This window comes from Phyllostomus hastatus, unplaced genomic scaffold, assembly GCF_019186645.2.
Source record: "Phyllostomus hastatus isolate PE091 unplaced genomic scaffold, TTU_PhHast_1.1 phas_contig_195, whole genome shotgun sequence".
Taxonomy (NCBI): Eukaryota; Metazoa; Chordata; class Mammalia; order Chiroptera; family Phyllostomidae; genus Phyllostomus; species Phyllostomus hastatus.
The window spans coordinates 1806572-1878660 of NW_025333706.1; the positions used below are offsets into that span (position 1 = coordinate 1806572).

Below are 72089 nucleotides of genomic sequence, written 5' to 3' on the forward strand. Positions count from 1 at the left end.
AATGCATGTGTATGAATGTGTGTGGTCTCAGTACCTCTCTCCCCTTCTGTAGCAGCAATACTCCCTTATTCACTGGGATACTATCCTCATAGCCCATAGCCCCTGCAGAGCTGCACGTAGAGGTGGTGGGCCTCACATAGACAGAGAAAGGACACCAGAGCTGGGATGGCTGACCAGTGCCTCTGTCTGTGGCCACTGTGGGAACATGTGACTTGAGCACAGTTCAGGCCCTAACTGATTGGGAGTCTTGGATGAAATAGAGTGATCACCTACAACTCCTGCTTGCTCAGAAGAGGGAGTCCCGTCAGTGGAGATGCAAATTTCCTCTCCCAGAGAAAACAACAACATAAGCTGTCTGTAGTTGCCTTGTTGCTGTAGCAACCTGCCCAGCCCTCTGACCTGGAGAGCCATTGCCAGGCCCCTGGCTGCCTGCAGCACTATGGGGCCTTCTGGGGCCTTCTGCAGCCTTCCCTGGGTTTGTTGTCAGAATGTCTGTGTCACATAGGGTGCTGTAGTGGGAAAGCCTTGATGAAATCAGCATGCCCTTGAACATGTAATCAGTTGTGCAGAATCAATTATGACGAATCCTGGGAGCTGTGACAGTCACTCTATTTGGACCTGGCACCAGACTGCAAGCAGAAAACTGTCAACAGTTGATGACACCATTTGTTTTGTTCCCAAAGTGAAAGGAACAGAACATACAGGGGGATAAAACTGTAGGGGCAGTTATGTCATTTTAGACAAAAACAAGCTGTTTCTGAAGCATTCAACTGTTAGATGACTATGACTTCCAGGGATTATTTTGCTCTATTTCTGTTGGTAAAAGCCCCCATTTTCTGAATTGAAAACATGACCTCATGCCCCCTCCTCAGGTTAAGAGAACTTCAGAGCCATCTCTCTGGTACAGAGCTGCAGCCCCTCTCTGGGCTGAAGCTCCCTCTCTCCAGCAAACACCAGATGCTTCCTTAGCTGCCCACCTCTCCTCTCCATTTGCTGTGTCCTTAATTTTTTGTTCGGTCTCATTTCCAATTTCCTTTCCCAGCTCCCTCCAGCTACTGCTTCTGACTGGCATCTTTGACTGCTCTGGGCTCCCCACTCAGGGGCAGGGCCGGCCAGAGTCCTTTGGGGTCCGGGAAGGGGCTCTGGGAAGACTGAGCTCAGCCTTCCCCTGCAATGTGTGCTCATCCCATTTACAAGGGTCTCTCTTTGGTTCTCCTCACTCTTTCATCACAAGGAGGATTATTTTGTTACCTCTATTTTAATAAGAATCTGAGCAATCAAATGAGCAACTTGCCTGTGGTTACACAGCTAGTTGGGAGCTGGGTTCATACTCTCCCTTGATCATGTGGGTTAGGAATCAATCATGGTATTGTTTTATTATCATTCTCCTTCCTCTCAACCCCTTTGATATATTCTTTTCTCTAGGTGACTCTGCTTCTTCCACAAACTCATGTCTCTGCCAAGGCCTCACAATGAGAGGCTGGGTGACAGACATACACAGCAAACATGAAGTTGGGAAGAGGCCTGCAGTAGTCCCCATCATAAAGTGTTTCTACCAGACAGATGCCACAGACAGACACAAATAACCCAAGGATTACAGATAGTAACACAGCATAGAAATAGAAGATGATGAGATGTAGGAGACTGTTCTGTGTGGCTTGGGCCCAGCTCCCATTCAGAGATGCACAGGACCCACACCCATGGATAAGTTATCCCATGGGGAATCAGGCCTGCAATGTGCCTAGGCCGCTTTGAGTCTTGCTCTTGCTAAAAAACTTCCTCACCCTGAATTGAGGACATTTACTGCAAAGTAACTTCCTAAAATCCATACTAAACCTTCCAAGGATGAGTATAACCGGTTCAACCACTTTTGCCTTTTCATTTGCAGATATCCCTCTTCTGTGATGTGGTTAGCAGCATTGGCTCCTTTGTTTCCTGTAAAAGGTAACCACCTACAGTGAACCTGTGCATAGTAAATGAGGACCATCATGTAACGTGCCAAGAAACCCAATAAAGGCTGGTCATGGCAAGAGCCAAGACTTTTGCTCCCCTTGGGAGAAAAGCCATGCTGTCCCTTTTCCTCCACCAGACTCGGTAGTCTGTGTGAATGTCTCATTACTTCCATAATGACACAGACACTGCGGGTCGGTGTCTGCATCAATGAGATATGAGTATTTATTACCTTAGATTTTAATATAATTTATTTAATTGTAGGTATATATGTTTTAATTTTTAATAATGTCCATGCTTAACACCTGGTCCTCAAATTCATGAGCATTTGATGATTGGCTTAAACAAATGGATACAAGGCAGCCTGAGCTGCCCTGGGGTCTCTGGCTGGCTGTGCTCTGTGGTGTCACAATGGCCTCTGTCCTGAAGAATGTGAGAGGCTGCTGGGAGATGGGACTATTTCCATCCTAGGTGAAATGTTCCTGAGTAAAGTAGCACATGTGGGCATCCCAGTGGCTTTGGGGGTGGCTTAGTGCTTATTCAAGGACTTGTTCTCAGGGGCTCCTATTTGAGTTTCCAGGTGCAGTTTTATGTTTTTTAATTATGGTATTAATTTACACTTATGCATTATTTATCCCATTATGGCATTAAACCATGCAATGAGTTGACACAAATGGGAAGAGGGAAAACCTGATTTTTTTGTAAACATGTTAGGGCATTTGTAAACATACTCTTGAATGTATACATGTATGTTTACATTGCATGTCTATATCTGGTGTGGGAGCCTTTGGACTTTTAAGGAATAAACAAAAAGAGGGGAGCAAAACTAAATCCCACTGTTTAGGAAGTCATAGGTAACAATAAGAAAGAGAAAAGTAAAAAAAGTGATGACCAAAAAAGTCAACCTTGTGGTTCTTCCAGCAGGGGGGTGGTAACTGGGAGGAACCCTGTGCGGTGTCTGGAAAGGTCATGGTGGTGGTTACAAGAATGTTTGCTTGAAAAACTTTATTAAGATTCATGTTTTCTTTGTGCAGCTTTCTGTACTTGTGGTATATTTAACAATAAAAAGTTAAATATATATTCATATATAAAAATATATGTATATATTTATATATGTATGTACACATATACACATTTACATATGTGCATATATTTTTGTAATTCTGTATATATACTATCCCTTTTTAATCTGTACTGTCAAAAGTCTTTGGTCTTGGGACGTGCTGGGGAAACCTGTTTGTGCAGGGGCTTTGCAGCCTGGTCCTTGGCTATCTTCTTTGACTGAAGGCTCTGCGATGCCTGTCAGGGTGCTGCCCTGACTAGAAGCTGATTCCAGTGTGCTCCCCTTTTAAAGGGAACTTGTGCTGCTGGGCAGAGCCTGAGGCGGCTTCTCAGGAGGATTGGCTCAGAGGTGCCATGTGCCTTTCTCCTGCAGTTACCAAGCCCTAGCCCTCACAGGGTTTCTGATCTCACAAATGTGAGAGTGCACTGCTCTCCTGAAAGTAGGTCTTAGCTTTAGAATGCACAGGGGAGCAGGCTGGGAGCTGTTAGCACAGCTCCTTGCAGGTGGCTGAAGTTTCTGGTCCTTTACTCCACCCCTGTCTGCCTAAGGAGGTACACACCAGAGTCTGGGACACGTGCATCTGCTGCTGCTTTCCAGTAAAGGCCTCCTTCCTGAGGCAGCACCACCCTTCTCAGAAACATGCTTTTACTTTCCAGGCCTGGCAGGGGGGTTTGGGGGCTGAGTAACATTTCTGCTCTCTTACTTAGAATGTGAAAATAACTGAGAGTCACTGGGAAATCAAATGTGGAGCAGATCCAGGAATCATGTTAGATCCCCAGAGGAAGAACATTGGGAGCCCACCGGGCAGTGAAGTGCTCTCAGGAAGCCCTGCCCAGGGCCAGCCACCATTCAAGCACCCCCCCCCCCCCCGCCCCCACTGCTTAACCCTTTAGAAAGGCAGTTCTGTTCTGTGCACCCAGTGACCTCAGGGATCCACCATCCATTTGAAGCTTTGTGCAAATTTGCACCAGGCTGTTTTCCTCTTGCTGCTTGTTTCTTAAAAGGGATTGCCACTTGTGCCACTGGCTTCTCAGGGTACTTGTAAAGGGTAGTAAAGTGTTGTTCTGACTTTGTTTGAAAGCTAAGTGAATTACATCTTTGTTGTTCTAATAAGGCCACAATCTTTACAAGTTTATTTCTTTGATTTTTTTCTTTTGGCTGGTTTACTTCATTGGCAATTCTGAAGGTGAATAATTTTCTATTTCATTATCATTTTGGCCAGATTTTTGTTTGGCTTAGTTTGGTTTTTAAAAGCAAGATAAGGAAACAATTTTTTTTTTGTTAATGGAGTGCCTGCTATGTCCCTTGCCGTCCTGGGTGTTGTGTCAACATTATCTTCTTTAGTCACTTTATAGAAAAATTTATGTAAAAATAGTGAAAACTAAATAATGGTTCTTAATTTTCCTTTGCAGGAGAAAGTAATTTCTTAGTTGAATTGTGGTTACAGGACATACCAGACCATTAAAGGGTATTAGGATTTAGCTGTTATCTATTCTGACTTTTGGAATTTTAAGTGTTTTGCATGGAAGAAAAGTGAAAACAGCAAATTTCTATGCATGGATTCAAAGAATTGTCATGGAAAATAGACTGCATTCTCCTTAACCTTTGGTTCCATAAATATTTGTTGTCTTTCCATCCCATTGAGTTGAAATTCACGTTTCCACATCACACCTTTAGTCAATATTTAAAGGCTTATTTATGTAAATATCAGGAACTGTTAGGACTCCCTGCAACAGAAAACCTGATTCCCCAAGTGACATGATAAACAGTCACTGGCCAAAAGAACAAACCAGCTTCCTGGAACATGGTTGCTCAGAACAAGCAAAAAAGCCTGAAACTGTCAGCTTGACCTCTGCCTCCTCATGCGCACAGCCTGACCTTCAAAGATCAAACATTGTACCAAATACATCCTTCATGTCGTATCCTTCTGCTCCCTGTTATCACCAGAGCCCTGGGGTGACCAAGAGTTACGGCAGAAGGGGGTGGGGCGCAATCCCTAGTTATTCCACCCTGCAGCATGGGTATGGAACCCCAAGTGTTCTCGTGGAGTGCCCTGCTGAGTTTGGTTTGAGTTGGACTTTGCCAAAGTAAACTAAAATCAAGGATTAAAAACATAATAAAAGATCTCATTTTTCAACGTGGAACTAAAGATACACAGGGAAAAGGAAATAACTTAATTAAAAGGACAGGACACTTTTTAATGTTACTATAAATGAGAACAATACTAAAAGTAACAAGAATAGGACTATACAAATGGCCAGGCTCCCCTATACTTGTCAAGTGACACTTCTCTGACAACATAAACACTGGAGAAGTGGGCACCTGTCAGGAGGGTTCTGGAAAGCAGAGCAATGTGTCTGCCATTCTGGATACTGGGGTGTCATTAATGTTTTGCATTAGTTGTGCAGCTAGGGAGCTGCTATGGGGATTATTTTCTGCAGGGTTGTGCCCTGTGGTTCTTCTTGAGCCCAGGGCCACTCTGCGTTTGCGTAGCAGAAGAGACGCTGATAAGATGGCAGGTATCCTTCACAGAGGTTCATGGTCTATATTTGCAACATTATCATGGATGGGTTTGCAACATGCTCAGAAGTGGCTCCAAGATTCTGTTATTTTAAAAAAAAGTCGTTAGTAAAACTTTTTCATTAGGAAATTAAACAAAATTCCATCAGTGGTGGAGAGGATAAAAATATTACTCCCAGATCCTAAGACAAGCAGAACATCTGGATATTCCCATTGAATTCGGTCTGAAACCAAGCCCCTCCCAGCCTTCAGCGCCCCAGCTGCCTACACCTCCCACCTCCCCAGCATCTCTGGCTGCCTTCCTGTCCCCGTATCTGCAGTCTCCTTACTGGGAGGGGCCATGGCTGACAAATGCCTAAAGACTTAGCTGTCATTCCAGGGCACATTCCTCTGCTCTGCTCACCTATGCCACAGGAAAGGGGGAAGGCTGGGCTTGCAGCATCTGAAGGGATGGAGTCCAGAGACTAAACTACAATCCTGCACTTACAAGGAACAGTGTTACCATAGGAACTCAGTAGAAAGACGACCAAGAATCTGACTGACCCAGCAAATGAATGTTTTTCTCTTGTTTCTCTCATTAACTATTATTTGATCCTATTAAACTGTGTTGGGTTTCTTTCTGCTGCAGTGTCAGGAGCTGTTACAAAATTCATTTATCATTCTATCCTCACAGATCAGACCCACAAGGCCCATGTGTTTTGTTGACACATGCCGGCTACATAAGAAGAGCACCCACAGCTGCATGCCCAGGGCACCTGCCTACTGGCAACAGGTGAAATGTTTTAAGACCCAAACCCCAGAACCTGGACTTATAGGGGAGTCAGCTGCTTAATTTTGGGGTGGCTGTTTTTCATCTGTGGAAGGGTGCCCCTCTGGAGAGCCTGGAGCATTTGAAACCTTATCCTCACCCAAAGACCACCCTCAGAATTTTGTTTTGCTGTGGGCCTCAAGTGCCAGAGAGAAGGCTAAAAAAGGACTGGGGCCACTTGCTTCAGCTTTGAGACCAAAAATGTCAAACCAATCAGCCTGCATGTGAGTAGTTGGCATTTCAGGAATGTACAAGCTAAGAATCCAAATGCCTGATGCATTTGGCTAGTAAGTGTGTGTTTACTCCAGTTGGCAGAGTTTGGATAACAACTTGAGTGGCAAATAGAAACTTGACTTTTCTGCTAAACTTTGCACAACAGGGAGTGTTAGCTTAAAAACATCAACAGCGCTTGTCGCCACACAAATGTACTCCTCAAGAAAAATACTGGGGGCGGTTTCTATTCTGGGAGAAACTTCGGGGGGGAAAAAACCCTCATCATCCAGGGGGAATGTTCTAATAGCTAAAAGTCAGCATTTGGTGAAATTTTTACCCACTGGGAGCACAGATCCTCCCACAAGGGTTCAGATGTTGCTTGTGACCAAGGCTGCTGTGCCTGCTCTCAGGGCTTCAGGCACTGGGGTGATGAGAAATACATGGTTTTCTCTTTCAAATGTAAAAATGCCATAGAAAAACAGGAAAACATAGAAAAGTAATTAAGAATATGCATAATTGATATGTAATCTCCCAATCTACAAATAATGATTCTATGAATTTTGGGGTGTTAACTTCTCTTAGGGGAGAGACGTAAGGATCACAAAGAACCTTCTGGCCTGGTTTTTGGGAACAGTGAGGAGAGAAGACACAACTGTTTCACATGCAGCAGGGGGTGTCCTTGGTGACCGCAGGGAGAGCCTGCTTTTATCAGACTAGCATCAGTCAAGATAGTGCTTGCCTGGGAAGAGGTGTCTGAGACCCAGGGAACTGAGGAGAAAACAAGGGGGCACTAAACTGGGGCCACATCACCTCCCTCCTCCTGGAGGCCTCTATAGGCACTTGGAGCTCAGAGCTTGTAGAGTTCCACCAGAAACATGGGGATGCCTTCAGCATCCTTCCACATTTGCTGGGGTAGGAGTAGTAAGGCAGGATAGTAAGGCACTGTGAGATGGGACAGTGGCCACTCTAATCACCCCATGAGCAACTAGTGGTATAGCCCCAGCTGTCAGCTCCCAGACTACCAGCCCTGAGAGCTGGCCACCTTGGGCAGCCAGTCCCACTGAGCTCTGGACACCCACCACCAGTGAGGACATGCAGAAGAGATCTGCGGGGAGCCCAGGTGGCCCACTGAATCAGCAGTGGTAATAATCTTTCTTTTTTAAACAACCAAGTTTGGGGTGTTTTTATACATCGATAGGTATACCTCAATGGGAAAACATTACGTTTATTGTTTGTCACCTGTTCCCCTTGACTGTTCCCAGAGCTACATTGTATCTCCACAGGGCAGAAAGCTTTGTTCTGCTCACTGATGTATCCTGAGCACATTTCATGGTTCCTGAAGCTTAGTGTGTATTTTCAAAATGAATGAATTAACTGTCAGTTTGAACTGACAATCAACAACAACTGACAATTTTCCATTGTTGTTTTAAGGAAGGATCCCTATAAACCCAATTTTAAAAAAAGTGAGATTGGCCCTGGCTGATGTGTCTCAGTGGATTGAGTGCTGGCCTGCGAACTAAAAGGTTGCCAGTTCAGTTTCCAGTCAGGGCACTTGCCTGGGTTGCAGGCCAAGTCCCTGGTGGGGATGCATGAGAGGCAACCACACATTGATGTTTCTCTCCCTCTCTTTTTCTCTCTCTCTTGCCTTCTATCTAGAAATAAATAAAATCTTTTTAAAAAGTGGGAATAAAAAATAAAATCTTTTTAAAAATGCTATTAAATTCCATTCTTATTATTTTTTAATTTCAAGCTTTTCTTTTTATTTCTGTTTTAAATTATTTTATTTTATTTTAATTGTTGTTTAAGTATAGTTTTCTGTTTTTTACTTCCATCCCAGCCCACCCGACTCAGCCCTCCCCACCTCCCTTCCATTTCCACCCTCACTTAGTTTTTGTCCATGTGTCCTTTATACTTGTTACTGTAAACCCTTCCCCCTTTCCCCTGAAATTCCCTCCCCTCTCCCCTCTGATCACTGTCAGCCTGTTCTCTATTTCATGTCTTTGGTTATATTTTGCTTGTTTCTTTGTTTTGTTGTTTAGATTCCTGTTAAAGGTGAGACCATATGGTATTTGTCTTTCACTGCCTGGCTTATGTCGCTTAGCATAATGCTTTGCTTTTAGATCAGACATTTTTGATTGGTTTGATTTGTGAATGGATAGTCTGTGATGGATAGGGGTTAGCTCTTCCTTAAATGCTTTGTAGAATTCTCCTGTGAAACGATTTGGTCCAAGGCCTTTGTGTGTTGGGAGTTTTTTGATTACTGCTTCAGTTTCATCTGCTGTTCTTGGTCTGTTAAGGCTTTCTGTTTCTTCTTCATTGAGTTTTGGAAGATTATATTTTTCTAGAAATTTGTCATTTCACCCAGGTTTTCAAATTTCCTGGCATACAGTGCTTTGTAGTAATTTCTTACAATCCTTTGTATTTCTTTAGTATCAGTTGTAATCTCTCCTCTTTCATTTCTGATTGTGTTTATTTGGGACCTCTCTCTTTTTCTTGATGAGCTTGCTTAAAGCTTGTCGATTTTGTTTCAGTTTTGAAAGAACCTGCTCCTGGATTCCTTGATCTTTAGAATTGTGCTTTTAGTCTCTATGTCATTTAATTCTGCTCTGATCTTGGTTATTTCCTTCCTTCTGCCTGTTCTGGGCTGTCTTTGTTGTTGTTCCTCTAGTTCTTGTAGGCATAGGGTTAGGTTGTTTGTTTGAAAAATTTCTATCTTTTTTAGGTAGGCCTGTATCGCTATGAACTTCCCTCTCAGGTGTGCCTTAGCTGTGTCCCATAAGTTTTGTGTTGTTGTGAGTTCATTCTCGTTTGCTTACAGGAACTTTTTGATTTCTTCCCTAATTTCATTCTTGACCAATTCATTATTTAATAGCATTCTATTCAATCTCCATGACTTTGAGTGTTTGGGGTTTTTTTCCTTGGGATTGGTTTCTGGTTTCAGTCCCTTGTGGTCAAAGAAGATGCTTGGTATGATTTCAATTTTCTTGAATTTGTTGAGGGTTTTTTTTGTGTCCTCTCATGTGGTCTATCTTTGAAAACGTTCCATGTTCATTTGAAGAGAATGTATGTTTGGCTTCTTTGGGCTGAAGGGCTCTCTATATATCAGCTAAGTCCATTTCATGTAGGGCCTTGTGCAATGCCACAATATCGTTTTTGATATTTTGTTTGGAAGATATGCCCATTTTTGACAGTAAGGTATTAAAATTCCCTACTATAAGTGTGTTTCTGTCAATGTCTTTCCTTAAGTCCTCTAAGATTTTCTTTATGTATTTGGGTGCTCCTATGTTGGGTGCATATATATTCACAATGTTTATGTCTTCTTGGTGGGTTCTTCCCCTGAATATTATGAAGTGATCTTCTGGGTCTTTCTTTATGCCCCTTTTTTGAAGTCTATTTTGTCTGATATGAGTATTGCTACCCTGGCTTTTTTTCCTGTCTCTTTGCTTGGAAAATTTGTTTCCAGCCCTTCACTTTCAGTGTGTGTAGGCCTTTTGTCCTGAGGTGGGTCTCTTGTAGGCAGCATATGTGTGGGTCATGCCTTTTTATCCATTCAGCTATTCTATGTCTTTTGGTTGGAGCACTTAAACCATTTATGTTTAAGGTTATTATTGATAGGTACTCCTTTATTGCCATTTTCATATCCGTGTTCTTCTCTCTCTCTCTCTCTCTCTCTCTCTCTCTCTCTCTCTCTCTCTCTCTTTTCATTCCTTTCCTTAAAGCTGTCCCTTTAGCATCTCTTGCAGAGGTGGTTTGGCGGAGGTGTATTCTTTTAGACTTCTTTTGTCTGGGATGCTCCTTATTTGGCCTTCTATGTTGATTGAGAGCCTTGCTGGGTAAAGTAGCCTTGGTTGCAGGCCCCTGGTTCTCATTATTTGGAATATTTCTTGCCATTCTCTTCTGGCTTGGAGCATTTCTATTGAGAAGTCAGCTGCTAACCTTATTGGGGCTCTCTTGTATGTTACTTACTGTTTCTCCCTTGCTGCCTTTAAGATTTTCTCTTTGTCTTGAAATTTTACCATTTTAATTATGATGTTTTTGAAGTTGGCCTCTTTGGGTTCCTCCTGATTAGGACTCTCTGTGTTTCCTGTATTTGTGTGACTTTTTCTCTCATCAAATTAGGGAAGTTTTCCATCATTACTTTTTCAAACAGGTTTACTATCCCTTTCCCCTCCTCCTCTTCTTCTATCCCTATTATATAGATATTATTACATTTTGTATTGTCTTTCATTTTCCTTAATCCCTCTTCGTTTTTCCTGAGCCTCTTTTCCTTTTCTTGCTCTTTCTGTTTTTTTTTTCTTTGTCCTCCAGCTCACTGATCTGATCTTCTGCTTCGTCAGTCCTGCTTTTTATTCCTTCTACTGTGTTCTTCAGCTCAGAAATTGTATTCTTTATTTCCTCTTGGCCCTTGTTGATAGTTTCTGTTTCCTTTTTCATGTTGATATAGTTTGCAATGAGTTCATTGTAGTTTCCGTGTGGTTTTTGGTAATTCTCTGTGAGCTCATTGAGCTTCATTGTAACCATCGCTTTGAATTCCATATCTGATAGTTGAGTTGCCTCTATTTCATTTAGCATTCTTTCTGAGGCTTCCTCCTTTCTTTTGATTTGCAGATTGTTTCTTTATCTTCCCATTGTTTGTGGGACTCTTCTTGTTATCCTCAGCTTCTTACATTGATCTGTTCTGACTCCCTGGGTTTATGGTGTGAATTTCTGTGGTAGAACACCTGTGAGATTCAGTGGTTCAGTCTCCCTGATCTCCCGAGCTCACTAGTCTTGGGCTGTCATTTATGTTGAATCTGTTTGTGTTTGTTTTTTTATTGTTGTTGGGTCTTTCTTTGGTAGGTCCTTCCCACCAGCAGTTAACTGAGGGTCACTGTGTCCAGTACCTCTTGTATTTTGTTGTGCTGGTGAGGGCAGTTTGTGTTGAAGCTGATTCTTCCTCGTGTGCAAGTATTTGAGGAATCTCTTGCTCTTGTTCAGTTGTTTGTTCTGGGTAATTTGTCCACTATTTAATAGTGGAGAGATAAAGGTAGGTCCTGGATTGAGGTTAGTGTGGTTTCCTCTCCTTCCTTCACCTTCCTTTGCTGTTATCTGTTGGTGGTTCCTTTGTTGTTGGGTTTCCTTCCAGTGGGTATCCTTGTGATCACAGGTTCCAGCTACTCCTTTTTTGTGATCATTTGGAGGGGGAAGGCAAAATGATCTAAGACAGAATGAGAGTATTCTATGATATTTACAGTAGCAGCTGGTAGAGAAGAGATAGGAGATCTTTTGGCTATGTACATCGTTAACTATGATCTTCCTCCCAACTAGCCACTTTTTAGAAAGGATGGAAAGAAGATAAGACTCTTGTTGGGGAGGGAAGGATTGTGAGTTGGATCTAGAAGGCAGTGAGGTTGTGGGAGCTTAGATTCTGAGGTAAAGTGAGAGTAAATTGTAGTAAATACTTGTAGTGTGTGAGAGAATAGAGTTAACCTCTACAGTAATAGAGTTCAAGAAACCGTGAAGTGGGCTAAGATCTGGAAGGGGTGTTGTGTAGTATTTACAATTGTATGGAACAGCAATTATTTACAATAATATTAGAACAACAATCATATGACAGAATCTATGTGATCTGGATAATAAGAATAGGGAGTATAGGACCTTGAATAGTGTGCTAATGGAACACAAATGAGGTGACGGATAGTTAACTAGGAATTCACTGTGAAAGAGAGAAGAGGAGAAACCTGTCAAACTATATAATATAACAACCAAGCAAAGAAGACTAAACAGGAAGAAGAGGAATACAAAAATACTATTTAAAAAAAGATGTAAGAATAATGAAAAAGATAATAATACAAATAAGCAATTATTTGCAGTTTCTCTGAAATAGCAAAGTGAAATTTGCCTCCCTGTCTCAACTGTTGGGATGCTCCCTCTTTGGGTCCAACTCTGGTCTTTTCGCATTTCCAGGTTTTTTTGTCTCACTTGTGGGTATTTAAAAAAAAAAGGAGAAGAAGGAAAAAGAGATGAAGTTGGAAAGAAAGGAAGAAGGAATAAAACAAGAAAGAAGGAAATAGGGGAAAAAGGAATTAAGAGATAAAAAGTAATAAAAATTAAAAAAAAATAAAAAATTACTTAAAAAATGCCTGTTGCTGGTTTCAAACTGGCCACACCAATTTTTTCTGGTCTTGCTGGCTGCAGCAGGCAAAGGGGTGATTGGTATTACTTTTCTCCCTTATTGATCTGCACTCAGTCAGTCTTGCTCGCACTCTCCCCAGGGCTAGCTGTGCATTCTCCCCAGAGCCAGCCTGGTGCCTAACCCAGGGGCTTTGTGCCTGAGATCCAGGCCTTCCTCAGAGCACACTCTCCCTGAGGTTATTGCTGTGGGCTGCGTCCTTCTTCAGAGCACAGTCTCTCCAAGTTGTGGGCTCCAGTGCTCTTCAGGCCATCTCCGGCCCTACAGGTTTGGGTGCACACCATTCCCAGTGCTATGGGGGCATGCAGGGCTTCCTGTTCCACCCAGGGAGCACTGCCTGGCTGGATGGAGAGGAGGCCAGAGGGATTGTTGCAGGAGAATTCCCCAAACAGTGCCTCGTTTTTCATTTTTTTCTTTTTGAGAAATTCCTTCTACTCAAGCCTGTGGCTCCACACAGTGGCATGGCTTCTCACACAACCCAATTCTCCAGCTAGACCAGGGACTATCAGGGTCAGGACCCATCATGGCTTGACTCTCAACTCTCCCCTGGAAGTGTACACAGACTCTGTGGGTGCTCACAGACCCTGTGTTTTTGCACTTAGTCCTTATTCCCCTGTCTGCGACTTCAGGCAACCAGGTCTCTCCCAGTGCTGCTGAAGCCTTGTTTGGCTGGGGAGGGGGCAGTTGACCCAGCTGTCTCCCAAGAACCCCGTGATAGAACCGGCAGGCACCAGGCCTGGGGCTGCAGTCGCCCTGGTCCATGCACTTGTCCCTGGGACCTTATTGTCCTGAAGCACTCTCCTTATTGTCTGGTGTTTCAATGTCCACTACAATTTTTGGTCTCCTATTTTCATATATGCTGGGGTACTGTTGACTGTTTGCTCTGTTCCTCTGTAGATTGGCTAGGTTTTTCTCCTGTGTGTAGGAAGAAGTGGAATCTGCTTCCTCCTACCTCACTGCCATCTTCCTCCACCAAATTCCACTATTTTTTATAATTTATTGATGCAGACTCCAGCCAGCGGTGTCCACAGTGTTGTGGATGTGATGAACAAATTCACATGGACTACAGAAGTCCTGTGCAGAAAAGGGCAACATGGCCACTCTCTGAGTGACAGAGCATCCTGACCCTTGCCTGGACAAGCTTTTATTGCTTTCTGGGGGCATTACATCAAAGAAGATCCTCATTCATCATTGTCAGGCAGTAATAATCAAACAATAGATAACTTTTAAAGAACTACAAGGGCTTATTCTGAGTCAGGGTCAGTTAGGTAAAGAGACATAAAACTGGTAAACAAACTCATTTCATGCTGGGACCCTTATCAGAAAATTGAGTGCATTCTCAGCAAAGCAAGTTTCACAGGATTGTATGCATTCTTTCTTAGGCCTGATTGCCCTGGGAAACTGCCCTTTCCTGCCCAGGGCTTCAGTGCCCTCTGGCATTATTTCAGGCTTAAGTCAGGGAGGGGAAGTAAGGCAGTCAAGAGATTAAAAGACTTTTTGGAGACAGAATGAGGACTCAGGATATGTCAAAGTTAAGGGGTGAGGGTCCATCGCCTCCTTTTCCTATAGCCCCCCAAGTCCTTCCCTGAGGGCCCTCTCATGACTGTGCCTGTCTTAGGTCATCCTCCACTTGAGGAATCTTACCCATCATTGGCTAACCAGTCATCTTCCCAGAGATAAGCAGGGTGAAGTAAAAGGGGGCAGAGGCAGTGCCCCTACCAGGAAGATAAGCTTTGTCTCTTTAGTGGCTTATGGTTCCAAGGTCTCTTTACTCAGCCTTTGCCATGGGGGCTTACAGCTTCTGAAACTAGGCAGGTGGTTCCCAACAATTTATGATAGTGATATGCCATTGTATTAATTGATGTGAGGTATTATACAAATGCATTTTTTAAATCTTGTACATCTAGTATATAGTCTGACTTAATCTTAGGGATTACCCTTATAATGAGCTACATAATTTGACTTTTTCTGTGTAAGATTTTTTAAAATTATATTTTATCGATTATGCTATTACAGTTTTCCTAATTTTTCTTCCTTATCCCTTCTCCACCCTGCAAGCCTCAACCCTTCAGCATCTCCCCCTTAGTTCATGTGCATAGGCTGTACATATAAATTCTCAGAGCTCTCTGTTTCCTATATCATTTTTTACCTCTCCTCATCTATTTAATGTTTACCAATTATGCTTCTTCTTCCCTGTACCTTTCCCCCCAATTCCTCCTCTCCCTCTCCCCACTTAAAACCCTCCATGTGATGTCCATTTTGCTAATTTGATTCCTGTTCTAGTTGTTTGCTTAGTTTTTGTTTTTGTTGTTTTCTTTCTTTTATTTTCTTAGGTTCATTTGTTGATATTTGTGAGTTTCTTGTCATTTTACTGTTCATATTTTTTACCTTTCTTTTCAGAGATAAGTCCCTTTAACATTTCGTGTAATAATGGCTTGGTGATGATGAATTCCTTTAACTTGACTTTATCTGGGAAGCACTTTTCCCACCCTTGCATTCTACATGATAGTTTTGCTGGATAGAGTATTCTTGGATGTAGGTCCTTGCTTTTCATGACTTTGAATACTTCTTTCCAGCCCCTTCTTGCCTGTAAGGTTTCTTTTGAGAAATCAGTTGATAGCTTTAAGGGCACTCCTTTGTAAGTAACTCTTTCCTTTCCTCTAGCTGCTTTTAAGATTCTTTCTTTATATTTAATCTTGGGTAACTTAATGATGATGTGCCTTGGTGTGTTCCTCTTTGGGTCCAACTTCTTTGGGACTCTCCAGGCTTCCTGGACTTCCTGGAAGTCTATTTCTTTTACCAGACTGGGGAAGTTTTCCTTCATTATTTTTTTCAAATAAGTTTTCAATTTCTTGCTGTCGTTCTTTTCCTTCTGGCACCTCTATAATTTGAATATTGGAACATTTCAAGTTGTCAAAGAGGTTCAAAAGTTTCTCTTCATTTTTTTGAATTTTTGTTTCTTCATTTTGCTCTGGTTGTATATTTATTTCTTCCTTTTGTTCCAAATTGTCAATTTGAATTCTGGTTTCCTTCCTGTTGCTGTTGGTTCCCTGAATATTTTGCTTTACTTCATTTTGTGTATCTTTCATTTTTCAACCAAACTCAATCAGTTCTGTGAGCATTTTGATTACCAGGGCTTTAAATTTTCCATCAGATAGGTTGGCTATATCCTTATCATTTATCTCTCTTTCTGAGGTTTTTCTCTGTCCTTTTATTTGGCCCTATTTCTTTTTCCAGGATCCCTGTTAAGTTGTAAGGAGGCATGGCCTTAGGTTTTCACCCAAACAGAGAAAACCACCTTGCTGCAGCGCTGCAGCACTGCCTGCAGGGGAGGGGCCAGAGAGGGAATAATACAGCTTGCCTGCTCATCTCTAGCACACTTTTCAATGCATTTTCCTGTGAGACTGGGGGTTTCTCCCACCTTGGCAACTACTGGAGTTCACAGTCACCTCTGAGTTTCAGTTTCCCCTTGAGTCAGCTCTGTCCCCACCATCCACCACCTCACCGCCATTTCTCTCTGACCACTGCCTTACTGGTCTGGTTGTTCTGTTTGACTGTTTCTTTAATTCCATGGTTGCCGGAGTACCATGCAGTTTGATTTTCTGGCACTTCTGGTTTATTGATTTTATATTGGTTGTCATCCTCCTTTTGGTTGTGTGAGGAAGTGAAGGGTTTCTATGTATGCCTCCATCTTGGCTAGACCCAATAATCTGCTATTTACTGTGTGTAAGATTGTTATACATAGGTTTTTTTTTTATTAAAAGGGATCTATATCTTTCCATTTTAAAAAATAGTTTGGTTTCTGCATTTTACATGTTTCATAAAATGAAGTGAGTAAATTTCCTTTATTTGACAGTGGAAAATATATACACATAGCCTTGAAGTAATAATAATAATAATAATAATAATACCACAGAGAATAGGAAAAAGAGCAGCACACCCAAGCAGTGTGCCCAGAGTCATGCTGCCACTTGAATATTTCTTGGAATGCGCAGTTCTAGGAATGATGCTTTAAAAAAAGATTATTCATGTATGTATGTATTTATTTATTTTTAGAGAGAGGAAGGGAAGGAGAAAGAGAGGGAGAGGAACATCAATGTGTGGTTGCCTCTCACATGTCCCCTCTTGGGGCCGTGGTCTGCAACCCAGGCATGTGCCCTAGACTGGGAATCGAACTGGAAACCCTTTTTTTAACAGGCCAGCACTCAATCCATTGAGCCACACCAGCCAGGGTGTAATGAGGCTTTCCTTGAAGATGATTTTTAAGAAATGTCAAAGATATTCCAGCTGCTATAAAACCGAATAAAGCCGATTTCACTCAAAGAATTGCAGATACAATACAAACCAGAACACAGATGACACATTCTCCTTGGCAGTGGCTCATCTTGCCTTTGGTTTCAGATTAAGGAGCAGCAGATCTAGAAGTGGTTAACTCCTACAAAGTGGTGGAGCTGGATGGTTCAGTAGTTACAGAGACGGCTTCAGAGCCAGACTGACCAATTGCATTACCTTGAGGAAATTCATCACCAAGTCTTTTGCTTCCTCACCTGTGAAATAGCAGTGGGTGGAATGCCTGTCTCCGGGACTGAAATGAGATCATCCACCGGCACAGTCAGCCCAGACACTACCCCTTTGTAAGGATTCAGTAGCTAAAATTAACCTCAGATCAGATATCACCTGGTCATGGTTCCACTTTCCCATGGCTTTCCAGAACAGTTAGCAATGGAGTTACAGGGCAGCAGGTTTTAATAATCTGTCAGATGAGCTTTTAAATTCTCTAACTAGAAGATAAAAGGGTATGTAGACACATTTCGAAATTCATTTCAAAAGTTTAAATTCTACATTAAGTTCTTGCAGCTGAGTGATTCATGGGGGCCTCCCCATATACATAGTGAAGTGATTCTCAAACTTTAGAATGAGGGGGCCCCGGGGTATTAGCTCCCTGGAAACCGGCATTTTTATTCTGAGTATCCCAGTGATTCTAACACTTCAACTCCTGCCTGCTTCTCCCTTCGTCTCACATCTCTGCCCTTGCTTGACTTTGGCTGTGCTTATGGTGTTTATTGTATTTTATTCTCACTGGAAATGCTGTCCTTATGTTTGAAGCCACCTTAAATTCCTTTTGGGGGTAAGAGCACCCATATGGAGCAGTACACACATCTCCCACATTCCTTTACCTGCTGGAGGGCACCTGGAGTCTGCAGATGGGACATCTGTAATGCTTTTAGGGGAGTTTAGGTGAATCCAAAAGTTATTTCTGCCTTAATTACTGCTGCTGGCATCACACTGGAGCTAAGGGAGCAGCCCAGTTATTCTGTCATGGTCCATAGGAATCTGTGCTCTGGTCCCTTCAGAGACCAGGCCCTGCTGACTTCCACATTCGTTTCTGAGTTTCTGGCTCTACCATTTGTCTCTAGATGAGGCCCTACAGGGCAGATAACATGACTTCTGTGGGCAGCATACTGTGGCCAGGCCAGGGTGGAAAGCCCCACATGACAGGCATTTTCTGACCTGGAGAATCCTAGGGACTGATCAATCCTCCTTATGAATTCTTTCCTCCCAGATTGTAGAAGTGTTGTTTGTATACTCCATGGTTCAAAGATCTTAATGACTTCCCTTGGCCACAGAGTGAACATTAATGTAATACAAACCCAGTCAGATCTTCAAAGCTATGTGAGGCTCCAGCCTTATAATCATTATCCTGTTCACCTTCCTGGCGAGCTGATGTACCCTTAGTCTTCTTGACGATTTTCTATTCTTCTAGTCACTTTTAACTCAGGGATGTGTGGGTGGGGTGGATTGAACCCTCCTCATATTCCATCCCTGTGTTTATGTTCTTTATGTTCCAGCCCTATTTTCTGTTCTTTAGTTCCTTGCATGTCGAGAGAAATTCTACACTTCAGAATCAAAAGAACTGTGTTCAAGTTTTCCTGCTCTGTCATCATGCATACTTTACATAAACTCTCATTTTATATTGTAAACTAGGACTAGTAAGTAAGAGGTAACTAGCAAAGGTTTTATGAAAATGAAGATTAATCTTGATGACAAGCCTCTTCTGAAATATCCAGTATGTGGTAAGTGCTTAATAAATGTACTGATATGGTAACATATGTATCATAATTAGCAATATTATATGCTAGAATTTATTTCACATTCTCATAATAAGCACTCAGTAAATACTTGGTGAGTTGAAATAAAAGTTTAAGGAAATTTTAAAAAATATATTAAGCATATATGCTAATATGCTAATTAAAAGCCCTAGGATTAGAGCAACATAGGTAAGAATCAGCATGGGAAACCATGGTGTTTGAATAAGATTTGTTAAAAAATCACATGCCACAGAAAGCAGAAAGACCTCTAACTGATGGTGCAGTCTGCTCACACGTAGCTCTTCTCACCTCTTTCTCTTGTGCTGTACCATAGTTGAGCAGGTATCCAGGCCACCCACTTCCGGCTGCATGTCCCCACCTGAGGCTCTGTGGAATATGCACATGTCACCCCACAGGGAGGGGCAGGATAAGCCAGTTAGGGCTCCAATGTTTCTAAACCCTCTTCCAATGAAAATAGGTAAGCTTCAAGTCCATCCATACTGTCACTGGAGAACATTATGCTAAGTGAAATAGGCCAGGCAGAGAAAGACAAATACCATTTGATTTCACTCATATGTGGAATCTAATGAACAAATTGAACTAACAAGCAAAATAGAGACAGACTTATAGATGGAGAGCAGGCTGACAGCTCAGGGGTAGAGGTGACGGGGTGGAGGGATTGAGAAAAAGGAAAAAGGACTCATGGACATGGACAATAGTGTGGGGATGGCAGAGTGGGGTATAAGGGAACTAAATGGTAGTGAAAAAATACAATATAAATTATTAAATAAAAAAAGAAAATACTGAAGAAAAAGTAAGTCTTTGTCTGTTATCTATTTGAAGGTCCAATATGAAATTTTGTTGGGAAATAGGGTTCAGCTACTAGAATACAAGTTACAAGTTGAGGGATCTGGGCTTCAGAGTTACAAGTGCTGAAAGGTTGAAATGACATTGCCAAGGCCACACCATTGTGCAATCAGTGAACGAGAATACTTTCCTGTCTCTGGGACTCATCACTCTCACCTTCATTTCTGTTCAGTCTGAGCCTCTGACCTCCTGGGAGGTGGCTGGTGGCTGTAGGTACAGAGGGGTCAGCGACCAGAGGCTGAAATTTCAGAACCTAAGATAATTCCAGAAGAAAACTCCTCTTCTCTGAAAGTTTTCAAGTTCATAGTCCTGGCTACATGACTCTGTGAGTATGTCCCACAAGCTGCCTGCCTAGTGGTATTCCCTTTGGAGGAAATCAAGAAGATCAGCCACCATAAGCTGTGTCATCATGGGGTCTCACTGCCTGGCTGCCCCAATTCAGATGAGCCTTCACCATCATACAGTGGTTCTGGGTCTGAGTTTCTTTTACATACAGCACTTCTGACACCAAATGTGTGGGTATTTCCTCACACCAAGCAATTCTCCAATTGTCTGCAGACACAGATGGGTATCCAACAACTGGATTCATTTCTGACACTAACCGCCGGAGTTAGTGCAGACCCCACAGGTTAAAGGATCAGCCCCACTTCAGATGCCAGACATGAATTCCAGGTTGTCACCTGCCCTGACCAACTGGCCATAAATAGGGGTTCCTGTAACCCCCTTCTCAGGTTTGATAATTTGCTAGACTGGCTCACCGGACTCAGGAAAGTGCTTTACTTACTATCAGTGGTTATTATAAAAGATTCCAATACAAAGAGCCACATGGAAGAGATTTGTAGGACAAAACTGGGAGCATTCACATCCTCTCTGGGAACAATACTCATCCAGCACTTCTATGTATTCTCCAACCTGGAAGTACTCCGAATTCTGTCATCTAGAGTTTTTTAAAAACTGTTTTTTATTTTTTTATGGAAGTGTCATTACATAGGCATGATTGATTAAATAATTTGCCATTGGTAATTAACTCAATCTTTGCCCTCACTCCCCTCCCTGGACTGGAGGGAGGTCAGGAGGTGCAGTTGAAAGTTCCAACCCTCTAATCATTTCTTGTTCTTTCTGGCAACCAGACACCATGATGCAACTACCTACGGCCCCCAAACTCCAGTTATCAGCAAAGAAAAGTTCCTGTCACCACTCTAGACATCTCAAGGGTTTTAGGATCAGTGTACCAGGAACTGGGAACGTCAACCAAATCTGTATTTTTTATTGTGTCACAGTGGCTGTCTATGGAGATACTGAATTCCTCAGGGTCTCTGATATGTAAATACCCCTTGTTAAGCTAGCAGGACAGTAGGGATGGGCCCATACTTCTGCCACTGTGAGTTCCAGGTGGCCTTTTGAAGCTAATATTTAGAAGCCTTCTTGGATCAACTGATGTGGTGGCCACGGGTTTGTAGGAGGCTAAAGGATGAATGAGTGTTACTGGTATGTGCCTACCTGTGCTTTTACTAAGTGATTGACCTGAACATTTGAGGACAGTTGCATGTCACTGTTGTCTGTTCTTTCCCTCCTTTACTCCTTGGAGGGGACTGGATTATTGCACACAGATATCCTGCCCTTCCTACACACCTGGTGTGGACTTCACATTTATATTTCAGGGACTTTGGGATTGGCATGCATGTGTTTTGGCCAATGAACTGTGAGCAGAATAACAGCGTCCCACTTCTGTGCCACCTGAGTGGGCATAGCAGGCTTCTGTATGCCCTTTTGGGTGCTGTACTATTTTTTCACAGTGAAAATGCCTCATTGAATCACTGACCCAAGAAGCATGAGAAACACACAGAACAGATTTGGACTCAAGCCATGGCCTCTAGTCAAGGCCAGCAAACCATAGCCTACTTACCCATGAACAAGAAAAATAAATGCTTACTGTCATCAACCACTGAGTCTGAATGATTATTTACAGTGTCATTGTGGAAATAGTAACTGATGTCTGCTCTTCCTCAACAAATTCTCAAGTCCCAATGAGAGGACCTCTCTCTGGTGTGAGCCCCCACTAGAGCACTTGTTGAATAGTATTCAATTTATAGCAAATGCTTATATCTATTTCAGGATGAGAGAATTTGTTACAAGGTAGATCTTTGATAAATGATTGTGTGCTACATGATTCTATTATTAATTAATGACATTCAATACTTCTACTTTTCTCTATTTTGTTTTGATATTTTGAGATTAGACACCTTGTTGGCACCTTTAGCAGAAGGGGAGAGGAAAAGTAACAGGAGATGAGCTCAAATTGATTAGTTCAGAAGGCAGTGATGTGGAAGAAGACTGAACTGTTTTGCTGCAATCATGAGATTTTTGTATATTCCAATCTCATGGTACTACAGAACATCCCAATTTGGCCTATTTTTAACTGAATCAACATTTGTTGCCTAAATGATTAGGGCTTCCAGAACACAGAAATTTGCTCTGGCTGGTATAGCTCAGTGGATTGAGTGCAGGCCTGCAAAGCAAAGGGTTGCAGGTTCAGTTCCCCATCAGGGCACACGCCTCGGTTACGGATCAGGTCCCCAGTAGGGAGAGTGGAAGAGACAACCATACACTGATGTTTCTTGCTCTCTCTTTCTTCTTCCCTTCCCCCCTCTCTGAAAATAAAATAAATAAAATCTTCAAAATAAAATTTTGCTTTAAGTAGGTCCATTATTTTAATGCTGTGAAAACTTTCATTACCTTGGATGTACAAAGCCAATATAGCTTCTTATTTTAATAGCATATCTAATGTCCTCATGGGCTCCCATCTCATTAGGTAAAGGAAAGATGGGTCTCAATCATTTTAGTTTAAGTTCTCTGAGAAGAAAACTCAGAAGCAGAAATGTGAGTGCAAGTAGTTATTTGAGAGGTGATCCCAGGAAGCTGAGAAAGTCAGCCTGCCAATGAATGTGTGCTACAAGAACTTTCACCAGAGTAGGTGCTGGATCTCAGGGAACCCTCATAGTGCTTGCTAAGAAGTACCCCAACTGAGGGAGTTCTGGGGTATTAACACACTGACTCCCCACAGTCCTTATGAAGGGCTGCTGCCCAACACTGCTGGTTTCCTGGCACTTCCTATCTGCCTATTGGGTGCTGCTGACTGTCTCAACCCACAGAAATGCCCATAGGATGCATGTAGGTCCTGAGGGGACATGAGTGGGGAGTTAACCTTGTGCTGTACTTGGATGTTACAATGGAAATTTAAAATATCACCTTTTCTGTAGATTTAAATTGTGTTGTTTTGATGGCAGAGTCTCTGAGAAAGCGCTTCTCTTTCCATACTTCCTCTCTTCTCCCTTTTTCTCTCCAGTTTGACAGTGAGGCTCATACATTTTGAGGCCTCTTAGTGGTAGGGAGAACAGGGCATTAGATCTGGTGTCCTTGATTTCCTGTCTGGTTTCTTTTTCTTACTGGTTTATCCATAAACCCTGGCCCCATCTGGCTTCCTGGGGTGTTGTAGCCACATCTCCCATCAGAGTCCTTGGTTCTAGGCCGTGGAGTCCTTGACTGGCTGAGCTCTGGTATCTGTAGCCCACAGCCTGCCTGAGTCTGAATGTATCTCCTTTTCAGAACATGTGGGAACTTTGGGTCCTTTTGAGGACACATGTTGGGAGGCAGAAACACTACCATAGGATTCATTCATCTACCCATAATCCTCCACCAGCTATTTCACCTCTGCATAGCACATAGCTAAATGAGCAGTGCCCTGGGGTTCTAGAGGGGAAATGTTTCTTTGACTTTAATTTTCTCTGTCAGCTACTTACCACACCTTCTCACATCCCTGAGTGTCTCTGGAGAAATGAAGAGATATGTTTTTCTCTGCTTGCTTCCCTTTTCTCTCTCATTTCTCTTCACAGAGACCTGAAAGGGGAGATTTTTACTTCATACCATATCCATCTCTCTTCACCCTTGGCTAATGCAAGCCTTGAATATCACATTGCATAGGTCTGACTCTTACAGAAACTTCAGAAACAAATTTGAAAATCCTTGGCTAGCTGTAGATTTGAAAATCTTTTTCTGGATGTCATAATTCAATATTGAATCATTTTCCCTTTTTGTGTAGTAGTGAACATAAGTATCCCTGAAGGAAATGAATGCCTGTGGCAGAGTAAGGGAGAGGTCAGTACAAACATGAAAAAGAGAAAAGAACACTAATATATTTCAACAATAATGCCATATTGCTTCCTATTTCATTATACTCTTTTTTTTAAAGCAACACGTGGCCAGAACAAAAACCCAATCAACCTTACTTATTCCCTCTTCTATTTCCCACTTGAACTTTCCATGAATTCACCATTGAGACTGGAGACTGCAGTTACAGTGAAAGCCTCTACAAGAAACAGAAAACCAGTGCCAACTAAATGATTGAAACAGGGCCTGCAGCTTCAGCAGGGCTGATGCAGCAGCTTAGCACAATCACAGGACACAGGTCCCCTCCATCTCTGCCATCCTCAGTTCCATGCACAACAGCTTCCCTCACAGAGACAACGTGGGCTAAACAATTCTAGGCATCATATCTAGACACAGCCATTTCCAGGAGAAGAAGAAAACTTTCTCTGCTGCAACTCCCTCTAAGAATGAGGAATATGAAGCAGATGATACTCCCTTTCAGGATGGAGACTTCTCCTTCCAGCTACCAGGAGTGCTGCCCAATGTCCTCTTACTTGTCTAAAGGAGGCTGCCTTGCTCTAGGCTGTTCCCCACCTGGGGATCCAGCCCTGGAGCACCCCAAAAACAGTGACTGGTCCACGCTTCCCTGAGAGATAATGGCTGGTGTCTCTGTTGCACCTTGTGGAGGTTACTTCCCACTCCGCCCAGTCTGGTTTCCCTTCCTTCTTTACATGTGTATTCTTGGGAACACTATCTGACAAATCTTTGTACACAAAACTGTGCTCCAGAATCTTTCTTTCATGGAACCCACCCTAAAAGAGTTCCTATAAGGAGTAATCCTTAAAAAGATGATGTTAAAATGATATTTTGATATTTTGGACATAGACTCCCTGCCAGCTGGCTGGGGATGAAGACCTCATCATTAGTAGCCATCTGTACCAGTTTGTGGCAACACAATCAGTAAAACCACCAATGTCATTGCAGAATGGGGATACTAGAGGAAGAGACTATAGGATGGCATGTGCCCCTCCCAGGATCTACCCCTGCCTTCCTCCTGGCAACCAGACCCATTGTGAGTGCCAAGTCACCACGTACTGTGGCTGGAGAAGTACTGAACTGCAAAGGAGGAAAGAGGTTGTGAGCTGTAGGATCTTACCAACATGTACTGTCAGGAAATGGAAGAGTCTACATATGGGTGAATCCTGAGGTCATTGGCTCAGAAAGAAGGCTGTACAGTGGATAAAGAAATAACAGTATTTCTGTTGATATAGAAATACTCGCCATGATTCCAGGATCTAACATCCCGGCAAAGGCTCTGATATCTAGTGTTGACCTGCTATAAAATGTCTCTTAGAAGCTTGGAGAGAGTGACTGTCTAGCCTCAGAGTAGTGGGGGTGCCAGCCCCACCATGGAAGGAAGAGGAAGAAGGAATTGAGAGCCCTGGGAATGTGGACACACTAGAGGGGATATACGTAAGGCTGGGAAAGACACCAGTCAAATCTGTCCTATGAAAAAGTCCAGAGGAAAGTCCATTTTCAAACCACTAGGAAATGTGCTGGTGAAAGGGTATCATGCGGGAGCTCAGATGTAGCCACCCTTGTTGTCTGGGCCTCGGGCAGAGGACCTACTTTTCCAAGACTGGGTTCTCTGACAGAAATGTAAGTGACAGGATCCAGATATAATGGAGGTGCTGAATACCCCAAGTTAAGGTGGGTGGAACTATCATAATGAACAAGGTTGGAATGTCAGCTGGGAGCGTGACATTCCAACATTCCAAGAGCTGTGGAGATGGTCTATAAAACAGTGTGCCTAGGGACAAAATAGATGAGCAGCCAATGATACATTTCTTAATTAAGCCAAGAGAAATCAAGGATGAGTAAGTACCTGACTAATGGCAGCTGACCAATAAAAAGTCACATTTCCTTGTATGGTTCCTGGAGCTGAGCCAGATCATAGCCTTTAATCTGTTCACTGAAGGAGAGGCCATATCTCCATGAGGAAGATCTCATTACACAACAACAACAGTATAGAGTAATCATGCTTCTAGTCCAGGGACTGGCAAACTAAAGCCGATTGGCCAAACCTAGCCCACTGCCTGCTTTTGTCAATAACTCTGGAACATAGCCATGCCCTATCATTCACCTGTAGCCCATGTCTGCTTTGTGCTGATAGCAGAGGTGAATAGTTGCAACAGAGACTATATGGACTGCAAAGTCAAAAACATGTACACTCTTGACCTTTACAGATGAAGTTTTCTGACTTCTGTACTAACCAATGGCAATTTACTCAGTTAATTCTACTCTGGAGAAAAAAGAAAACCTGGACATTTAAAAGATGTCTGCACAAAGGACCTGAGATGATACCAATAACCAACATCTGAAGTGCCTTTGCCACCCTCCCCCAACTAGAGTGAGGCTACATGGCAAGTTATTGGAATTCTGGCCAAAGTCAGCCTCACAGTGGATCCACTGGGTCCTCACATCCATTTGGAGGGCATTTTGCAGGCCCCTAAAGGAATGATTTTGAAATAGATGGTGGTCAGAGTCCTCATATTATGTCCTTGGCTACCATATAAGAGCTTTCATATTGGAGCAGGCCAAGTGGGAACCTCTGCAACTACTCACTCCTCCCTTTATTCAGGACAGTAAATCAAAAGAATATCACATCCTGGTGAGAATGACAGATGTCACTCTCTGAAGAACATAAAGGGTGCAGAATTGGTGATTGCCATTATATTCTCATTTAAATTACTAGTTTGTTCTCCACAATCATCAGATGGCTCCTGGGGGACGATAGAGGAATATTCCAAGCTTCACCAAATATATGCTAAAACTGAAACTTCTAGGTAGTATCTTTGCTACAGAGGATTACAACAGCCTCAGGAAATCATAGACAGCATATATTCTGGTCGGTGCATTTCTTTCTGTTGTTCCTTTTAGAAAGGAAGTTCAGAAGCAATTCCCATTCACTTGGGATGAAGAAGAGGGCATAGTGGATATATAGAAAATAGCCATTGTGGTGGAAATGAGTTTACACATGAGTCTAATTGGCTTCCACTACCCAAGGCTGACCTTGTTCTGTCACTGATAAAATATCAACCTGGTTCTTGAATGTAGTGCATACCTCAGTAGAAAAACCAGACACTGATGTCTGGTGTCCAGCCAGCAGTGTCCATGGTGTTGGGGATGCAACAAACAAATTCACATGGACTACTAAAGTCCTGTGGAGAAAAAAGAATGGCACGGCCACTCTCTGAGAGAAAAAGCACCCCGACCCTCTCCTGGACAGGCTTTTATTGCTTTCTAATAGCATACATCAAAGAAGGGTCTCATTCATTATGCTCATGTTTGCTTTAGGTGATTACATTTTACAGATAACAAAAGAAAGGATGTTGCTTATTACTTTTTACAGATTAACAAAGAAAAAATGTTGCAAATGCAAGGGAACAATAAGAGAGATTGGTCTGGTTATACTCCCTCCTTGGGTGAGTTAGCACAGACTTTAGAAAATTACTGTAAAGATACGCAGTAAACATTTGCAGCTTCAATTCAGGGTGAGGGAGTTTTAGCAAAAGCAATCCTCAAAGCAGGCCTAAGTATAACAAAGGCCTGGTTTCCCACAAGAAAGTTGATTTGTGGGTTTGGCTGCTGTGTGCCGACTCACACCTGCCAGTTTTCTGATAGGGCTGGGCTGTATTTGCCATTGCCAGGCGGATTGGTTCCCTATAGACACATGGTAGTAAGTTAATTACAATGGGTCCCTTTCTCCCTGGAAGGGAAGACATTTATTTAAACTTATCTTCTAGGTAGGAGTTTGACTCTCCTGCCTATAAAATGCCAGCCTCTGGTAAGTTACAGAAAACACTGCACATACTCTCAGACTAAGGAACCCACTTTGCAGTAAAGGAGGTGCGGTGACAGTGGGCACATGAACATGGGATCCTCTGGTTTATCACTCACCACATCACCCAGAAGCTGATGGCTTGACGGAAACATTAAAATGACTTGAGAAGGCCCAATGGCAGTGCCAGCTTGGGGATGATATTTGACAGGGACAGGACAACATCTTCCAGGAAACACAATCATGTTATAATGCTGGGTTCCCAACAGGAGGAACACACATATCTGGGGACATTATCACTCCTATGACCCATGGGGGAAGAGTCTGTGTATCTCCTCCCAGCAGCTTCAGGTTCTGTGGATCTAGAGATCTTATTCCCAGAGGGGGATACTTCCACCACGGCTCATAGTAAGAGTCCCTTAAACTTAATATTTGCTTTCTTGCCTGGTAAGTTTTAATTCTTCATGCCAAGGGACTAGGGGACAAGAAGAGGAGTCAGCATGCTGCCAAGGTCATTGGTCCTGATGGTCAGAGAAGGCAGAGCTGCTTCACATGATGTGGGCAGGGGAAAGAGCATGTGTGCTCAGGCAACTTACCCACTTGAACACCTCTTTGTATTCCCTGACTTCACTGTGATGGTGAATAGACAGGTGCTACATTAACAGTCCAAGAAGTGCCTGGTGAGGAGAAGCTCAGATCCTCAGGGAGGTGGGTCTGGGTCACTGCACCCAGACCAGCAGGGTGCTAGTCAAGAGTGAGAAGAATCTAGGATGGATAGTGGATTGAAGGTCATAAATACCAGTGTGGCCTGAAAATAAGTTCTAAAGGCTGGAGATATGGTTCCATCCACTATTTTTGTTGGATGTTGTTTTGTTGTTGGGGTTCTGTTGTTTGTTGTTTTTTTCTTCAGGAAGAAGAGCTGCTCCCTAATAGAATGACCTTTCTGCACAAATCAGGTGGATCTGAGCAGTGCAGGGATAGACTGGTAGACTGTAAATGTGGTGCCAATAAAACCTCTCAGGACCAAGGAACTGTATCCCTCCACTGCCAGTGGTCCTGCAGCTGAAGGCTCACATTTGAGGATCTCCTTAAAAGGGGTCACACAGTAGGTGGTACCTGCTTTCCAGGGACAGGTCACACCAATGACTACATGCAGGAGGAAAATGCCCCACTCCCTGACTTCTATTCAGGATGTCCATTGAGGGGTCATCTCAGTTCCAGGGTGACCTTTGAGTTGACTGAGGACTTTGTGCAGACCACCCAGTCCTGCTTGCCACACCTTCTTACAGTCCTTATTCCCAAGCATACTCCTCAGTCACCTGCACAAGAACCTCCATCACTGAGTTTTTTTCCAGGAACCCCACTGAAGCCATGTATGTCACCAAGAAATTCCCCCAAGGTAACATCTCAGTCTAACTGGAGTGAGTTGGGTCAAGTGCCAATGTCTAATCAGAAGAATGGGTTTCCTTGCTTGCATTAAACCAGTCTGGAGTGATGGAACAGATGTAGGGAGTCAACTGAATGACTACACTCTGTGAGAGGTTGGGAATTTGGTAATGAGCACATTGACCCCCCAGGTTCCTCTGGAGCTGTGTGATCACAGAGCTGGGTGGTGGCAGTGCCCTGGATCCTGTGGCATGAGCAGGGGCTGTGTCACCACCTTGCTGACACCTGCCTGTTGGAGGAGCAGAGCAGCCACTGCAGTGCTTAGTGTCTAATAAAGGCTCATATTAGACAGGCCCTATGTCACCAAAACATATGTAGGTGAAATATTTATGTTTCTAGGTGCTATCACCCGCCTCTGTAGAGATAAACCTCAAATGTTTAGTGCTTCCCTTAAAAAAATTAGCAGGTTAAAAAAAATACCACAGTAGAATTCAGGACTTGGCCTTTCTGCTCACTGAGAACTTTACTCATGTTAGGATTTCAGAGAAATGTGGCTGGAAGTCCCACATGTGTTGCTGGGGACACCAATTCAGAGGCTGTAACAAGAATTTGAAAATGTAAAGAGAGAATTTATGGCCAAATCTATAGAAACATTCTATAATGCTAGGTAAAATGGAGAAAAAGGTTTCTCTGCCCTGGGACTCCTGAGAGCTCTCCCCTACACCTCACAAGCAGCCTGGGAGAGCTGCAAGTAACCTCAGGGCACATCTCAGGATGATGCTGGCTTTCCTTCTTACTTTGCAAGTGCTGCCGGTTCAGCTGTCCCAATCATACTCACTATGTGGACAACGCAGGCTGTGGGTATACACAGCCTGTCCAGATCATACTCAATGTGCACACAACATAGCCATTTTTCATATCTGAATGTGACTAGGAGATCCTGGTATTATATAAACATGCACAGAGGATGTCCTGCAGCTCTCAGGGTTTGTTTCTCTTTTGTAGTCAAGAATCAGAATTAAACAATTTTTTTTGTTAAACAGTATGCCTAGTGGTGTTCTCTACAAGGGAAAGGAGACATGTGACTGATTCATCCTGAGCATCAGGACCTTTTGCCAGCTTGTTTTTGGAGACCTCTGAAACCAGGCTCTCACATGGCACTAATCCACACAGCCTTGAAAGTTGGCCAGAGTCTCTCTTTTAGGTGTGTCTTGTTTCAGTTTCTCAGCACTACATTCAATCATAAATATTCATAGTAATCTGGTGAGTGTTCAAGAAAATCTTTGACATGAATTCTTTGCAAATTTTCAAAGATCTGTGGATAATGTATTTACTCAATACATAGACCCAAATGATGAGAGGTCCATGCTTAACTGTGGACATTTTTATAACTAAATATAATAAGAACTGAGTTATATTATGCATAATTTTATGAAAGTTTTTACTTCTTTTAAGTACCTCCCAATGATATATGTTTCTTTGCATGTTTTTGTGACTGTTTGCAGGTTTTACTGGCTTAAATGGGCAGAAGGATGTAGCAGGGAAGCACTGGTGGTACCAGACCATGGCAGGGTTTTAGGATGACCATTGAGAAGTACAGCAAAGCAGGCTTCCATGATGGATATGTGCCTTCGAAATAGTCTGTAAACAAAAATACCTTGGAGGAAGAAAAAATCCAATATTCACCCTGACTGGTGTGGCTCAGTGGACTGAGCACCAGCTTGCAAATCAAAGGGTTGCCCATTAGATTCCCCGTCAGGGCATATGCCTGGGTTGCAGGCCAGGTCACCAGTAGGGGGTGTGCAAGGGGTGGCCATACATTGCTGTTTCTCTCCTTTTCTTTCTCCTTCCCTTCTCCTCTCTCTAGAAATAAATAAATAAAATCTAAAAAAAAAAAAAAAATCCAGTGTTCTATGGAAGCTTCTGGGTTTATGTGTCTAGGCATACCATGTTTGTACAAAGCCATCCCAGGGGGAATTGGTGTAATGTGGTCACCTATGCCATGGGAATTGTGGGGATGGAAGGAAAAAAGTTCCATCTGGAGATCTTTACCTCAGTAATACCACTTTTCTTTTTAACCACTTCATTTACTTGACCCTAGAGGATTCTAAAAGATTCTGCCTTGAGTAGGTGACACCTTGCTTCTTTCTCTACATGCTTTATTCCAATGGGGAGCTGAATGTAGCTGGGAACAGGTTGTTGCCACAGGGGCCATGGTACTGGTGTCCAGATAGAAACAGGTGTGACAGGAGGTATGTCTGAGCTGAGGAGAGGAGATATAAGAGTGCCAGGGCCTTGCCCCATTGACTTTTTTTTCACTTCTTATGATTTTTTAAAATTTTAATTGTTGTTCAAGTACAGTTTTCTGCCTTTTACCCCCATCCCAGCCCACCCCCCAAGCTTTCCCCACCTCCCTCTCATTTCCTCCACCCCCTTGCTATTGTCCATGCAAGATCCAGGTTGGGTAATAATACCCTTTGCTCCACTTTTCAAATGGCCCTCACACAGGGCTACCTCTCTCTCTGCTTCAAATCTGCACCTCTCCCCTCTCCTCATCACCCTCTTACTTCAGTTCATTTCAGCCATTACACACTCTTAGATCACTCGTGTGGCTACTGGTCCTGGGGGTGGAAGACAGAAACAGAGTCTCCATGTTGCACCATATGGTTTTATCAATAAAGGTTGTCAAACCAATCTTGCCGAACCATATTTACCCCTCTGTGGTCACAGGTGATGTATTTCACAATGTTGTGCAGCTGACTCATTAGGGTTACTTGGTACAGGACAACATAGCTGACACAGTCACATCTCTCAACACAAAATGTAGATCCACAGCCCCTTAGGGGGTTATTCTCCTGGGTAGATGCCAGCATTGCCAAAACATTTCCCAGGTGTAGCCTGATCATCAAAGTAGAGTTGATTTTCAGGAATGGGTCTTTACTCTGTAAACATAAACCTTTACTTTTCTTTCTTTTCTAAACATAGTTGGAGTGAGGTTGTGATTATCTGGAAGACACTGGAGCATGTCAGCATCATTTCATTTAAAAACCAAGTTCAATAGTCAACCCTAACAATCTTATTTAATGGTTCTAAAACTAAAGAAATCTGTGTTCCTGCCTAGAATCTGTGGCTAATTTGTTAAGTTGGGTCAGCAATTGAACTAGTATCTTTGCTTGCCTTGGTCTGCATTTGTGTAAGAACTAGAAACATCAAATATTGGGTCTAGAATGTGTCAAAAGAATCACTCCAAAATCTATTATTAAGGACAATGAAAATTTGTCAACTATAGCTTCAGGTAAAAAACTAACAACTTTTTCCCATTCCTGTGCTATCTACCATTTTTCTTTTTGTTCCTCTGCTTCTCTCCTCTTCCATCCCTTCCTTCCTTTCCCTTCTCCTTCCCTCTCTTCCTCTGTCCCTCCCTTCCTTCCTTCCTTCCTTCCTTCCTTTTCTCCTTCCTCCCTTTATTAAACCAATATGTCTTATATGCCAATATTATGTTAGACCTCAGAGAAACAAAGATGAAAACTCATGTTTTCTGTCCTCACTGAGCTCCTTGTCTTCTCAGAGGATCTCCATTTGATACATGAACTATGATGAAGACTGTTGTGGAAATCTGCACAGGGAACTGCATGAGTATACAGAAGACTGACCAGGACAAGGCTTATTAACATCCCATATACCTCCTTTGGAATTTAATTTTCAAAGGCTGAAGGGAGGTTGGATGGACAAAGGATAAGGAAGAAGTCAGGATGATCCAAAATTATGGAACATGGTACACAAAGATGTGGGCCAGAGCTTGGAGTGTTGAGGCAACACAGTCCCTCAAGGTGAAGCTTGGGGTCCACCTGGATATGAAGGAAAGAGGGATGCAGACACAGATTGAGCCCATCTTGAAGGGCCTGGTTTTCTCCATTCAGAAGTCTGGAACTTATTGCAAAGGGATCCACAGAGGGATTTTTAGAGGGAACAAACCCCCCAGTGTTGTGTTTAGAGACATGTTTAGAAAAACTGAACCTGCCCAGAGAACCTCTTAGGAAGCTGTTGTAAAAGCCCTGACAAGAATTGAGGGTATCAATACCCATGTAACTCTGGTAGGAGATGTTTCAGATATAGAACCTCTTGACCTTTTTCACTAAATAGTCCAAGAGTGGGAAGTGGAGTTCTCAATCCAGTGTGGATTTATTTCAGAGGAGCTGATAGATTACATACAATGGTGTTAAGGGACTTGACACAGCCTTCTTTCCACCAAATATCTTCTTCACTAGATAGATCCTGAGGTCTCGAGTTCCAACAGGGCCATATTATATGTGTGCCCTAAAATAAAAACATCCCTGAGTCATCCAAGCTTGTTGGCTCATACTAATGAGGGAGGAGACACTGATGAGAGCTTGTCCAGGGGCTACTGTACCTGGACAAGCACCAACTTTGGGTGCCATCTTGAAGGTGGCCCAGTTCTCATATCTACCTCCCAGGATTGCACAGGATATGTATCTATGTGAATTGCACAGAGAGGAGAAACTGAAAGACACCATCTGACCTAAACACGTGAGTGAACCCAAGCCCAGAGGACAGTCCATAGTCTGAAGACAGTAAGGTGGGGCCGAACTACATCTGTCAGGGAACAGAACTTAATCAGTGATGGTTGGCACCCAGAAAACCTTCAGAAATGCTTCCCTTGCTCTTTTGATTAAGTGAAAGATAACCAGAGTTGCCTAGAACAGAGGGTACTGCCCTGACTGTCTCAGCTGTCTGCAGACTTTGAGCCATGAGTGGGAAGGAGCCAGGGTAGAACTGTAAGACAGAATCCCACCACAGCCACCAGCTGGTCAGTGTGCTGAGAGGAGCCCCTTTCAGTTGGTTCAGGGCAGCAAATTCATTCATAATTATTGGGTGGTATCATCTTGATAAAAAAATCAAAACAAAAAATGAACAAAATATACAAGGGCTGTAACTGCTTGTTGCAGGTATTGTTAACTGTCTCCTAGCTTGCTTGGTGCAGACATAGTACCCTTTTCTCCTGCAAACTTTTGGGACTCGTTAATCCCAAAAGGTGATGATATGAAAGTGTCAAGCACAGAGGCAGGTCCAAAGTAGATACCAAATTAAATAATCCAATAAAAATTAGCTGAATCAGAAAAATGATTTGAGTGCATCTCATTTATAGACATTTTATCTTTATTTTTTCCGAATCTCAAGTTCATCCTGAAAGACAACCACATCATCTTGATTTAGTGGCAACAGAGCGCAGAAAGCACCAACTGCTTGCCCAAACTGTCCAGCTTCTCAGTCGGGAGGCTGGAGTTCAAACCCAGAGCTAACTTTAAAAGGTATGTTTCAAAAGGCAAATGAGTAGAAAAAGATGGCCTGAAGTGTGTTAACATTTCTTTTAGTGAGAACCTGTGTCTTTTCCTCAAGGTATTATCTAGAACAACCTAGAATATTTTATTTTTCTTTCCTATAAACCTCCAGGGGTCAAGGGAAGTGGAGGTAGGGGAGGGACAGTCCATTTCAATCTTTTAGTTACAAACGTTCAGGGGATTGATTCTACTGCTTTCCTTGGCCATCCTGCTAGTTATCTGATATGTGCACCCACCCATAACTGTGTCCACCAAACATCCATGAATTTCATCCTTCATTAAGGCCATTATAGCACCTGGTCATAAGCTTTCCTTACTAAATGATACTTGATTCAGCATCTGCTTAAAGAACAACTTGGTTCAGTGTGAAACCAGCAGACTTGAAAAGGAAGCAACCCAGCCAATCCTGCGAGAGGGCCACTCACAGGCATGCATCTTGACTCAGGTTCTCCTGGCACCATACTTGTGAACAGAAATCTGAAGAAGGCAGTTTGGGGGTCCAGAATGTACTGAGCAGTTTGTAAGTAAGACAAGTGAGTCTGAGATTCACGATCTTCCATATCTTGCAAATCACAACTGGTTTTTTCATCAGTGTGTGTAGGTGTCTGAAGGTGCTGGATCTTGTCATGTACAGCATGCTCAGAATGCCACTCTGTCCAGAGACATGTGAAAAGATGCTCAGCATTACTAGCCATCAGAGAAATGCAAATTAAAACCAAAATGAGATACCACTTCATGCCGGTAAGAATGGGCATCAGAAAGAAATCAACAAACAACAAATGTGGGAGAGTATGTGGAGAAAAAGGAATCCTAGTGCACTGTCGGTGGGAATGCAGACTGGTGCAGCCACTGTAAAAGACAGTATGGATTTTCCTCAGAAAACAAAAACTGAACGGCCCTTTGACCCAGCAATTCCACTGCTGGGATTATATCCTAAGAATCCTGAAACATCAGTTCAAAAGAACTTATGCACTCCAGTGTTCATAGCAGCACAATTTACAATAGCTAAGTGTTGGAATCTAAGTGCCTATCAGTAAATGAATGGATCAAAAAAAATGGTACATCGGTTTTGTACACTTACACAATGGAATACTATGCAGTATAAAGAAAGAAGAAGCTCTTAACCTTTGCGACAACATGGATGGAACTGGAGAGCATTACGCTAAGTGAAATAAGCCAGGAAGTGAAAGAGAAATATCATATGATCTCATCTGTATGTGGAACCTAATCAACAAAACAAACAAGCAAGCAAAATATAACCAGAGACATTGAAATTAAGAACAAACTGACAGTAACCAGAGGGGAGGTGGGAAGGGATGATGGGGGAAAAAGGGGAAAGAAAATATATGTTCAAAGATATACCTGTAGCTTAAGAAAAGAATTTACAGAAGTAGCTGATGAGAAACCCAGCACATACATGCCTCTCACTCACTATGGACAGGCATCTGACAGCTGCCAACACCTGACAGACCTCTGAGCATCTCTATATGCCTGTGCTTTGCCACCAGGGATGACTCCACTGGTACCCTTTCCTCTGGAGTCATGAGCTTGCAGAATGGTGATTGCTGGAGGGCCATGAATGAGGGGCAGTGTTGTGAGCATATGTTTGTGATGTAGTCTTTTCTATTAGTCAGCTGGGCAACTGCTCAGTTAGCTGCTTACTGAGCAACTTAGCACCAGGGACTAGACAAGAGTCACATGAGGTAACTATGCTATTCACTTACCCTTTGTTGAATGCAGGGTCACTCAAAACAGAACATCAACATATGTTAATATCATACTCTTATTCTAATAACCTAAGAGAAATATCACACAAACACAGCAATCAATGAGGAATATAATGACCTGAGTCCCAGAGTCTCAGTCAGCAGGTGCAGGAGACAGCACAGTGGGTGAGAGAGCCATCAGCTTCTTGCAAGAAAGAACTTCTGGAGCCAGGTGGACAGCAGGACAGATGAAGTCCTCCATTCATCAAGGCAGAGCCTCTGGTGGCCAATGCCAAATGAGATCAGCATGGCATGGAGCAGCACTCTAGTGTGTGGAGCCCAGCTGTCTCCATAGTGGTCTGGAACCTATCTAAGCTATACCTTGAAAGTGGTGTGCTCCACCCTTCTGGTTCTCTTAATAAAGGTCCTGACACCCTTGATGGCAAGTGAGAACTTTCCCCAGGAGTCTATCTATGGGTGGTCCTGCTCTGCAGGTGTGGCTGTTCTGCTCATGTGTGCAGATGTCTTAAGCGTGTCTCCTTGCCAGATGTGTCTAGTGTGACTTAGATAGTTTCCCTCTTGAACCAATGTTTCATGGTTGACTGGAAGCCATCTTGGTTGACATGAGTGACTCTACTTTGTGTTATATATTTTAAGCTATCTTGACTGGACCAATGCCATTGAATTGATCTTTCTCTCTACAGGCAGGAGAACAGGATGAGTGAACTTTCAAATGATAGACACGTAAGAAATTCACCCCCAGCTCTTTCACTGTGGCCTCTGTCTCTTGAGGCCAGTTTAAATACATCTGATCCTGTAATGGTTGTTATGAGCCCACAACTCTCTCTGCACTAAAAGCCATCCATAGGTAGATTCTGAACTGAGTGTATACTATGGGTTAGCTGAGTCATTGTTGTGTTGGGACATGTCTCGTTTGTGAGCAACCCAGGCTTTCAATTGTGCCACCCAGATGGACTTTGGGCTGCAGCCACAGCCAGAGGCAGGGGACCCCTGGGAGTGATTATCCTTTCAGCTCTGTCTTCTCAGTTTATTAGATGATAGCAATATTTTCTGCTAATAACTTTAACTTTCTGCAGTATTTTTCCTGTTCAATTTCTTTAAATTATTTACTTTTTAAAAATTGTTATAAAATATACATAAAATTTCCTATTTTAATTATTTTTCATATAAAAGAACATTTTAATTCTTATCCTTAGAAACTGTAAAGACTACACATGAGTTAGAAATGAGACTGTACCAAATACTGGCCAAAAGAGAATGGGCCATTCTCTGACTTTTCTTTTGTCTGGTCACTCAGAAATATGCTATTACCTATGATTATTGTTGCTTGTTGCCTCACATTTTTTTATCCATGTATTCACCATAGTCTGCATGCCCTTCCACATAAACCTGAGCCCCTTTTTTCACATACTGGTATGCCATGTCTCTGAGGCCTGGTTGGAATCCTGAAATTTTGTACCATGTTGCCTTTTGACCGACATCACCCTTTTGGTACACTTCATTTTCTTACTTCCACATCTCATTTGATGCTAGAGAAAATATTGTAACTGGGTTTTTCCCTTTCACCTGTCTCATGACAGGGTCCTGACCTATTCACCCAAGTAACTGCACTTGATTCAGAGACTGTTCCAGAACCATGCTGCTTGCTTTTTCAGACTCATGTCTTATAAAGTGATGAAGCACCTGTAATGCAGATCTTCAGAATATTGCTTCTATTTTTCTTTTCCTACCATCTAATCTTTAGTTTTATCCTAGCACAAGAATTGCATCTTCCTCTGTCCTCACTTCTATTTTAATTATTAAGTGTACAGTTTGCTGGTATTAGGTATATTCACATTGTTGTAAAACCATCACCAGCCACCCTCCAGCTCCAGAACATTTTTATCTTGCAAAATTGAAACTCTGTTCCCATTAAACACTAAATCCTCATTCCCTTCCCCTAGCCCCTGTCAACCACATCCTGCTTTCTGCCTCTATAAATTTGATTACCCTAAGGACCTCATATAGATGGAATCATTAATATTTGTCTTTTGTAACTGGTTTATTTCACTCAGCATGATGTCCTCAAATTCATCCATGTTGTAATATATATCAGAATTTTCTTCCTCTGTAAGTTTAAATTATATTCCATTGTATGGATAGACTACAGTTTTTTAAATTGACCCAGCTGTTGATGGACACCTGAGGTACTTCCATCTTTTGGTTACTGTAAATAATGGTGCTATGAATTTGACTGTAAAATATCTCATATTCCTGTTAATTCTACATTATTTTATGCTATGCTTTGAAACAAGAAAATCCTGAATTTAGCTAAGCCCCTTTTCCTTCTCTGTATAATAAACAAAAGCATCTGCTTCTGACCCTAGGTAATGGTATTTCACTAATACTTCTGAAAACCAAGTACACACCTTCCTTTTTCAATACCTGAATAATAAGACAAATTATTTTGGAGTATTAAAAATGCCACAAAGGCAGATTTTGGCAAGGTACCAAAGGTTGTTGAAATCGTAAAGAAGTCCATTTCATAACTAAATTCTTAGATTTAACCACAACAAAGGACTTTTTAAACATGAGCCTCATAAATTGTAACTGGACCACACTGTGCAAGTATGCAGTTCTGACCCACTGAGACCTGCAGGGAGTGGCCCATATGCTAACTCGTGTGTAACCAACAGTAGGGTAAGCTAGTCCATCCATACAAGGGTGCAATCTGTAGACCAAGAGGGCAAGTTGACCTGAAGATGACTAACATACTATGGTGACCAGCATGGTAAACAGAAAATAAGAAAGAGTAGGTACTACTGGGGAAATAAACCAAGCACATTGCTTATCATCCAGGTTTCCCACTGACTCTGGAGAGCAAACTGCAATGGATCCTGGCATGGTTCATGCACTGAGTTTCTTAGGAAGCCTGAGACTCAAGAGATCAGAGAGCTTCCGAAGGCCAAGATTGGGGTCACTGAGAGGTCACAGCCAGCAAGACACAATGGCAAGAGGGAAACTGTGTAGCAGGTGAGGACTATGGGTACAGGAGTTCAATGTGGCCTTGGATTCCATGCTACTCCAGGACATTTGATACCCAAGGGACCACTAGTAGGTTCTCACAGGAGATCCAGGTGCCCAAGAGAGACCAGAGCTCTTCATCAGCTTTCCGATACAAAATCATCCAGAGTGGCTCAGTGTAATGATGACTACAGGTCAGCTAGAACACTCCTTATTTCCCTAAAATGCTCATCTTCTATGTGAGGCTTAAAATAGTCTCACTTTCCAGTTTGAGATATAGCTTAAACAGTCTTTTTTTTTTGAGAGGTAAACCCTGGTTTCAAATGGAACTGAGTAAATGATTAATATTAGGCACTTTGAAATTGGAAAGAGTGCTTAATTGGTTCTCCACAAAGAAAGCCCATTAGATCTGGGTGACAGAAGGTTAAAATATAAGAAGCATTTTAGGAAAAAAAAGAGATCTTAGAAATGGGAGATATGGGTTTCACTAAAGACCAACTTATGGTTTTCTAAATTATATCAAGGGTGAAACCTATAGTCTGAAGGGCTGGGAGTGGGAGTGTAGCTGACTGTGCATAATAGACCATGCAAGGACCAGGCTGTGCATTAATGCAGCACCCACAGTGAGGCACTAAGGAAACACAAATGCTGTGTACCTTTATTGCAACTGCATCACATGCAAGGTCTGGCCAACCAGACAGTTTAGAAATGTTGAGTGATTTTAAATTTATATACCACACTGCATGGTTGAGCTCCAAAGTCAACTGGTGGATCAGTTGATTGTGTATATAACATTTATGACAATAACAATGGGCTAAATTGGATTTGTGTATTTAATAGTCATAGCAATAGTAATGACACTGAATCATAGAAGAATGAGATAGAATTCATTAAAAAATTACCTAAAGGCTTTGCTACAATTTCTCTAAGAAAATGATGCAGGTTAGCATCCTCAAGGATGTTATTGAGTGTCATTACTCCCTGACATGATTAAATGAAAAGGACAGCTCACCTCTGTGGTATTCTTCCCTGAAATCCATAAACATAGTCTTTTCATGAGAAAAACATCAGACAAACCCTAATTGAGAAACTACTACAAAATATACCACCAGCAACTTTCAAATTTGTCAAGGTCATGAGAAACAAGGAATGGCTAAGAAGCCATCAAGGATATGATAAGAAAAGGAGATGTGATGACTACACTTGATAATACTCTGGTTTGGATGTTAGAAAACAGAAAAAGGACATTAGTGGAAAGACTGAACAGAGACTGAACATAGTCTGAAATGCATGAATGCTGGCCTCTCAGTTTTGACAAATGAAATATAGTGACATAAGATGACAACATTAGAACAAATAGAAACTTACTAAGGGATATCTGATGATTCTCTGCATTCTCTTTAAAATTTTTCTTTGAACCTAAAATTATCCACTAAAATGTTTACTTTAAAATCATAGTGATGAAAATTTTAAGAAAGCATCAAAAAGAAAATGCTAAAGATCAAAAACACCATCACAGATCTGAAGATGCCTTTGATGGTCTCTTTAGTAGACTGGACATGGCTGAAGAAGGAACCTTTGAACTGGAGGATATGTCAAAAAAACTTCCAAAACTGAAAGTAAAGAGAAAAAAGACTGGAAAAAATGTGAGAAAATATTCATAAACTGTGTGAAACAATTACAAAAGGTGTACCATACATGTAATGGGAATACCTGAAAGAGAGGAGAGAAAGGAACAGATGAATTATTTGAAGCAACAGTGACTTAGAATTCTCAAAAATTAATGCCAGGCACCAAACAAAAGATCTAAAAAGTGCAAGAGAGATCAATCAGGATAAAATGCTCTCCCCCAAAATTATACCTAAGTATATTGTTCTAGGTAAATTATAGAAAATCAAAGATAAAGAAAAAATCCTGAAAGAAGCCAGAGGGGAAAAGGCCTAACCTATAAAGAAACAAAAATATGAATCACATCCTAGTTTTCCTCAGAAACCATGCAGGCAAGAAGAGAATGGAGTAAAATATTTCATTTGTTGAGAGAAAAAATTCTGGATCCTGTGAAATTATCCTCCAAAAGTTAAGGAGAAATATTTTTTTTTCTTTTTAAAATATATTTTGATTATGCTATTACAGTTGTCCCATTTTTTCTCCCCTTTATCACCCTCTGCTCTGCACCTCCCCCCTTCCACCAACATTCCCCCCACTTAGTTCATGCTCATGGGTCATATATATAAGTTCTTTGGCTTCTCCACTTCCTATAGTATTAACTTCCCCCTGTCTATTTTCTACCTACCATTTATGCTTCTTATTCTCTGTACCTTTTCCCCCATTCTCCCCACCCCCTTCCCACTGATAACCCTCCATGTGATCTCCATTTCTGTGATTCTGTTCCTGTTCTAATTGTTTGCTTAGTTTTTTGTTTTTTTGGTTTTTTTTGTTTTTTTGTTTTTTTGTTTTAGGTTTAGTTGTTGATAGTCATGAGCTTGTTGTCATTTTACTGTTCATGTTTTTTATCTTCTTTTTCTTAGATAAGTTCCTTTAACATTTCATATAATAAGGGCTTGGTGATGATGAACTCCTTGAACTTGACCTTATCTGGGAAGCACTTTATCCCACCTCCCATTCTAAATGATAACTTTGCCAGATAGAGTAATCTTATAGGTCCTTGCCTTTCATGACTTGGAATACTTCTTTCCAGCCCCTTCTTTCCTGTAAAGTCTCTTTTGAGAAATCAGCAGACAGTCTTATGGGCACTCCTTTGTAGGTAACTGTCTCCTTTCCTCTTGCTGATTTTAAGATTCTTTCCTTATCTTTCATCTTGGCTAATGTAATTACGTTGTCCCTTTGTTGTGCTTCCTTGGGTCCACCTTCTTTGGGACTCTCTGAGATTCCTGGACTTCCTGGAAGTCTATTTCCTTTGCCAGATTAGGGAAGTTCTCCTTCATTATGTTTTCAAATAAATTTTCCATATCTAGCTCTTCCTCTTCTCCTTCTGGCACCCCTATAATTAGGATGTTAGAATGTTTATAGTTGTCCCGTAGGTTCCTAAGCCTTTCCTTATTTTCTTGAATTCTCATTTCTTCATTCTGTTCTGGTTGAATGTTTCTTCCTTCTGCTCTAAAACGTTGATTTGAGTCCCAGTTTCATTCCCTTCACTGTTGGTTCCCTGTATATTTTTCTTTATTTCACTTTGCATAACCTCCACTTTGTCCTCTATTTTGTGACCATACTCAGCCATATCTGTGAGCATCCTGATTACCATTGTTTTGAACTCTGCATCTGATAGGTTGACTATCTCTTCATCACTTAGGTCTATTTTTAGAACTTTGATCTGTTCTTTCATTCGGGCCATATTTTTTAATTTTTTTATTTTTGTCTCAGCAGGCCTATTATGTAGTAAGGGGGCCTTAGGTATTCCCTATGGCAGGACAACCCTCTTTACTGCGTTGTGGGGCTGTATGTGGGGGAGAGACCTGAAAGGGAACAATGCTGATTTCTGGGTTCTTGGCCAGCTTTTAGTCACTTCCCCCACTACCCATAAGCAAATTGGGCCCTTCTGGTGCTGATTCCTGAGTGGGCTGGTTTGTGTATTTTCTAGAACCAGGACCCTGTGTGTCTCTCCAACAAACTCTTCTGTGAGGCCAGGAGTTTCTCCTGCCACTGCAATCCCCACAGGTTTTCTGAGGCTTTATTTCCCCACACTGGAACCCTGGGTTGTGTGGTCTGTCTCACTCCCCAGTTGTTCCTTCTGGTTTATCTATATGCAAATATGGGACTGCCTGGTCTGCCAGCTGCCTCCTTGTTACATGTCTTATCCTCCCCAGCTGCCCATCTCTGCTCCTCCTACCAGTCTGAATATTTCTTCTTTAATGCCTTGGTTGTCAGACTTCCATATAGTTTGATTTTCTGGCAGTTCTGGTTATTTTTCATGTTTAAATTTGTTGTTGTCCTTCTTTTGTTTGTGCAAGGAGTCAAAGTGAATCTACCCATGCATCCATCTTAGCTGGAAATCCAGATCTCCTCTGTTATTTGTCATGAGCTGACTCCAGGGTCTTTAACTCTCCCAATTCTGGCTTGCCCTATGTTTGTGGGTCTGCTCCCATAGATGAAAAATCAAAACTTTGGGCAGAGAGTCTGAGTTGATCCTAGACAACAGACTTCAGGCTTGTAGAAATGAATGCCAGAGCACTGACTACACCAGCCTCAGTGGCATAGCCTTTGGCTTGGATGTCAGTTTAAATCGGAGGAAGAAATCTCATAAAACAGAGAATGATTTGGAGTCATGGTTGGATGATACCCAGGAGATGACACATGCCCCTCACAGAAGTGGTCTGTGGGTACCAGATATGAGGAATGTGGACAGCAGTGCATCTGATGTGGCAGAGTCCGGCCAGCAGAGTTCACCTGTTGCGACTGAAGACGAGAGTAAATGCACAGGCGACAGCAATCCTGGGCTGGTTGCACGCAAATCCACCCGAAGTTGATGCGTTGTCCACAGCGATGGCTCGTAGCCACTGGTTCCAAGTGGTCTCGAACGGGATCCCACCTCTGTGGTCCCGAATCATTGCCCCACGATGGGCACCAGCTGATGCGTAGGTCACCAGCCAGCAGTGATCACGGAACACTGCAGATGGCTCAAAACATGAGAAAAACATACACAGAGACAACCAGGTCCTGTGGGGGAATAGGAACAGCAGGGCCACTCCTCACATGGGGAGCACGCCACTTGGCCACCCTCCCTGGTGGGGAGAGCGCCAAAATAAATATTTTTTTAACAAACAAAAATTTATGGAATTTGTTGCCAGTAGACCTCCCCTTCAAGACATGTTAAAAGAAATTATTTACAGAGAAGGGAAATAATAAAGGTCATAAACTCAGATCTACATAAAGAAGGCATGAGCACTAAAGAAAGGAATAAGTGAAGGTAAAATAAAACTTTTAAAAAATTCTTAATTGATCTACTAGATCAATTTGTTCAAAATAATAATAGCAACAATCTATTTGATTATGTACATATCATATATATATATATATATACACACACATACCTATGCATATTTATGTATATGTGAAATAAATGACAGCAATGATACAAAGTACAGAAGGAAAGAATTAAGATTATTTTGTTACTGTGAGATACACTACCCATGAAGCAGTATAGTGAAACTGGACTTGGATTAGTTGTAAATGTATATTGTAAATTCTTGGGCAACTACTACAAAAAGCAAAATAAAATCTATTACTGATATATTACTGCTAAGAAAGGAGAAAGAATAGAATAAGATAAAATGCTCAATAAAACCACAAATAAAATGGAAAAGAAGGGGAAGACAAACAGGAACAAAGAACAAAGGCAACAAGTAAAAAACAGTAACAAATATGATAGATATTAATTCAAATATATCAATAAACTTTTGAATTTCAGTGGTCTAACTGCACCAATTAAAAGACAGTTTGTCAGAGGATCAAAATACACAACTAACTATATGTTGTGTAAAATAAATCTACTTTAAGTATAAATACATATAAATTAAAAGTAAAGGGATAGAGAAAAATATCATGTTGACACAAATTTAAAGAGTGTGGGTTGCTATATTTATTTTAGACAGAGTAAACCTTATAGCATAGAAAATTATCAGAAAAAAAGGAGGGTCATTACATAAGAAGATCAATAGTCTAAATAGACATAATAATTTTTAATATGTATGCACTTAATAACAGTGTCAAAATATGTGAGGAAAAAACAGAACTGCAAGGAGAAATAGATGAATCTAATATTATAGTTGAAGTCAAATCAGTAATTACATAGTTAAACTCAACATCTCCATTAACCATTTAGATATAATTAAAATATATCAATAATTCCATTCAATAAGAGCAGAATATACATTCTTCTCAAGTTTATATAGAGCATTCACCAAGACAGAGCACAATCTGGGTCATAAAATATACCTTCACTTCACAAATTTAAACATAGAAACCATATGTTATCAAACTAGAAATCAATAATAGAAAAGTTGTTGGAAAACCTAAAAATTTGTGGAGATTAGACAGTATGAGTCTAAATAATACATGGGTCAAAGAAGAAATCTCAAGACAAGTTTTTAAAAATATTTTGGCTAAATGAAAATGAAAATACAATTTATTAAAATTTCTGGGATGCACCAAAAGCAGTGCTTAGAGATAAACTTATAGAAGTGAATGCATATAATAGAAAATAAAATCTGAAATTAATTAATCTAAGCTTTCACTTTAGGAAATTAGGAACAGGAGAGTAAATTATATCTAAAATAAGTAGAAGAAAAGAAATAATAAAAATGAGAGCAGAAATAAGTGAAATTGAAAATAGGATATCAAGAGAGGAAACCAACAAAACCAAAATATGGTTCTTTGAAAAGATCAATAAAATTTATAAGACTCCAGTTAGAATAACTAAAAGAAAAATGAGAGAGAACATAAATTATTAACATCACTGTTGTTAAAAGGATAATAAAGACTTCTAGTCCAGATCGCATCATAGACAGACATGGCTTGCCTCTTCACGGAACCACATCAAATTTACAACTAAAATATAGAACAACTGTCACTCAGAACTGTCAGAAATTGAGTAGAATGGAAATTTGACAATTACGGAACAAACCACATCCATCCAGACTGGTAGGAGGGGTGCAGATGTGGAACAGGCTGGTCTGTCACCCACATGTGGTGTATAAAATTTTGGGAGAGTTATCCAGAGTGAGGAGTCCCAGCCCCACACCAGGCCTGCCAGTCCAGGGTTTCAGTGCCAGGAAGATACATTCCCACAACCTTTGGCTGCAAAAAACAATGGAGATTGAGTCAGTGGGAGAAACTGCTAGACCCCCAAGAAGTTCCTCTTAAAAAACCCACACATGGACTCACCTACTCAGACTTACTCCCTCTGAGGTCCAACACCAGGATAGCAGCTTGAAAGGCCCAGTGGTATGCAAGGAGAAACTGAAGTGTCTGCTGTCAAGGCAAGCAGAGGCCATTGTCACTTTTCTAAACCCTCCCCCTATAGAGCTAGCAGGCTCCTGCCATATCTGAGACTCCATCAACTTGGCTAAATCTGATCCTCCTTGGAGATCCCCAGAGACTCCACCCCAGCCTGCATAGGGGCCTACTCAAGCTGCTTTTCCATATGAATGGCTGGTCTTGCCTCAGGCTTCACAGCTTCCTAAATCCTATTAAACAAGCAACAGTTGGCCTCAGTGAATCCCAGGCTCAGCACTAGCAGCAGCAAGCCTAGATTTACAGCTTGGCTTTGTCTGGGAATCTCCAAACCCAGCACAAGTAGTAGCCTTCTCAGATTGCTTTATAGCACATGCAGGGTGGCCCCAAGCAAAACACAGGTGGGGGCTGACCTTGGCCTGCACCACTCAGGAAACTCCAGGGCCAGTACACCCAGTGGACAGGTACAAACCACATCAGAGCACCATCACTCTTCCCCTGCACAGCTAATCTTCCATGGAGAGCAGAGGTTGTTGGTTAGGGGATACAGTCAATCCTTACAGCTAACTAGACTGGGTAAATACCTCCTATTGATCTGCCAACAGCAACACAGGCTTCACTACAAAAGGAGGTTGTACTCTGCCCACAAGAAGCATGTACCTTGAGCACTGAGCTTGGATGGTAGGGGAGTCTGTGCCACTGGACCCTACAGGACACCTACTACATTAGGCCATACCACCAAGATGCAGCGTCAAAGCAGCTCTACCTAATACCTAGAAACAAACACAAGGTGACTATAGGAGACTGTTCTGCATGGCATGGGGCCAGCTTCCACTCAGAAAGGCCAGTGGAAAACAAGATGCGGTACACAGAACCCACATCCATGGATGGGTTCTTCCATGGGGAATCAGGCCTGCATTGTACCTGGGCCGCTTTGAGACTTGGTTTTTTGCTAAAACTCCCTCACCCTGAATTGAGGCAGCAAACATTTACTGCATATCTTTAAAGTGACTTCCTAAAATCTATGCTAAGCCTTACAAGGACAAGTGAAACTACTTCAACCACTTTTCCCCTTGATCTGTAACATCCTTCTCTTTGAAGTGATTAGCAACATTCTTTCCTTTGTTATCTGTAAAAGGTAACCACCTAAAGTGAACCTGTGCATAGTAAATGAGGACCATCCTCAATGTAATGTGCCCAGAAAAGCCATAAAATCTTGTCAAGGCACAGGTTGGCACACTCTCCCCTTGAGAGAGTGGCTGTGCCATCACTTTTTATCCACAGGACTCAGTAGTCTATGTGAATTTGTCTCATATCTTATCCACATGCCACGGACACTGCTTGCGAGTGATTGCATCAAGTGGCTGCCAAAATGAGATAAGGAAACATGGTCCAAATGAAGTGATAGATCAAAACTCCAGAAAAAGAGCTAAATGAAATGGAAATAAGCAATCCATTAGCTGCAGAGTTCAAAACACTGGTTATAAAGATGTTCAAGGAACTTAGTGAGGACCTCAGCAGCATAAAAAATATCCAGTCAGAAATGAAGGAAACACAAATTGAAATAAAAAACAATTTACAGGGAAATAACAGTAGAGTGAATGAAGGCAAGAACCAAATCAATGTTTTGTAACATAAGGAAGCAAAAAACACCCAATCAGAACATGAAGAAGAAAAAAAATCCCCCCAAATTAGGGTAGTATAAGCATCCTCTAGGACAAGTTCAAGCATTCCAACATTCACATCATAGGGATGCCGGAAAAAGAGAAGGAGCAAGAAATTGGAAATCTATTTGAAAAAAAAAAGTGAAAGAAAACTTCCCTAATTTGGTGAATGAAATACACATGCAAGTCCAGGAAGCACAGAGGGTACCAAACAAGTTGAATGCAAAGAGGCCCACTCCAAGACACATCATAATTAAAATGTAAAAGGTTAAAGACAAAGTCAGGATCTTAAAAGCAGCAAGAGAAAAGAAGTTAGTTACTTACAGGGGAGTGCCCCTAAGACTGTATGCTGACTTCTTAAAAGAAACTTTGCAGGCTATAAGGGGTTGACAAAAAATATTCAAAGTCAAATAAAGCAGGGACCTATAGCTGAGTTTGCTCTACCCAGCAAAGATATTGTTTAGAATTGAATGGCAGATAAAGAGCTTCCCAGACGAGAAAAACCTAAAGGAGTTCATCATAACCAAACCATTATTATATGAAATGTTAAAGGGACTTACTTAAGAAAAAGAAGACCAAAACTATGAACAATAAAATGACAAAAAAACACAAATCTATCAACAATTGAACCTGAAAAACAAACTAAGCAAACAAGAAGAGCAGACACAGAATCATGGAGCATTTTGATGGTTGCCAGATGGGAGGGTGATGTGGGGAATGGGTGAAGAGGTGAGGGGATTACAAAATAAATAGGTAGTTACAGAATAGCCATGAAAATGTAAATTACAGAAGGAACTGGAGTAGCCAAAGAGCTTATATACATGACCCATGGACATGAACAATGATGGGGGGACTGCCTGAGGGAGTGGGGGGTGATGGGTGGAGGGGGTCAAAGGGGGAAAAATCAGAACAACTGTAATAACACAATAAATAAAATATAGAAAAAGGATAAAAAAGAACTATGCCCACTTATTTGCTAATATCAATGAAATTGACCAATTCCTTGAAAGATACAACTTGACAAAACTCACACAAAAAGAAAGAAGTAATCTAAAGTGTGTTAAGTCCAAAATATTGAATCGACAACTAATAACCTTTCTAAATAGAAATTACCAGGTCCTGATGAGTTCAACTGCAAGCTTTACTAAACATTTAAGAAATAATACACCTAATCTCTACAATATCTTTCAGACGTTATAGAAAAGAAACAAGCAAAATATAGAATAATGTCTCTCATGAACATAGATATAAAAATCTTCAATAAAATATTAGCAAATTGAATCCAACACTGCATTAAAAGAATGTCATGACCCAGTGGGATTTATCATAGGTATGCAAGTCTGGTTAAACAGGTAAATATCAATTAATGGATTAAATCAACAAGCTAAAAAGAAAATCCCATAAATATATCAATGGATGCAAGAAAAGTATTTGACAAAATCCAACATCTATTCCTGACAAAAACTCCCAGAAAAATAAAACTGGGGGAAACATCCTTGACTTGATGAACAACTTCAAAAAAACCTATACTCAACATCATATACAGTGGTGAGAAATTCAATCCTTTTTGCTAAGGTCAGGAACAAAGCAAAGATGATATCCCCCACTCACCACCCATTTTCAATATTGTGCTGAAGGTTTTAGCTAATGAAAGATAAAGAAAGGAAATAAAAGTTATACAGATGGGGAAGGAATAAAACTGCCGTAGTTCACTGATGGCATAAATGTTTATGTAGAAAATCTAAAAAAATTGTAAAAAAAAATCCTGGAACTAATACATAATTATAGCAAGGTTGTATGATTCAAGGTTAATAGACAAAGGTCAATTTGCTTTTTATATGTCATTAGTAAGGTAGAATTTGAAATGAAAAATACATTAGAATTTATTTTTTTACCCCCCCCAAAATGAAATACTTAGGGATAAATCTAACACAAATATGTACAAGATCTATATGAAGAGAACTATAAAATTCTGATAAAAGAAATCAAAGAACTACATAAATGGAGAGATGTGCCAAATTCATGGATAGGAAGACCCAATATTGCAAGATGTTGGTTTCACCCAACTTGATCTACAGATTCAGTTCAATCTCAAATTCCAGTGTCATCTTTGGATATCAATAAACTGATTCATTTTTTTATTGCTTTTCAAGTACAGTTGTCTGCACTTTCCCCTCACAATTCCCCCCTGTCCCATCCCTCCCCACTTCCCACTCTTGGTCCTACCCGCTCTGTCTTTGTCCAATCATCCTGTATAGTTGTTCCTGAAAATCCTTCCCCTCTTTTCCCCTGTTATTTCTCTCCTCACTCCCTCTGGTTACTGTCTGTTTTTTCTTTATTTCAGTGTCTCTGGTTATATTTTGCTTGCTTGCTTCTTTTGTTGATTAGGTTCCACTTATAGGTGAGATCATATGGTATTTGTCTTTCACTGCCTGGCTTATTTCACTTAGTATAATGTGCTCAAGATACATCCATGCTGTTGCAAAGGGTAGAAGCTCTTTCTTTTCTTTTCTTTTCTTTTCTTTTCTTTTCTTTTCTTTTCTTTTCTTTTCTTTTCTTTTCTTTTCTTTTCTTTCTTTTCTTTTTTTTTCTTTCTTTTCTTCCTTCCTTCCTTCCTTCCTTCCTTCTTTCCTTCCTTCCTTCCTTCCTTCCTTCCTTTCTTTCTTTCTTTCTCTTTCTCATAGTATTTCATTGTGTAAATGTACTACAGTTTTTGGATCCATTCTTTTACTGATAGGCTCTTAGGTTGCTTCCAGCACTTGGTTATTGTAAATTATACTACTATGAACATTGGAGTGTGTCGGTTCTTTTGGATTGTTGTTTCAGGGTCTTTTTAGAGAATCCCAGTAGTGGAAATGCTGAGTCAAAAGGAATTTCCATGTTTAGTTTTCTGAGGAACTTCCATACTGTTTTCTACAGTGGCTGCACCAGTCTGCATTCCCACCAGTGCTATTTTTGGATAGCAGCAAACTGATTTTAAAGTTTATATTAAAGGTAAAGACATAGAATCACTGATTCAATATTGAAAAACAATAATAAAATTGTATAACCAAATCTACCTGACTTCAAGACTTACTATAATCTTTACAGTAAATTAAGACAGTGTGTACTGGTGAGAGGACAGACAAATAGAACAATGGAACAGAATGGAGAACCCAGAAATAGACCTACATACATATAGTTAACTGATCATTCACAAAAGAGCAAAGGCAATACATTAAAGAAAAGATTGTCTTTTCCATAAAGGGCAATGAGATAACTGGACATCCACATATGTAAAAATAAATCTGGACATACCTTATCATTTCATAAAAATTAACATAAGATAAATCATAGACCTAAATGGAGTATTAAAACTATAAAATTCCTAGAAGAAATTTTAGGAGCAAATGTAGGTATGTTAATAACATTTTAGGTACAACACTAAAAACACAATTCATAAAAAACATGATAAGCTGAACTTAATTAAATTAAAACATCTGTTCTGCAAATCACATTGTCAAGAGAATAAGATCATGAGCCACAAATTGGAGGAAAATATTTGCAAAAGATGTACCTGATAAAAGACTCTTATCTAAAATAAATATACAAAGAAGTCCTAAAACTCCATAATAAGCAAATAACTCAATTCAAAAATGAGCAAAAGACCAAAATATACCTCACCAAAGAAGATATACAAATAGCAAATAAGCATATAAAACATATTCAATAGTTTATGTCATTAGAAAATTGTAAATTAAAACAATGTTTTACCATTACAACTATTTAAAATGTCCAAAATACCAAATGCTGGCAAAGATGTGGAACCACAGAAATGCTCATTCCTAGCTGATGGAAATATAAAATACCACAACCACTTTGGAAGATAGTTTGGCAACTTCTTATAAAACTAAACATGCTCTTAATGTACAATCCAACTACCATATTTCTGGGTATTTACCTAAATGAATTGAAAGCTTACATTCACACAAAGACCTGTGCATAAATGTTTACAGAGTCTTTATGCATATATACTATAAAAACTTGGACACACACAAGATGATTATCTGTAAGTGTCATAGACTGAATTATGTCCTCCAAAAATTCATAAGTTGAAGCCCTAAGTTGAAATTCATAAGTTTAACCCTAATTTTGACAGTATTTGGAGCTAGAATCATTAAGGAGTTAATTAAGGTTAAATAAGGTCCAAAGAGTAGGGTTTTATTCTGAAAAGCTGGTGTTTTCAGTAAGAAGACAGAGACATGAGAGCTCTCTCTTTCTGGGTACACACTGAATAAAGGGCAAGAGAGGACACAGAAAGAAGGAAAGGAGGAAGAAAGGTCTCTTTGGAAACAACCTCTCCTAACACCTTTATCTTGGACTTCAAGCCCCTGTAACTGTGAGAAAATAAATTTCTGTTGTTTCAGTCACTCACACAGTAACATTTTATGGCAGCTCTAGGAGACTAAAATAATAAATGAATGAGTAGATAAACTGTGATGCAATAGAAAATTATGCAACTTTAAAAAGAAATGGGTAATAAACAATGAGCTATCAGGGAAAATTATAAAAATCTAATCAAAAGCAGTAAAATACTGAGGAATTAATTTAACTGAAAGGTGATAAATCTGTACACTAAAAATTACCAGACATTGATAAAAATATGACAACACAAATGTCAGAAAAGATATTCTGTGCTTATGAATAGGAAGAATTAATATTGGTAACATGTCAGTACTTCCTAAGACAATCCACAGAGTCAATGCAATTCCTAAAATTTCACAGAAATAGAATAAAGACTCCTGAAATTTGTATGGAACCACAAAAGACCCTGAAGAACCAAAGCAATCTTCACAAAGAACAAAGCTGAGACATCACAATATCTGGTTTCAAACTATATTAAAAAATGATAGTAATCAAAATAGTATGGTATTGGTATAAAAACAGACCCCTAGATCAATGGAAAAGAATAGAGAATCCAGAAATAAACCCATGTGTATATATAGACAATTAATTTATGATAAAGGAGCCAAGAGTATACAATGGGGAAAATACATTTTCTTCAATAAATGGTGCTGGGAAACTGGACACTCATATGCAAAATAATGAAATTGGACCCCTGTCTTAAGCCATACACTAAAAATAACTCGAAATGAATTAAAAGCATGAATGTAAGACCTGAAATGATAACATTCCTAGAAGAATACAGAGATGACAAGCTCTTTGACATTGGTCTTTGTATTGATGTTTAGGATTCGACACCAAAAGCAAAGGCAACAAAAGCAAAAAATCAATAATCGGGGCTTCAAAAATAAATAAATAAAAATAAGAAAAAGAAGTAAAAAAAAAGTGGTACTCCATTAAACTAAAAATTATCTGTCCTGCAAAGGAAACCGCCAACAAAGTGAAAAGATTACCTATGAGATGGGGAAACATATTTGCAAACCACATATCTCATGAGGGGTAAATATCCAAAATATAAAAGAAACTTGCACAACTTTCTCTCTCTCTCTCTCTCTCTCTCTCTCTCTCTCTCTATATCTATCTCTATATATATATATATATATATATATATATATATAAATAAATGGGCAAAAGATCTGAGTAGACATTTTTCTAAAGACATAAAAATGGCCAAAAGCATGAAAAGGTGGTCAATGTCACTCTTCATCAGGGAAATGCAAATCAAAAACCATAATGAGATATTATTTTACACCTATTAGACTGACCATCATCAAAAAGACAAGAGATAACAAATACTGGCAAGGATGAGGAGAAAAGGGAACACTTGTATAATGTTGGTGGGGATATAAATTGGTACAGTCATTATGGAAAACAGTAGTAGGTTCTCAAGAAGCTAAAAATAGAATTAGCATATGATCCAGCAATCCCACTTCTGGGTATATATCTTAAAGAAACAGTCACTATCTCAAAGAGATACTTTTACTCCTACATTCACTGCAGCATTATTCACAGTAACCCAGGTCCAGAAACAACCTACATGTCTGTCAACAGATAAAATAAATTTTAAAATGTGACACACAGACACACAATGGAATGTTATGCACACAAAGGGATATTATTCAACCTTAAAAAGAAGTAAATCCTTTCATTTGTGACAATATGAATTAAACTTGAGGACATTAGGCTAAATAAAATAAGCCAGACAGAGAAAGACAAATACTGCATGATATCACTTACATGTAAAATCTGTAAATAAAAGAGTTGAGCTCATGGAAAAAGAGTAGAAATGTGGTTGTTAGGAGCTGAGCATGAGGAAAGTACAGAGAGGCTAATAAAAGAGTAAAATCTATCAGTTATAAGATGAATAATTTCCAAGGATCTGATGTATAACGTGGTGACTCTAGTTGATGAAAACTGAAATTTGCTAAGACAGTAAAACTGAAATATTCTCACCCCCCCAAAAGAAAAGTGTAAATATGTTGCATGAGGTGATGGATGTTTTAATTAACTCAGTGAGAGGAACCCTTTCCAAATGTATAGCTATGTAAAGTCATCATGTTGTAAACTTTAAAGATTTCACACTTCTGTTGTCAATATAGTTCAATAAAGCTGAAAAGTCTTAACAAAAAAGGAAGAAATGATCTATCCATCCATGAAAACACATGATGGAAATTTAACTACATATTACTAAGTGAAAGAAGCCAACCTAAAAGGCTGCATACTGTATGATTCCAACAATATGGCATTCTGCAGAAGCTAAAACAATGGAGACAGTAAAAATATTAGTGGTCACCAGGGATTTGGGAGGAAAAAGGAGGAATAGGCAGAGCACAGGGGTTTTAGGGCAGTGACTCAATGTGTGTCATAATGCAATGATGGATGCATGTCATTTTACATTTGTCAAAACCCACAGAATGTACAAAATGAAGAGCGAACCCACATGGAAATCATAGACTTTGGGTGATGATGTATCAGTGTGGGAAGGCATTTCATGATAATCAGACATCGGTCCAACCTGAAGATGAGAAAATGTATGTTTTGTTTTCTTTAGCTACATAAAAAATTAGTACAAATGCAGTAATAGCTCAACACTACATTTTTCATTATCCTCAGTTTCCGTGGGTCAGGAGTGTAGACTGAATCATCTGCTCAGCTTTTCCTGTGACTGCTCACAATGTGTCAGCTGGCCTGTGTTCCTTTCCAGAGCTCCAGGGCCCCTGTTGTACCCCTGTAGTTGTTGGCAGAATTCAGCTTCACTCCGATGTAGGACTGGGGTCCCTGTTCTCTTGCTGGTTGTCAGCTAGGGGTCCTCTCTTCACCCATTGTATGTCTTGAGGTCCTCACCACATAATCCCTTCCATAGGTCCTCTCCCATTTAGACTATCTCTTCCTTCAGGATGGTCCCAGTCCTCATCAGTTGTTGTCAGACTCACCTGTTTAGGTCAGGTTCACCTGGATAATCTGCCATTTTATCAACTAAAAGTCAACCAATTGGCCATTTAATCATGAGTGATGCTCCATCATGCTCACAGATTCTGCCCTCACTTATGGAAGGGGGATCGTTTAGGGAGTACACATGAGGAGTTGAAAATGTTGGGAGCTATTTCAGAATTCTTCCCACCACAGTGTGTGTTTCTCACAGTCATATAAGACATTATATGAGAAATTTAGCACAGCCAAATGAAGAAGGCTGACTAGTCTAGTAGTTTAAAGTACCACCCCTGGAATCAGCTAGATTTGGCGGTTATTACTGAGCTACTGAAGTAGGTTATCGGCCTCCCTGGTTATCCTCTGTATGATTTGGAGATTGATACCTCATGGGGTTGTAGAGAAGACTTACTGAGCTCCTCCGTACAAAGCATTTGGTTCTCTGGTTGACACATATTGAATCAAAGTTAAGTGAGCATCCCACAAGTGTTATTCCTACAGTTAGTGTAGGGCCATTGTAGCATGTGTGTGAAAGTTCTCTTACACCTGCAGTACCAACATGCTGTTGTTGAAACTGAGTATTGGGAAGGAGCTCAAGACATTAGAGAGTTTGGGATAGAAATTTTGCAAGCCAGGAACAAGCCCACATGAGGGTTTGAGGGATTAAGTTGTAGAAAGTATTTGGATACTCAGCAGATCCTTGGCTATGGCCAGATCCTTAATCACATTTATGTGTCCTGGGCTAAAGCTATTTATCATTGAATGAGGCAAATATGGCAGAGCCAACACACTCCTGTGAGGCTGCTAATGTCCTCACTGACCGCTCTGTGCTTTTAAGAAGGACAACTAGTGCCCCTCTGGAGGTCATAGGCACTGAAAACTTGGCTACAGAATTCCTGTGCTCTAATCCTGCTTCTAATACCAATCCCCCTTGTGGACTGACATGAGTCATTTAAACTGCTTTCATTGTTGGAAACAAGTTACATAAACCCAACTCCCTGTAAGGCCTCATACCAGTTACTTAAAAGCTTTGCTCAAAGTCAATCAAAACAGAGCCTGCCTGGGAAGGCATTCATTAGTGAATGCTGGCGCAGCACCTTCAGCGTTACTAATTATTGTTATTGGGAGGCCTCATAGCAATGTTGAGAATCATTTAGTAAGAGACAGTGTTAATTAAAATGCAAATTGTCTCATGCCACCCTCTCCCCTGCAAGTTTTGGAAATCAAAATGATTATGTTTATTTTAAGACAACTTTTCCCACCAACCTAGTCCTAATGCTTACAGTTGAAATCTTGAAATGCTCTATGCCATTAGACAGTGGAAACTTTCATTTTGATCTACCCTTTGGAAAAGAAATATCAGCAAGTGGTTAGATCAATTATGGCCAGTCTAGGGGATATGGATCTCTGTTGCATATGGAGAGAGTAGACCTGTGCTGGCCCACACTGGCAGCCAACAACCACCTGTGGCTGCTGAGCACTGACATGTGGCTGGTCTGAAGTGAGATGTGTTGCATGTGTGCAATAAACACTGAGTTTTGAATATTTAATACATAAAAGGAATAAAAATAACTAACTCATGCTTGTTCTGTACTGATTTCATGCTCTAATGATAATGCTTTAGTTATGTTGCTTAAAATTGCTTATAATAAAAATTAATTTCACCTGTTTCTTTTTACTTTTTATTTTAAAATTTTAAAATTTTACTTTATTTTACTTTTAATTAATTAAATTCATTGGGGTGACATTTGCTAATAAGATAGGTTTCAAGTGTACAATTCAATGATACATGAACTGTATAATGCTTTCATTCTGCGCGTACCACCCACAGTCAAACCATCTTTCATCACCATGTATTTGGCCCCCTTCGCCCTTCTATAAAAGTTACAATTATAGATATGTTTTGTGTACTTTTCCATCTTTCAGGGCTGTTGTGGGTGGAATGAAGGCCCTGGTTGGCACTCTTGCCTTCTTGCTGGAGTAACCACGTTTCCGGCCACTCTACCTCCATGGGAGCTGACTGTAACCCTTCCAGCCCTGGACCAGGGGGCTCTGGCTAGTGCCATGTTGCCTACTCAAGCCCTTGCATAAATGGCCATCATGAGTCCCAAACCTACTTGCCTGGTATACCTTCCTACCTTATTCTAGTCACCTTTATGCCCTGACTTCTAAAAAAAGCCAGGTCCGTGTTTCCATAATTACTATGCATGTGACTATGTCCCTCCTTAAGACCCTGTGCATGGTAGTTCTCCGGTACCAATTCCCTGACAACCCTGCCTATGGACACACTAGGAGACCCCTCCTTGCATTCTTACTGTCCCTGTTTGGGGGCATTTATTATGAGCCACTGACACTATGTCAAAATGGTGTGTTCAGTGTCTGTCTCCTCACAAACTTTGTGTTCCTCAGGTGAAGGACCTCACACCTTTGTGTCTCTGTCTCCATGGCACATAGTAAATATTTGTTTAAAGTACATAGAATGGAAAAGCCAGAAGTAAATAGCACCAGGTACCGACATGGCTTGCCCATACACTCCTGAAGCAACCACTGAGGCAATGCAATCTTTGTTTCTGTTTTAATGTTTAATCATTATTATTTTTAATAACAATGAAAATCACTGTAACAAATAAACTTCATGGCACTTCTCTGGGTGTCCAGCCTTCCCCTGGGTCATCCACACTCCCAGCCATGGGTGGAAAACTGATGTTGTGGTGGGTTGAGCACAGAGAATTGCTACGAGTGCCAATTAGCCATCTACTGGGATGAGGCTCTTGCTAACATAAAGTTCAGAGGGTGATTGGCTGTTTGCCTGTTTTTACAGAAGATAAAAATCTCCTTTCTGCCATGCAGATCAGTGTTTGTGTAGTTTAGTTGCAAGTTTGTTTGGGGTCATTGAGGCCATGTTAATTCATACAGCTAACTCACCACCTGCTTCCTTCAGGCTCCTGAAGAAGCTTTACCCCATTTGCCCTTCCTCCAAAGGACTACCAGGAAGGGCTCCTTGCGCTGCCCATTCAGGCAGGGTACCACAGTCAAGGATGTCCTGCTTTAAGAAATTCAAATGCAGAAAGTTTATCTAGTAACAAGTTTGAATAGGACCCATTTTTTTCCCCTAAGAGACACTTCCTGGGAATTTACCATGAGTCCTTCTAAGGAGTCAGCCAACACTACTCAATTAAAAATAGTCTTCACTTTCTAATGTGATTTACTCTTAGCTTTTCAGGAATCCACCTTTTGCTAGATGAAGACCCAACTTTCCTTTGGTCAGAAAAGAAAATTTTGTACGTTCAAAACCACAACCAAAACCAAAACCAAAACCAAAACCCAACTCACAAACAAATCTACCTTGTCATTTATCCACAAAACAAGGGGAGAGGTGTCCGTGGAAAGCTGCAGAGTAAGAAAGAGGAAGAATGCATGTGGGTAAGCTGTGTGCCACAGGCTGCAATTCTCACTTTGGCCAGTGAGGCCCTCTCCCATCACATTGGCCTGCTGGGCCTCCGTTGGGCGTCACTACTGGGTTGCCCAACACCCTAATGCACTTCTCCATGATGGAGCCATTCCCTCAGAACTAGTGAGATGTCATTTTTGCTCAGTTATACCAGATTTGAAACTTCAAAATATGTGATATTTCCTCATAAAGGCTATAGGCTGTTGTCAGATTACATGTTAGTCCACTTGGCAGAGGACTGAATTTGCCAGTCCATCTAGCCCTCCACCATCCTAAGTACAGCCACCAACATTCTCCCTGTGGCTGCCCAGGCAGATAGGTGTGAACCCAGCTGACTCTGCAGCCAGGAGCCAGTGTCACCAACTGCTTCAGAGGAGATGCTGCCACTGGAAGGATGCAGCCCTTTGAGTGCCAGCAATGGTCTTTTGCTCTGTTTCTGTGGCCACTCCAGGGGGCATGGTGCCAGCTTGAAAGTTACATGTAGGCCCCGCACCTTCTCCCACATCTGCCTCCTCCTTTCTGAGTCTGTATGAATCAGATCTTCCAGGGGTTTCTTCTCTTTGTTTTCTTTTTATTCTTTTTAAAACTCAAATACTGATTTGGCATTGACTAAACATTGAATATGTACAGTCAGAGACTCAGAACATGGAAAGCCTGGGCTAACAGTTGGTGAATGGATCCTGGATCCTCCTTGGCCCTCAAGTTACCAAGTCACACAAGCCCCTGGCATCAGTATAATCATCCATAAAATGAGTACTTGACCCTACATAATCTGTAAAGTCCAGCCTCTAGAACAATCTATAAAGCTCATGGACAAATGAAATAGCCAAGATTAATCAATTGTCAACATATAGAAAGATCATTGGTACTGGGGGGCTGGGGAGAGAAGTGCAGTAGAGAAAATGCTCCTTTCTTCCCATCTCAGTCAATGGCTGCCATCTTGTATCTGGTGCTGGATCTTCACAATTTAACATATTATGTCCTTGGAAAAGCACAGTTATGTCTGTAATGTTTTGATTGTTTTATTTTAAGTAGAAAGACATTTTTTCAGATTTGTGCCTTTGTGTCATCCAAGTGTCCTTTGAAAGTATGCAGTTCAGATATGTGACCTGCCTGATTTTTTTTTACCTGTCACCCAACTGAGCTGACTGCTGTCAGCATGTCAAATGCCCCAGGTGCAGGCAGTGATCTCAGAGAAAAATGCAGGCTTGGCTTTGCTTTCACCTCAGGACTAGCGAGGTGGACACCTCAGCATGTCTGTGTCATTATCTTTGGAAGTTTTGGTGGGAGTTAAATATATCATGTTTAAAATGCAATTATTAATATTACCATGGCTAATAACATCACAACTAATAATAGTCACAACACATAATATTTACACATGCCTGATTTCATTGGATTACCCTGGAAACTTGATGAGAGGGCTGTGTTTTTGTTTATTGATGAGGATTCTAATGATCAGAAGTGAAGTGATTTGCTCAAGGTTATACATGTTCAAGATCACAGGGCTTTCAGGTTCATGACCTAGGTGTTCAGGGTTTTAAGTCATGTTATATGCCTTTAAATGCACATCTGTAAGAGTTATAAGTGGCAAATCAAACAAGTAAGTTGAAATAAAGAATTCAGTTGTCTAAGTATCTGAAACTAAGAAGTTTGTAGTGTAGCTATGAAACATTTTTACTTTAAACTCTGACCTGAATAAAGAAGATTAGTGTTATTTCACAACTGCTGTCAGTCTTAGTCTTCATTTCCTTTATTTCCATGGATTACTGAGGGTCAGCTATGGGCATTTATTTGTTAAGGGTGACCTTTGCCCTTTAAACAAATTTCTTCTGAGAGCTATGAACTTATTTTGTTGTGGAAAATCCACCCATATGCGGGGAGATAACAAAGCACAAACTTTATTACCCGGGGGGGCTCAGAGGAGAATCCTAAATCCTGAGCCCAAAAAGGCTGGGTTAGGGGTCCTTTTTATATACCAGTTACACAGACAGAAAGGGAGGGGGAACCAGCTGCTGAAAGCAAGCATTCAGAAGCAGGGGCAAGGTTAGTGACCTTCAGATACTGTTACTTAGCAACTCTGCTAGCCAGCTGCTTACCTAAAAATAACTTTTACTCAGCTTTTGTCCCGACAAAACTTGTGTTACGGAGAGCAGTTTCTTTTCCTGACACAATTTGACACACAAAATTAATCATAAAAATCACAGTTTCCTGGATTCACCTTTAATAACTATGCATTACAAAGAATAGCCTTCATATATCTTTTTTTTCCAGAAAAAAATCCCTGTTGCTTTAATATGCAGCCAATGCCTCTCCCAACTCCTCCTGACTTTAATGGGGATTGACTTTCATCTAAAAGTTTTAACTTTGCTTCTGCAATACAAAATGTTTCTGTTACAAAGGACTCAGTTAATCCCATAGATCTGGCAGCAGGCAGAGGGAGTGGGCAGCATTTATGGACAACCAATTATTTGTGAAGCCTGCTGTAATACTGTTAGAGTATGTTTACCTGCCTTAGGATGCTCAGCTGCCTGAGGGTGTTCATCTGTATTATCTGAAGTAGAGACAACAGAGGGAGCTGGGAGCTTTCTGCTGTAGGCATTTTCCAGAACTAAATTAGCATCATCAATAATAAAAGATACTTTTGCATAGGACTCAACAAACTTTATTAATAGACATCTACTAGATTTTATATTTTTGTTTGAATTCTCTTTTTTAGTAAGAATAGCTAAAATAAATATATTTTATTTATCTTTTCAAAATAACAGTTCTTTGTTTCACTGTTCTTCTCTATCATCTTTTTAGTGCCTATTTCAATCTTTTCCTCTCTGATATTTGTTATTTACCTCTTTCTATTAATTCGGGTTTAGCTTGTTCTTTTCTAGTTCCTTGATATGTAAGGGGAACCCTTGCACACTGTTAATAAGAATGAAAATTGGTGTAGTCACTATGGGAAACAGTATGGAAGTCATTCAAGAAACTAATACAGAATTACCTATGACCCAGCAATCTCATCCCTGGGTATTTATCTCAAGGAAATAAGAACAGGATATTGAAGAAATATCTATACTCTTCTGTTTACTGAAGCATTCATGCTCCACAATAGCCAAAATATGGAAACAACCTAAGTATCCATGGATGAATGAATGGATAAACAAAAAAGATGTGATATATATATATACACACACACACACACACACACACACACACACACACACACACACATGTATATATACGTACATATATATACGTGTGTATACATATATACATATATATGTATGTATATATGTGTGTGTGTGTGTGTGTGTGTGTATATATATATATATATATATATGAATGAAATGTTATTCAACCATTTGAAGAAAGGAAATTCTGCAATTTTAACAAGGTGGATGGACCTTGGTGGCATTATGTTAACTGAGATAAACACTGTATGATCTCACTTACATGAGGAATCTAAAAATACACCACGAAACTTGTAGTAGCAGAGTGCAGAAAAGTACTTGCCAGGGACTGAAGAAACTTGGAAAGATTGGTAAAGAGTTTAAACTTTCAGGTCTAAGATGAATAAGGTCCAAAGATCTGATGTAAAACATGGTGACTATAGTTGATAATATTATTGTATAACTGAAATTTGCTAAGAGAGTAGAACTTAAATATTATCTCCAAAAGAAATTATATAATAAATATGTATGTAAAATTATATAGTTATATGAGGTGGTGGGTGTGTTAATTAACCAAATGGAAGAAGTTGTTTCATAATGTATATGCATATCAAATCATCATGATATCACTTTAAATATTTTATAATTTTATTTTTCAATTATACCCCAATAAAGCTGAACAAATAAAATAATGTTCATATGCATTTTGAGAATAAGAAACAGACCTCAGGGGATGACTTGGAAGGCAGTGCTTGACTTGGACCAATAAGGAAACTCAACTAGAAATGAGCACTACTAGAAAAAACACACACACATGCCCAGAGACATGCATATTCACATGGACAAATGTGCACACAGACAGATGCACATAGACACCCAATTAGTTTCTCTTGTTTAAACCTCAGAAACAATAAAAGGAAAGTGAATTTTCTGGTTGTGTTTTTAAACTTTTTAAATAGATGTTTATCTAAAATGCTGAAGTAGGACTACTGTTTTGGTCTTCTAAACTATGTGGGGTTTCCAGATGTGGATAAGTTAGTCTATAAGTACTCAGATGAAGACTGGTATAACACTATGTAATTTTATTGTGCCTTTCCTCTGAAGAACTTCAAACTCTTCAGTTATCATATCTCATGTTGCTTTATTCAAGGGGAAAATGACACTACTGCTCTCACTTTTCTAGAGGAAGCTGGGATGCACTGTGAAAGTCGATCACCCTGAGCTGCAATGACAGAGTCAACAAACAGGTCCTGATCTAGGTCATAGTAAACTGGATATTATTGGCTTTGTTTGTAGCTGTGAATAGAGGTTGTAGCTGTACAGGCTGACATACCTTCTGAATGGAAGCAATACATTTCTGAGTATGGAAATACCATAGAAACATGTCTTCAATATGATCACATTTTAAACAGTAACTGAATCTGCTGGTTCTGCCTCCTGTGACTTCCGTCCCCTGCCCACAGGGAGCTAGGTAAACACAGCCCTGAGCTGACTGACTTGCATGGGTCCTGAACTCGGGTATATTTCAGTGGTCATAGGAGCAGTGGAGTCCTCATGGCCTTTTAAAGAAACAGGCTCCATATGCACTGCTGCTGCTCAGGGCATTAAAATTTCTGAGCCATCTTGCCTGCAATGAAGCACTGTCCCTTTTGTAACCTTTGCAGTTCTGTATTGGTCTACTTGTCCCTGTGATTTACAACCCGTTGCTCCCCATGGACATGACTGCTCTCAAGACACAGACTAGAGTGGAGTCTTCTCTTCTTTGTTCCCTGTCTGCTGCCAGCATTTAGTGGCACAGATTGCTCACATGGTCCTCAGACCACCAAGCAAATGCTGGCTCCTCCCCCAGAGAAGCCTGGCCTGGTGGGATCTTGTAGCCCCTAGTAGCCCTTCTGTTCACCCAACTTTCTGTGTGCAAGAGGGGTCACAGAGGCTCTTGGTCCTGACTCATTGTCCTATCTCTGCTTGTCTCAATAGAACTCTGATCAGCATCAAAGTGGATGGAATTTTCTTGGCCAATTTGGTATTTTGTTGGTGTCATTCATGCAAATATGAGAGCAATTCTGGAGTTGACACCTAACTTGCAAGAAGGATGAGCATCAAAACAAGGATAAGAACATCAGGGTACTCAAGATCATTTTGCCAATGCGAGAGCATTTATCTCCAATCTAACTGATAGTGGAGACAAGGTTAAAATCCAGGGAATGGGGATGACTGACAGAAGGTCCAAGTAGAATCAGTAGTGTGCCTGGAGGGCATGAGGGCATGCCAGAGAGAGCACAGTAGGGTGGCAGTTTTAGACTCGCCTAAGACAGCTACCATGGACTTCAGCTACGGGTGGTATGAGTGGAAACAGTGACAGGCTAAGTCTTCCTCTGTGTTCTCCCATTTCCCCTCTACTGTCAGGGGGTCTTAGGGTGCAGAGCGAGGTCAGGCTGGCTGTGGGCTGTGACCACTCACCAGGATACCCTGGCAGGTCATGCAGTATCAGCATGCTTCATGTCTGTAAAGGGTATGTGGGGGCCCGCGATGCCTCTCTCAGCTGAAGACAGAGTGAAAAAACATTCCCTAATGAGTTGCAAATTCTGTCTGTCTGAGGACTTTTTTATTTTAATGATGCCAGATGTATGTAAATGAACCCCAGAATGGTCCCCTCAGTGGAGTACTTCTGTGTATTGAATCTGGCTGCATGAGCTCTAACAACAGAAATATACAAAGTATGACCAGATTTCACAAAATCAATTTTGTGGGGCCAGTGAAACTGAGGAGTTGAGATCGTGATGGGGAGTGGTGAAGCAGGCACTTTTGTGTCAGCTTCTGTGATGAAGAGAAATGATGTAGCTTGCTTCTTCTCAGTGGCAGTATAAAAATCAGCGATCTGTAGACAGGCAGGTAGATATACACACAGACAAACACACAACCATACATACATATACACAAATGCACATGCAGACCCACAAACACAAATATAAACACACAACCACACACATACATATAAATGCACACACAAACACAAATATAAACATACAGGCACTCATATTGATACACACATATACACAAGCTCACAAAGAGACACAAAAATGTGTAAGTATGCACACATTATTATTATTATTACTTTCACATGAAGCTGAAGACAGTTGCAAGTGAGATTTTTAGAATGATTTTGACAGGTTTACCATGGTTGTTGGGCTGTTGAATGACACTGAGCTGACTGCTTGTAGTAGAGATAGTTGATATGCATATAGGGGTTAACATAGCCCTACCTTCAGCAGACAGTTGGTGTGTTCAGGGCCAGGGTGCAGCTCACATGTTCCCCCTCAATGACATTTATCATCTTTCAGTCACAACATCTGCCTTAGCTCACCCTTCTCAATGGCCTTGTGCTTGAAAGGGGCCTGATACAGTCAGTTTGGGAAACCCAGTGATACCACAGCAGCCCAGAGCATGTGCTTGGCACTGGACATTATCTATGTGACTGCCTGTTATGAAAACCATCCACAGCAGTGCCTGACTCTGCCCTATTTATCTGTTTTTTCCAGGACAGGCAGAGACTTCACCTCCCAGGTCATCACATAACTAGCATTTTCCAAGATTGTTAGGTTGATTATTGAATTAGAGAATTATTCTGAAGGAACATTGTATAACTTAAAAATTGGATAATGATCATCCGGAATGTGGTCAGGCAATTCCCAAGAGCTCTGTTGTTTCTTGCTGGATTATTGCAACAGCCTCCTGGTTGTCGCCCTGACTGCCCCACCTGCACTGACTAGTCTCCCTGACACACAGCCTTGGTGTACCCCCGTATGACAAGAGACATCTGGGATGTGTTAAAGAACAAATTATTCCTGGCACTTGTTAAAGAACAAGAATCCTGACTTTATCCAGTGGGCAGGTGGTCTACTCTGAATACAACAAGTAAAAGTGGGAACTTATAGGGAAGGAGCCAGGTGGGGTCAGTGGATGAAAAATCGCTAAGAGGAAACATGAGGAGTAAGGGGGGTTTTGGCTAAACTGACCTACCAGGATCTTTGCTGTAGACAGGGTGGGGTGATCAGATGTCACCTGGAGGATGGTGGAGGATGAGGATCCTGATCAGATATTGAGGGTGGTCAAATGTCAGGTATGCCTGCATACCTGACTTCTAGCTAACTTGACACAGCACAACTCTTGCTAAAATTGGACAGTGTGGAGTCCCCAAGTGGAGGTCTACCTGAAAAAGAGCACAAGGAGCCCAGTAAAATTTGTTAATAGAATCTTTCAACCCCTTGCTGTGCACCTGGCCCCACTCTCTGCCTTGACTTTGGGAATTTCATTTCATACCCACAGGAAAGATGTAGCATGTGCAGCAGGCTGCTACAGGGACTCCAACAACGTCAGGCTGGGCCTGAAGACAAAGAACCCAAGCCTTCTAAGGGAGGACAGGCTTTCTAGGTGAGACTTGCCAAGAGAGTGTTAGAACCTGTAGGGGTCTGAAAGGCAGGCTGGTTCCTGAGGAGGGTGAAGAGGTCTCATTGAAGAAACTGTAGAATGCTTTGCCTTTCCAGGGTGTTCTTTCTAGTGCAGGCAAAATGTGGGGGATTTGAAAACATCCCTGGGAAGCTACATGTGTGTGCCTCTTGGATGGCTCCTCACTCTGGCTTGTGAAATCTAAGAGCCAAGAGCTGGTTAGAGGTTTCCTGAAGGCAGAGTGGGAGAGACTGAGTGGTGTGGGTCCTGAGGCCAGAGGGAAATTGTAGGCATGAGCCCATATGAGGTATCTTGGGAGAGGGTGCCCAACAGCTAGGAATAGCCCCATGTAGTCCTTGACTCCAGGGGTTCATAGGGACATAGGGCTATGTCCTGAGAATCCATGGGGGCACCCAACAAGAGAGTCTAATGACATTCACAGAGACAGAGAGGAGAATGCTGGGTGTCAGGGCCTAGGGGAGGGGAAATGGAGGGTTAACGTTTATGGGGACAGAATTTTAGTTTGGGAAGATGCAGAAGTTCCACAGATGGTGGATGATGATGACTGCATATCTATGTGAATGTGCTAATAGTATTGATCTGTGTACTTAAACATGGTTAACATGGTCAATTTTATGTTATGTATACTAGCATTTTACCACAATAAAAAAAGAAGAAGAATGTGGGCATCTGCCACCCAGTTGCTCTGATGTCTGAGTAAACCATTGCCAGTAAGCTCAGGACATGGCAGCAAGGTATTGTCCTCTCCACGTGCCCTTATATCCTGCTCATGGAGACCTAAGCCACAAAGGGGACATGCAAGAGAGGGAAGGTCAGGCCTTCCCCTCCCCAGGATGGGTTCTTAGGGTCAGTCCCAGAAGCAAGGCTTTGTGGAAACTGCCTTGAGATGGAGCTGAGGTAAGAGATGGAATAGGGGGTTTCAGTCCTTGATAATCAGGCAAGTGAATGACATACAGAGAAGATCCTAATGGTCCTCAGAGCTGCCTGAGACAACTTGTGGAATCTGAGGACAAAAGATTTCACACATGTGGTGTAAGGAAAAAAATCAGTTTCTGAACATTGCCCTCCAGGATACATATATTTGACTACAGGATTTCTTTTCTTTTAAAAATTTATAACAAAAGATAGCCTAAACAAAGTCAAAGGTGAAAATGACCTGGTAAAAACATCACTCTAGCTAAAACAAAGAATTACCACCAGCATGTGAAGAACTTACCAAAAGCCAAAAAAACTTACAGAGAATAAGCAAATCATATTAATAGGCAATACACTGAGGAATAAGGGTGAATGGTTGATAAACTTTTAAAAATATACTGGTCTTCATGTGAAAACATAGAAAAGCAAATTAAAGTAAGGATATTTAAGAGTTTTTTGTCCATGGATAGGCAAAAATTATTTGATATCCACTCTTGGTGAGGATGTAAAGGAAAGAGCATTTCATGCATTGTTTTTTATTACATATTTACACACACTCTGACATAGTTGTCTCATTTCTGCTCATCTACTTGATAGAAGTAAACTCATTTTCACATAGCATCTGTATAATGATATGTACTACAGCACAAAGCCACAAGTCCCCCTAAAGGGAAATGTTTGAACAAGTTGTCTACATCCCTTGTATGGAATGTTACTCAGATATTAAACACCATCTTGAGTTAGATCCACATCTATGGAATAGTAGGGCTATCCATGCTATGAAGGAAAGAAAGAAGTTGCATTGATGTATGTATATCATGATCTGATTTTTGCAAAAGTCAACAAGGACAGACATTAGCCATTGATGTATATGTGTGCACAGGTTTGTGTATGAGGACTGCATGCTGAAAGGTGAGTGAGACATGCACCATGGTGTCAACACTGCTTCTACAATGGTGTTAGAAGAATGAGGGAAAGGGAAGACAATAACTTAAAAAACTAAACCAAATTCAGAAACATTAGCATGTACAATTTAAGTAAAATTTTAATGTCTATTAGAATTAAGACAATTTTAATGTCTAATATTTTAGGTATATTTTATTGATTATGCTTTACAGTTGTCCTAACTTTTTCTCCTTTTATCCCCCCTCCACCCTGCACCCCCCCCCACCCTCCAGCATTCCCCTCCATTAGTTCATGTCCATGGGTCATACATATAAGTTCTTTGGCTTCTCTCTTTCCTATCCTATTCTTAACTTCCCCATATCTATTTTATGCCTACAAATTATGCTTCTTATTTTCTGTACCTTCCCCCCTTTTCCCCCCTTCTCTCCATTGATAACCCTCTATGTGATCTCCATTTCTGTGAATCTGTTCCTGTTCTCATTATTTGCTTAGGTTTTGTTTTTTAGGTTCAATTGTTGATAGTTACGAGTTTATTGTCATTTTACTGTTCATAGTTTTTGACCTTCTATTTCCTAGATAAGTCCCTTTAACATTTCATAAATTGTGGGCTTGGTAATAGTGAACTCCTTTAACCTTACCTTATCTGCGAAGCACTTTATCTGCCCTTCTATTCTAAGTGACAGCTTTGCTGGATAAAGTAATCTTGAATGTAGGTCCTTGCCTTTCATGACTTGGAACACTTCTTTCCAGCCCCTTCTTTCCTGTAAGTTTTCTTTTGAGAAATCAGCTGCTAGTCTTATGGGAATTCCTTTGTAGGTAACCCTTTCTTTTCCTCCTGCTGATTTTGAGATTCTCTCTTTATCTTTAATCTTAAGTAACTTAATTATGATGTGCCTTTGTGTGTTCCTCCTTGAGTCCAATGTCTTTGGGACTCTGTGAACTTCTTGGACTTCCTGGAAGCCTGTTTCCTTTGCTAGATTGGGGAAGTTTTCCTTCATTATTTGTTCAAATAAATTTTCAATTCTTGCTCTTGTTCTTCTCCTTCTGGCCCCCCTATGATTTGGATGTTGGAGTGCTTGAAGTTGTCCCATAGGTTCCTAAGACTCCCCTAATTTTTTTGATTTCTTGTTTCTTCATTCTGTTCTGGTTGGATGTTTATTTCTTCATTTTGTTCCAAATTGTTGATTTGAGTCCATTTGCCTTCCCTTTACTGTTGGTTCCCTGTATATTTTGCTTTATTTAATTTTGGGTAGCTTTCATTTTTTCTTCCATTTTGAGACTGAGCTCAATCAGTTCTGTGAGCATCCTGATTACCAGTGTTTTGAAGTCTGCTTCAGATAGGTTGTGTATCTCCTCATCGCTTAGCTCTTTTCCTGGAGTTTTGATACGTTATTTCATTTGGGCCATCTTTCTCTGTCTTGGTGCACCTGTTATGTTGTAAGGGGGCTAATATTTTTATATTATATAAAAATGAGTGCATACAGTAATTAGAACAAAACCAGGAAAAAGAAAAATTATTGATTTGAAGAAAGGATAGGATTGTGGACTTCTATGGCTCCACAGATTGTGGCTTCTGTGGCTCCCATTTCCTTTAAAATAAACCTTACTTTGGAAAAATTTTAGATTTAAAGAAAAATTACAGAGATAATACAGAGTCCCCCTAGACCTTTCACTAACATTTCCTCAACATTAATATCTTACAGTATCATGGTATACTTGTAAAAACTAAGAAATTGACCTTGATACGTTACTACTAACTAAACACTGAATTTTATTTGAATTTCAATAGTTCTTTTATGAATAGCCTTTTTCAGCTCCAGGACCCAACCCAGGGAACCACACTGCATTTAGTTGTCATATTTGATGACTTTTTACAAGTTAATGGGGCTGTGATATATCTTAGCTGTTTCTTCATGTCTTAAGGGCTTCAACATTTGCTTCAATTGAAGTCTGCAATAAACTAGAAAGTATTTTTAATGACTGGCTATGTTTATGTCACATGTTTTTGCAAGATACCCAAGGTCTTTCTTCATGTGCCCCAATCTCTTTCATAACTGAGTCTATCTTTCCACCACAGGAAAAACGTTATTTTGGCTACAGAGGAATGGCTTCAGTCTCTTGGGGTAAATTGCATTGTGCCAATGCCACATTCTCCTTCAGCATCCTGCCAGTTCAAAATCCAGCTGAAAGGCCTTTGCCTCATGTCCTCAAAATCCTGGGCCAATCCTTCCCAGATCTTCTGGTTTCTGGCCAATGTCTCACTGACCCAAAGCAGTGTATCTTTTCTATAGAAACAGGCCCATTTCCACAGTGTGAGTAGCGGGTCTTCGTCACTGTCTGGAAGGGCATGGCACAGGCTGGTGGTGTGTTTGTGTCTGGGCTCCTGGCATGCCACTCAGTGCCTTGGACCCAAGGGATGTCAGAGAAATAAGAAGTGAAGGAGGAAGAGCAAAACCACATTAACTCCATCTTTCAAGTGGCCTCTGTTTTGTTGTGATTATTCCTCAGTCCATTTGAGGGCGGGAGCAAGACTCTGTGTCCTCTGAGTGGTATGTGGAGCTAAAAAATATTTTGTTTCTGGTCAATTTGTCTGTGAAAATAACCCATAGTCATAGTGGCATTATCCACAGTAGCCAAAAATGGAAGTAAACAGATGCCTATTGATGGATGAGTAAACAAAATATGGTGTATCCTTGTACCTACTGTGCATATGCAATGGCATGGAATATGACTCAGCCTTAAAAAGGGAGGAAATCCTGACACATGCTACAACATGATGAACTTTGAGGACATCATGCTGAGTGGGATGAGCCTGTCTCAAAAGGACAAACATTGTATGATGCGCCTAGAGTAGTTAGGTTCATAGGGCAAACAGAAGAATTGTGGCCAGGAGAAGGGGAGGAGGAATGGTGGGTTAATGTTTAATTGGGACACAACTTCAGTTTGGGAAGTTGAAAGGGATCTAGAGATAGAAGGTGGTTATGGTTGCACAGAATGTGAATATAATTAATGCTACTGAACTATGCAATTAAATATGGTTAAATGGTAAATTTCATGTTATGTATATTTTACCCCAATTTTAAAAAATGAAGTGTCTGAAAATAATCCCTGGGCATTGGTTTACAAGGTGACTAAGCAGTCTCTTCCTGTCCTCCTTTGTGATTGCAAACAGAGAATTAATCATTTAGTCTGTCAGGTGGGGACCTCCAGGTGGAAGAACACACAAAGGGACCCTAGTTACTGGTACATTTCCATTTGTGTTATGACAACAAGGAGGAAGTGACAGCAATGACAGACAACAATGGGGTAAAAAAACTCACGGAAATGGCAAACTGGAGCACCAAGTTTGGGGATGATGAATAAAGTTCCCATGTGGTTGGCCCCTGAAGATGACACTCTTCTTCTGCCCTGCTCCTGGTAAACAGAGGACACTTTCAATCATCACCCTGCTGGCACAATAGTCCCCTGAGGCCTCAGAGAAAGGCAATGGGGTGATTCACTCAGCAACTGTGCGGTGTCCTGGGTTTATACTCACACCACATAAATGTATTGGCGCTGGAACCACACACCTAATTCCAATTTATTGAGAGCTGGTAATACTGTACAAGGTACCATTCAATTTTTTTTCCAAAAACCTGACCCCATAAAGAAGAATGAAAAGTACAAAAGTAGATTGAAGAGACAGTAGGATGCTTCATGGGGTATGAATGAAATGCAAACAGCAATGATTTCATAACTGAGATCCAATGGCAGGTACTAAAATTGCAGGTCTGTTTCTCATGAGCTATTTATTTGTGTTAATGAGAGAATTTCACTGAGAATAAAGGATTAACTTGAAAAGGTTTCTGGGATAGTTTAAGACCAAAAACAATGGTATTTATTATGTATTGCTATATAACAAATCTTAGTGGCTTTAAAGGACAAAGCTTTATTATCTCACAGTTTCTGTGGGTCAGGAGTCTAGGTGCACTTTTGCTGAGTGGTTCTGGTTCTGGGTGTCAGAAGCTGCAATCTGGGTATTTACAGGCCTGCAGTTC

At 40.9% G+C, this 72089-nt stretch overlaps 1 pseudogene; it reads right to left on the reverse strand.

Moving 5' to 3' along the window:
* Positions 1–37361: 37361 nt before the first annotated feature.
* LOC123815549 lies at positions 37362–55189 on the reverse strand (annotated as a pseudogene).
* Positions 55190–72089: the final 16900 nt, after the last annotated feature.